Raw genomic sequence first — 60,522 nt, 5'->3', positions numbered from 1 at the left:
GGTCCGAGCCATACGAAGTATGGCAAGGCCCTATTGTTCCTGAAATGTTTATTAGGGTCCGAGCCATACAAAGTATGGCAAGGCCCTATTGTTCCTGAAATGTTTATTATTAGGGTCCGAGCCATACGAAGTATGGCAAGGCCCTATTGTTCCTGAAATGTTTATTATTAGGGTCCGAGCCATACGAAGTATGGCGAGACCCTATTGTTCCTGAAATGTTTATTATTATTATTAGGGTCCGAGCCATACAAAGTATGGCAAGGCCCTATTGTTTCTGCTATGTTTATTATTATTCTCCTTCTCCTCCTAAGCATTTCGACGCCAAATTTGACCCCCTAAACACCCATGAAAAGTTGTGAAACTTGGCACACACGTCAAGCCCGGCGAAAATCGGATATTCTAAGGTCCGCATACTATTCAGTGCAAAATTGGCTCAACAGCGCCACCTACAGTCACCAAAAATCACCACATGAATGGGGAACAGGAAGTCTACTTCAACGTAGGAAGACGAAACTCGGCACACACGTGTACCACCCCGTGTTGACCAAAAAACTCAATGTAACACATGTTGCCATGGCAACGGGGTGCCCGCCATCTTGGCGTGTGCGGCCATTTTTTGGCCATTTTTTCCACTTTACACACATCGTATTTGAACGAACTAGTCTGAGGGGATTCGTGCGATTGACTCCAAACTTGATGGGAAGCTTCCTGACAAGTTGGGGACCAAACGCTCCTCAAATCTTTCTAATAGCAGAAAGCATGTTACCGTGGCAACAGACGGAAAAACGCCTTCTCGCCATGAAACACGGTTTGCTTATATCTCCATAGAAATAGATGGGATCTCCACCAAACTTCACAGTATTCATACGTGTGACACCCCAAGTACAGCAAAGAAGTCAATCAAACACCTGTTACCATGGCAACGGGTCGCCCGCCATCTTGGATTTCACTGCCATTTGAACGAACTAGTCTGAGGGGAATGGTCCAACCGACTCCAAACTCGGTGGGGACCTTCCTGACAAGTTGGGGACCAAACGCTCCTCAAATCTTTCTAATAGCAGAAAGCGTGTTACCGTGGCAACCGATGGAAAAAGACCTCGCCATTAAACACGGTTTGCTCATATCTCCACAGAAATAGATGGGATCTGCAACAAAGTTGACAGTATTCATACGTGTCACACCCCAAGTCCAGCAAAGAAGTCAATCAAACACCTGTTGCCATGGCAACGGGTCGCCCGCCATCTTGAATTTCACTCACATTTTCACAAACTAGTCTGAGGGGATTCGTGCGACTGACTCCAAACTTGGTGGAAAGCTTCCTGACAAGTTGGGGACCAAACGCTCCTCAAAACTTTCTAATAGCAGAAAGCGTGTTGCCGTGGCAACCGACGGAAAAACACCTTCTCGCCATGAAACACGGTTTGCTCATATCTCCATACAAATACATTTGATCTGCACCAAAGTTCACAGTATTCATACATGTCACACCCCAAGTCCAGCAAAGAAGTCAATCGAACACCTGTTGCCATGACAACGGCGTGCCCGCCATCTTGGATTTCACTGCCATTTGAACGAACTACTCTGAGGGGATTCGTGCAACCGACTCCAAACTTGGTGGGAACCTTCCTGACAAGTTGGGGACCAAACGCTATTCAAATCTTTCTAATAGCAGAACACATGTTGCCGTGGCAACCGACGGAAAATACCTTCTCGCCATGAAACACGGTTTGCTTATATCTCCACAGGAATACATGGGAACTGCACCAAACTTGACAGGATTCATACAGGTTGGGTCCTTAACGCATTACACCACCTGTTGTCATGGCGACATCGGGTGGCGGGGTCCAGGAAGGTCGGACCCGATGGATGCCGCTTGCGGCTTTAATTATTATTATTCTTCTAAGAACTTTGAGCCCAAATATCACTGCCTAAACACCCATGAAAAGTTGTGAAACTTGGCACACACATCAAGCCCGGTGAAAATTTCGATATTCTTATGTCCGCATACACTTCAATGCAAAAGTGGCTCAACAGCGCCCCCTAGACACCCCAAAAATTCCCAAATGAATGGGGTGCAGAAAGTGTACTTCGACGTAGGAAGACGAAACTCGGCACACACGTCTAACACCCCGAGATGACCCAAAAAGTCAATCTAACACCTGTTGCCATGGCAACTGGGTGCCCGCCATCTTGGCGTGTACGGCCATTTTTTGCACTTTACACACATCGTATTTGAACAAACTAGTCTGAGGGGATTCGTGCGATTGACTCCAAACTTGGTGGGAAGCTTTTTGACAAGTTGGGGACCAAACGCTCCTCTAATCTTTCTAATAGCAGAAAGCGTGTTACCGTGGCAACCGACGCAAAATGACCTTCTCGCCATGAAACACTGTTTGCTCATATCTCCATAGAAATACATGGGATCTGCATCAAAGTTGACAGTATTCATACGTGTAACACCCCAAGTCCAGCAAGAAAGTCAATCGAACACCTGTTGCCATGGCAACGTTGTGCCCGCCATCTTGGATTTCATTGCCATTTGAACGAACTAGTTTGAGGGGATTTGTGCCACCGACACCAAACTTGGTGGGAAGCTTCCTGACAAGTTGGGGATCAAATGCTATTCAAATCTGTCTAATAGGAGAAAGCGTGTTGCCGTGGCAACCATGGAAAAAAGCCTTCTCGCCATGAAAGATGGTTTGCTCATATCTCCATAGAAATACATGGGAACTGCACCAAACTTGACAGGATTCATACTTGTTGGGTGCTTAACGCATTCCAATAGATGTCACCATAGCAACATAGCATGTTAGCTAGCATAGTAGCATAAAAGGCAAAAAATGCTTACTAGGTACATCAAAATGTCCGTTTGTCAGCTAGCCCTTTATCAAATCGCCTAGCATGTTAGCTAACATGGTAACAAGTCAGCATGGTAGCAGAAAATGCTAAGTAGGTATATCTAAATTTCTAATTCTCAGCTAGCCATTTCACCATATTACCTAACATGCTAAGAAATTAGCATGCTAGCAAAAAATGGTAACTAGGTATATCAATGTCAGATTCTAAAATACCCATCTTTGCATATTATCTAGCGTGTTAGCAAGATACCTAGAGTCTTAGCATGTTAGCAAAAAATGCTATGCAACTTACCGTGCCAGACTCATAGCCATTTGCAGATCACCTAGCATTTTAGTGTTATCTAGGATGCTAGCAAAATGTTTTAAACTATTTTTGCATATTACGTGTCATTTATAATAAACCACAAACACATCATTTCTCCCTGAATGCCTTTTTTTTGTGCCATTACACACAAACACCCACATAACGTGCTGTTGAGAAAATTGTAGAAAGAAAGCAAAGAGTCAATTTCTCACTTCAACTACACAACTGCTAGTCGTTTTTATTTACCCAGAAAAAAAACAGAGACCAACTACATGGAGGTGCCCATGGAGCCAAAAAACCCAGGAAACCCCAGATACTGTGCTTGGGGTGGCCAGGCAACAGTGAACAGCTTTGCTAGAACATAAAACACAAATCTACTTTATTGCATGGTGAGTTATGTACAGTAGTTAAGAGTCCGCTACACTGTGTAGATTCAAAGTAATTTATTCATATTGCAACAAATTAGAACACAAGTTTGTAAGACGTCTGTATAGAATGTTAGATATATAGACCATTAGCTAAACTCAGAGGCTTCTCTTCTTGCCATAATTCTACGGTTTATTTTATTACTATAAACATAGTATGTAATGGAATATAGAGAAAAATAAATGAGCGAAAATAATACAAAACACTATCTTTCGTCTGTCTGGGTGAACAACTTGTTGCCAACTGCTACATCCGTCTACTAGCCAAAATCCATCTCCTAGGGAAAAGACAAAATGGTATCAGTGTATGCATATGTGTATATACATACATGCACACGCACACAATCACATCCCACAATGTATTCTTCCAGACATCAATTCTCTTCTAAATCTAGTAATACATCATAAAAACAGGTTTGGATCATTATAACACAAGCAAAGCAATACTATTGCTGCAGGCTGGTCAAGGTCTAACACAGACACAGCTAGTGTGCCTCTGTAATAACAGTAAACACACACTGCCACTATTGAATATTAACTTAGGAAGCCTCAGGTTACAGCTTTTTTCATGCTCTTCTTAGGCTCAATCACAATTAGCACTTTGGTCCAACAGAGCTCAGCTTAACTGTTCATCATCGGCTTCTGTCAAGTGAAAAAAAACTGCTAAAATCTAAAAACTGCAAAAAAATAGAACAGACCCAGACTATAATAAATATAAACCAGCCAGATAGAAAGAAAAACCTGAGACAATTTTTTTTAAATTACAAAACTTTTTACATACCTTAGCCGGTGTCACTTGATTATCCCTGCAATTAACCTTAAACACAGCAGTTACATACAGTACAACTAAAATTATATTATTCAATAAACCCCACAGAACAAGAGGCACAATCCTAAAACAACATATAACTAACCACACTGAGGGCATGAGCTACAAAACCTGTATCGCCAACTTTGCCATTTAGTCACTAGATTTAACAACTTTTCACGCCTCTTTAACTATTTATTCTTAACAAAACAACCACCAACAAATCTACTCACTTTTTTGACATTTTCACTACCTTCTCTGGAAGGTAGACAGGAAGCACAGAATACCTTTGGACATGGACTAACATAGTATTGCTGTAAAGGATATCAACCGGGGACAAAATTTAATGACTACATGCTAATTATTCTTGACAGAGAACTCAGGTGAAGAGCAGCACATGTAACACATTTCAATTAAATTTATTTTAAAAAATATAAAATTAAGTTTTAAGCATTTGGGCTGTCTTACTTAAAAGAACACATAATGCCCTCATGATCACTAAAATATGTAGGCACCACTAGCGCTTCTACTCTATAATTACTATTTTTCACGTAAACATGATCAATTAAGGTGCCTTTCTCTGTAGTGGCTGTCGACACATGTTGCTCATATCCTCTGTCTGTCATTTTCTGACAAATTGTTGAGGACTTCAAAATGTCCTCATTGAAATCACCCACAACAACAATGGTTCCACTTTGTGACTCTAACACATTTAACAATTCTTCAAAATGCCTGAAAAAGAGAGACACAGGATATGATGGTGGCCTGTAAATGGCTGCTATTAAAATGTTGTATGTGACACATTTTACAGCTAAACACTCTATATTTAAACCTGCTACTGTGACACTTTCTAATTCTACATTACTGTCACAGTACATGCCAACGCCACCATGTTGTTGGCCTTTAAGGGACATTAACACTGGATTATTGCTATGATAGGCTAAACTACGTGGGGCATTACTAAACCTATAACCAGTGATTTCTACAGAATCTAAGCTAACATCAGCAGGTATCCATGTCTCTGTCACAGCAATACAGTTAGGCTGCAAATGCTGTGCACAGTGGGCCAAATCTGAGACATGGCGATTTAAACTTTGAACATTGATTAGAAATAATCTAAAACCCTCTTTTCCTACTGTGTGGCTTTCAGTTATAAACGGTGGCATATTAGCAATCGCCTGTTCAATGTTGGCATTACAATAAACAGCCTTCTCTTTAAACTCTTGAATAATTAAACCAGACAGGCTTCTAACTCTGCTTAATGCCACATATGCCTGTCCTGGTGCAAAGATCTTACCTAAAGAGACAACAGCACTATCTACTGTAAGGCCCTGTACTTTGTGTACAGTACAGGCCCAAGCTAACTTTAAAGGAAACTGTCGTCTCAGGCCTTTTTTATTTGCTCTCTCTTCCTGAGGTTCAATTGGTACTGAACCCATTAAATCTGCTGATGGGTAAATGGTTTGTTTCTTCCTCTGTATGCCTACCTTATCATCATCAAATTTAACATACACTCTGAGAGGAAACATATTCTTTTCAGGCTGTTCTATGTATATCACTGTGCCACATACACCATTTACTAAACCGTCATTTACATCTATGTTTTGAGACAACATGACTCGAGCATTTTTACCCAATAACAGCTCTCTTTGTAAAGCTGTTTTCTTGGCCCTAATATGATGATCTGGCTTTAACTCTAATTTACCAGTTTTTTTATTATAACCAAAGTCCTGTGCAGTTATAACTATGTGGTCAGGACATATGCTCATTAACTGTTCCTCATTATATTCATCAACCTGGGAATTTGTAGCAAAGATGTGTAAGGCTGTGCTCTCTTCACCTGTTTCACACCGTTTTAAGACGTTTATATCGTCTGCTAACATTGGCGTACCTTTTCTATGCGTTCGCATTCTATTTAATATTCGCGCAAACTCTTCATCTTTTTGCCTAACGATTGTTTTTAACTCAACAAGCTCAAATAAACCAGACCACAAGTTTATTTGTACATCTTGTACATACAACGCTTTTCCTTTTACTGGGGGCAACTGATAAAAATCTCCGACCGCGATTACGCTCACATTACCGAAAGGGTTATAGTCACCAGTTTGTTTGATTTGTCTTAACCTGCCATGGACATAAGCCAATAAATTATGATTGACCATGGAGATTTCATCAATTATGACTATCTGCAAATCACTATATTTAACACGCAAAGAATTGAGCTTTTCCTCACTCAGAGGTGTGTAAGGTAGGCTCACGTCTTTGCCAATGCCAAATGTACTGTGGATAGTCGCTGCCTTTAAATTATAAGCAGCTATTCCGGTCGGAGCCGTTAATAAAACACAAATGTTATCTGGATTCTGACAAGTTGGTGACAATAACCTTGTGGCCTCGTATTGAATCGCTTTAACTAGGTAGCTCTTTCCAACTCCAGCTCCTCCAGATATAAACACATGGAGGGGTTCTGGGTTTCTACCATTGACTTTATCTAAACACCAGTAACGGATTTTATAGAAGACTGACAGCTGCTTCTCGTTTAGAGATCTAATTAATTCTAAGCCCTCACTCCTACTGATTACATTATTATTCTTTTCTAATTGACACACCTGATCATTCCTAACAGCCAAATCTGGAATGTTGTCTAGAAGTTCCCGACCTATTTCTTCTGCATCTTCCGCAGGTGTCTGTTCTTTTTCTCTAATTTCTTCTTGACACTCTAAACGCTCTACTTCTTTTTCGGGGCACAGATTTCCCCAGGCAACTTCAGGGCCACCCTCATTTTCAAGTTTCTTTTGCAACTCTTCTAATTCTTCTGAATCTTCTACCTCAAATTTGTTCCTATTCGTATCGACGACAGATTTCACGGTGTGTTCTGATCCATCACTAAAGATCACGGAACCATTTTCATAAAATTGTTCAAATGTTTCGCAATCAGCAGCTTTTAAGTCATCTTCTACGCGGTACGGCAAAAACAACTGTAACTGGCTTTTAAAATATAATTCGGGGTTTTTTGTTTTTGAAAAGCGCGCATAACGAACTACAGCGGGTTTTGTTCGTGTTCTTTTAAGAATTAATCCTAATCCCCTTTGCAATTGAATCGCATTCTTTGATTTTTCATTTCGGTTTAAAAGACGATATTCTGACACAAACGTTGCTATGCACATGTCATTAAAAGTGCTATTATTAGGCCTACTTCTATAACGATCTACGATACTAACCATCCACACATCATCTCCTGTTAGCCCACATTCTTGGATAACACTAATTGGTTTACTCATTTTAACTATTTTGTCCCCTGTTGGTATAAACTCTACTTTACGCGAATTCTCCTTCAAATGCATTCCCGTTAATCTATAAACTGCTTCTTGAGCAGACACGTCGCGACTGTTTAGATAAACGCTGCCAATTTGTTTCAGTGCCTCTTTTGCACTGACGTTGTCATCTTTTGTTGCTTCTTTATGAGCTTTACTAAGCAACAATCCTACCTCTTTTTCTGATTTGCTAATGTATGAAATAATATAAACTATAACGGCGTACGCGTCTGTCACAAATTGAATATCTAAATTTGCATTCCAGCATTTTAATAGAGACTTGTTATATGGATTAATCCATGCTTCGTTAATGTCTCTTTTATATACAATTTGGGTTTTATTCATATTTAGACGTTTGTAACATATTTCAAATATTTGCTGATTGATATTTAAACTATGAAACAACTCATCTAAACTATTAAACGTCTTGTTCTCATCTTTTAACGCCTTTTTCACTGACTCCAGAGTGCGTACTGCCAAATCCTTATCAACCTTTAGCAGATTATAGTAGTACTCATTTCCACATGTGCACTGTTTTCCTTCGTATTTTTGATCGAACCTATTCTTACATTTATCACACTCATTTGTAGTATTCAAATGAACATTAACAAGAAATGTCCTACCTGACACTGGTCTGGGAAAATTAAAGCGACAGTCAGTGCCACCTTTCTTACAGCTTTTTGAATGCCTCTTTGAATGTTGCTGCACAGATGTGACCATCTCCAATAAGGTCTCATCCTGTGCTGGTAGCTCAGATGTTACATACTTATCAATAAAAGCTACCACTTCTTCGTCAGTGTTCGTATTAATTTTAGGCGCATTTTCAATCCAGAAAAGACAGTGCACATGAGGACTCCCGCGACACTGAAACTCCACCCGATAAAAGTAATCAATAATTTTTCCTATGGGATTTGAAGGAGACATAAGGACCTCCTTCAGAAAACAGTGCCAGCGGAAATCAAACATTCTGGCGGCAGTGACAGGATTACGACGCAACAGATCGCATCTATCAGTCCACTCTAACTCTTCGAATGTCTGTGTTCGACCTTCCTGTTTTAAAATTGTTTTAAGAAGGTTTTGCCATCTCAGGTCCGCGGAAGAGAATGAACAAAACCATGTGGGAATCCCAAGTTGCCGAACACAAGCCATCAGGTCTTTCTGTACTCCCTGCCAAAATGCTGGAGTCCCTCTAATAGGCTTAAGAAATCTAAAACCGTCATCTACATCCAACAACTGCTTCAAGGACTCTTCCTTTTCTACGCTCACCTCACCTCCTTTACCTTTTCTTAATGCTATACTTACTTTGGAAACAACCTGATCTACCTCAGACATGTACTGAGCAAAGAAAATATACTCTACATTCTGAGCAAACCTTCTATCCACATGTAAAATTCGGTTATTAAAATAACGGCACAACGACAAATTATATACACGGCTTTCATGATACATATTACGACCTCGAGGAAACAACACTGGGAAACACCTTGCTTCGTTTTCTCGATCTGTCAACAACTTCACTGGATTATTACCCTCAGCTGGTGCAACATTAACTATACTGTCAAAATACTGATCTAGAACTTCCTGACCAATATCTACAGGCATTAGACACGTATCTGAAAACATGCAATGTTGCTGTCGATCATGCAGCAACTCATCATCTTCTACATCATCCCCAGTACTCTCAACTACTTCTGCATTCTCCTTCTCTTCATCCTCAGGATGGTCTAAGACACACAACTCATTAACCCATTCCTCATTAAAATCTATGTCTTTATAAAACTTATTTGATTGCTTTAAAAAACGTAAAGCTTGCCTAATATGCATCGTATCCACAAACTCATACTGATAATGGCCTTTATAAGTTAACTTACGTTTTAATTTTACTGCCAATAAAGAGCCCTCCATATTTGATCGGGGCAACATTTTAGATGTTTGAACTACATTCGATGGAACGCAGGTTACTGGTCCATGAACTCCATTTTGGCCACCTTTAGGTAATGCAAGCATTTTCATGAACGGAATATTTAAAGCAATCAAATGTTGTTCTAACCTATTCAAACAAGCCAATTCTGGGGGAACTGGATCAACTACCAAATTATTTGTTACACTTTCAGCAGGCATTTGCTCATGTGAAATTTTATGATGACAAGTGTAACAAATCCAAAGATGCCCTCTACTTGAAGCCATTATCTGACACGGCTGAACACAATCCTCCCTACATTCATGTAAATAGTCAGTTCTAATACACCTATCTGCCAAAGAAGCTATGGCCGCAGTCTTATTATAAGCTTCCTTTCTACAACTTAACACCTGATGTGGAAACAACAGCCTGAAACAGACACAACAGATATACTCTGGACCATGTTCAACTTTGTTTAAAAACCTCTCAGTGAAAAACTCCATATTCTGTGTTTTGTCTTTATCTTTAATTTCTTGCCTCTTTGATTTCACAACTCTTTTCACTATTTCTCTGTGACACGCATCTTTTGCATATTTTATTTTGCTTTGGTCCATCACGTACTTTCGGTGACGCGCATCTTTTGCATACTTTATTTTGCTTTGGTCCTTCACGTATTTTCGGTGACGCGCATCTTTTGCATACTTTATTTTGCTTTGGTCCTTCACGTATTTTCGGTGATGCGCATCTTTTGCATACTTTATTTTGCTTTGGTCCTTCACGTATTTTCGGTGACGCGCATCTTTTGCATACTTTATTTTGCTTTGGTCCTTCACGTATTTTCGGTGACGCGCATCTTTTGCATACTTTATTTTACTTTGATCTTTAACGTTATCTCGGTGACGCGCGTTTTGTGCATATTTTACTTTGCTTCGGTCTTTCACATTTTCACGGTGACGGGCATCCAATGCATATTTTATTTTCCTTTGCTCCTTCAGGTCTTGTCGGTGATGTGCATCTGTTGCATATTTTCTTTTATTTATATTCCTACTTTGGGTTTTTTTCATTACTTTCTTATATTTAGAAATATATAAGCCTCTGTCGCGCTCTATGTCCTTTTTGCAAACTGACGTGTCACTTTCGGATGAAACATCTCTAATTAAATCTTTGCCTGACAATCTAGTACGATATGCTTCTGAAAAATTTACTCTACAGTACTCATAACAACTTTCTAGTTTGGGTTCTTTAACGCAAACTACAGTTTCATAATGAGTACCAAGGCAGTTTTCTAAATAAATGGATTTTTCTGACACACAAGTGCTGCTACATCCATACTTTAGCCAACGACCACCAATAAATGTAAAAACATTAATACCCAATAAATCTGCTGTGGCTTGTATTTCTAATTCTGTTGCCCAGCTGCTAACGTAACGCATTTTTGATTTGTCTACGTAATCTGCCACAGAGGAATAACCTTCTCTCAAATTACTTTGATATTTCAAATCATTTTTCATTAAATATTTAACAACTGCTCTCCTAATTTTGATGTGATGCTTTTGTGTGCCACTCACTGCGTGAGAAACGGCCCTAAAATAGCAGCTACCATCAGCAACTATGTCTCTATTTTGGCACGGAACGCCTAACACGCCGACACGACTAGACGCAGCGCTATTTACGCTTTCATACTCTATATTTAATTTGGTACACAATCTTTGACAAGTATTTTCACAGAGAGGGTTAAACATAAGCTTTTCATGTCCTTCACTGACTACTTCCACATCTGAACTAATCTGCCGACTCAACAAAACCTGTTCCTCAACAGCAAACTCGTCATCTGAAACAACCATCGAATCATTAATACGACCTTTCTTTAGCGTATGTTTAGATGGGCTGGAAAGGCCAACTTCATAACAATCTGCTGACAGCTGACGTTTTACACGTTGCTTATAGCCATCATCAGATTCACACTCCCTACTCACATCAACACCATTTATTTCAAAAGGCTTGCTACTACCACCAAACATCACTGCCAAACAACTAAAGTGATCAAACACTTCCCTAATGGAACCAAAGTACAAAACTACACTGGTACCATTAACATCCACCATGCCAGTAGCACTGCGTGAATGAGAATCAACTACAGCAAACCTACCACTAGCAGAAATTACCGCACATGTATTTGAACACAAGGTCAAAAGACATGTCTGGTACTGAGATAACATCCTTTCCAGCCCATGTTCTAGAGTCACAAATGCTCCACACTCAATAAACTCTCCTTCAGTCACAGTGACATCACCACTGACAGTCTCGGGGAACGCAAACTTAAAGTTCTGCCAGTATAAAATGTGCTCTTTCGGCAACTCTGGGATCATCAAAAAGTCTTCTCCTGGAGGAATTATACCATCGTCCTTCAGATGCGTATAAAGCTGATCTCCTAACCACAGAGCTAAATCTAAATCTTCTGTCTTCCAATTAAACACACTAGACACCATATGTCTGGCCAAACTAACCAACCCTATCGCCATACACTGAACTCCCGGATTCCTAAACCGACTGTGCCCCTGGTGAACTGAACCCCTAACAACATCAACATTACCCATACTCACCTCACTTACCTTCGCAGTAGTTGCCTCATCTTCATCAGTAGAAGACAACACACCCGGGCTCGGTGTTGTCTCAACCTAACCATAAAGGATATCAACATGCAATGGGCTCTAATCACTGTCATGTGTAATAAACTGCTGTCTGTGCACTGACATTTGTTCTCTGTCATGCTGAGTATGTGCAAAATTGATACTTTGAAACAATTTAGCAATCAGGGGTGGCCAACGTCGGTCCTCGAGAGCCACAATCCTGCAGGTTTTACATGCATCCCTGCACCGACACACCTGACTTAAACTAATGAGTCATTGTGCAGATCCTTTTAGGCTGTAGGATTCATTTAATTTGAGTCAGGTGTGTTGGTGCAGGGATGTATGTAAAACCTGCAGGATTGTGGCTCTTGAGGACCGACGTTGGCCACCCCTGCCCTAAATACATCAAAAATGTGTTTTTTACTTAATTAACAAATGATATATACTTTACAGATATTGTTCATGTAAACGGTACTCACCGTCCTCTCGTCAGTGCGGCCAGAAGGGACCGGATGCCTGGACGTTGCCCCGACCTCAAGACAGAAATTGCAAAGACACATCTTCAGAGATGATACATACATATATATATATATGATACATGTATACATATATATACACATATACACACACAGACACACACACGCACATAAAAATACACAAATCTTAAGCACAATTACATTTCTTACCTTCTTCAACTCCAGAGCGGCCTTGGAGTCAGAAGAAATCCCTCGGCTGGATGCGGTCTCAAATAGAAAAGAAACGAAAACAAAGTTTATTTCACTTCACAAACACAGGAAAAATAATAAATACAAAGATTTATTTCCAAAATCTACTTACCCTTCGAGTCCTCTTGGAGTGGTGTTTCACACGCAGCGTCTGTCCAAAATGATATGGACACAGAACACATTTAGCGTTATAGAAGTCTATCGTTAATCATTTAGACTTTCAGAATAAAACATTTTATGATAACACCTAAACACATGTTTGTCTGGATGCAATTTACCTTTGGCGGTGAAACACCAGCAAAGTCAGCAGGAGACGTCAGATTTGATGGAGAAACCTTCTCCATCTCCTCCAACATCTCACTGCTGAACAGCACAGGATTCAGGGGGATGCCAGCCGGCTAGAAATACAGAAACAGATATACACAAACGTTGGCTTTTACTGCTTTAACCATTTAACTTCCAGCAAATATTACACTTCATGTTTTTCTATACAAATATCATACGAACCTCCCGCTGAACTGCACTGCATCCTCCAGAGGACTGAAAGAGAAAGAATATATAGACAAAATAAACAAAGGGGATTTTGGTCTGTGAAAAATCAATCAAATGTGAGTCTGACAGCTGTGACATTTCATGCCATATTATTACCTTGCCGCTCGGACCAACGACAGTCCACTCCTCGGGGCCAGGGCTGCGACGCACCCTCACCTCTCCCTTCACAACCACACGGGGAGTGAAGCGAGAAGGTGGGGATGGACGACACACCGGCGGGGCTGGCGGCACGGTCTCCAGTTGCTTCAATCAAGAAATAAAGACATAATCATTAACAATGTGCCTTTTCCACACTTGGTCAGCAGCCAAAATTACATCAAGTGAACACTTGCATATATTTCATAAGACGATTTAACTCTTTAAAATTAAAAGGACAACCGTGTAAGCAACCGTCCACAGCAGCTGGGCGAAGATCTCCATGCCGACGTCATCACTCAGGTGGACCTACGAGGACGACATTCATGAAATGTATCTTTTTCCACAAAATCTCTCACTAGATACACACAGCTCTACACAGATAGTCTATCATCTCAAGATCAGAAGGTCCTGGATTCCATCTCAGCCTCTGACATGAACACGAGTGCATCAAACCATGACAAGAAAAATGTTCTACTTACACCATCGCGACTCCACAGGTTGAGACACTGCCGGGGGAAGTGGTCCGCGATGTGGAAGTACTTCACAGCTTAAACAAAAACACATAGCAGAGCTCTTTATGCTTGTAAAACAACAGAATTTATACATCTATATACCACTACACTGAAGATAAACTACAGCCATATTTCTGATGTAATCTGTGATAAACATGCAACAGCGCAGGCACATATTTTCACGTACCCATGCGGGCTGCCACCCGGTGGAACTCCTGGCGGTAGAGCTCTTGCAGGGAGTCCTCAACGGTCAACCTCGGAGGAAAGTCCAGCACACACACCTTCGGCCAGCGACTGCAGACGGTGGCAAGGTACCGCTGGAAGTCTGCAGCCGCACGACCGATGGTGTGCTTGGCGGTCAAGTCATTGCTCGGAGCCAAGACGCACACCAAGTCGGGATCCTGAGGCACCTCAGCATGAAGCACCTCAGTTCTCAACTCGGTGGCGCTTGCCCCAGGCGTTGACATGAACCCCCACGCCAGACGACCCTCAGGCAACCGCACGATGCCATCTAAAAGACAAAGAAAGTTTCTACTGTATTGGTTTGTCTGTGTAACATTTTATAAAATACATTAATACAGTACATTAATACTTCATTGAACATAAAAATATAAGTAAATACCTGCAAGGCTTCGAAGATGGGAGTCACCAATAGCAAAAACCACCTGAATGAAAAGATGTTGGTATTTTTAGCACCGTGTATTGTTCACTTGGGTTTTCATTACGTTAGTATATTTCAAACACAGCATTACCTTTTTGCCGTGGGACTCCGGCGGAAGAACCAACTTGTGCTGCCGCCCTGTGAGCACCGACACCTCCCACCTCCTCACCTTGTGCCGGTGCCCAGTGCCACGCGCTACAGACATACAGAAAAAAACAGATCAGTACAATCACAGAATATGTGCACACTTGATTGTCAATCACTGAATCACAACCAATTACAAATGCTTGGATACATACGTGCACAGCGGTCCATGGGGAGCTGAGGAGAAACGTCAAGGGTCCGTCTGTCCGCAGCACTCCTCCTCGCTGCCTGCGAAATCCTGAAGTTCTTCTTCCTCGGCATCTCTAGAAAAAAAAACAACCCACACACACACGCACCCTGGCGCGCACACACAAACACACACCCAGCAGAGAGCAACACACCCGCTCACACAAACAATCTTACACAAGTACTGGAAAACAGAGACAAAATAAGTTAAGACTATATATATATATATATATGTAAATGATAGATATTGATAATTATCAAAACATTTAAAAACATATATTTTAAGTATTGGTCTGGCCATTTCATGCTATTGCGCAATAGGGTTGTGCATCTTCACAGTCCATCATGTAGCTTAAAACGACAGTTATTACTTCCTCCTAACCAATCACAAACGGAGACCCAGGCATGTTCAATCATCAAGCCATACCCTCTCAAAACACGACAGACATGTGAATTGCAAAAGATGTCAAAACAAGAACAGTAGGAGTGTTGAAGCTATTGTTTCTACGATACATGGAGATGCAAGAATGGATGAAACTGCATTGATGTAGAAACAAAGCATAATAGATTATATTAATGTTATTTATTTCGTTGCTGCTTGCGTTTGTGTGTAACCCAGGTTGCTGCCACAGCTCGCCAGATTGATAAGTGTCCCAAGAATGATTCAAGGCTGAATCCTATGGAAGACCAGTAGGGTGATGCAATATATGCATTTTCATAAGAAGTGATAAATTGTTTAAAAAAAAAAGAGAGAATAGATTAATTCTTATAATTTTAAATTTAAAAAGTTAATTTATACAATAAAAAGATCAATTTGAAAAACATTTATAATTATTTCATAAATAATTATATGTTTTTACATATATTCTTTTGTATTTTAATTAATTAAAGATACATTTAATAACACATTTATGTGTTTAATAATCATTTTCTTTTTTTAATAACACATTTATGTATGTCATTATCATTTTAATTATATAATGACACATTTAAGTAATTATTGAATGATATATTTAATTAATTCATTGTGTCTCTTTACGTTCTCCATAAATCAGAAGTGGCAAATTCATAATTAAATTATATTGCCACTAAGTAATGCTTGTAACACAGAATGATCGAACCACGAACTTGTATGTCACACCTCACTAATCTAAGTGTAATAACTTTCATGATAAAGACTTTTAGCAGAGGGAATCACCCCATTATCACAGTAAAAACGTGATAAATGTTAAATGTTTAGCAAATAAGGAGCTTAAATGAGAAACACACCGCAATAAACCAGCAAGCAGAAACAAAAAAAAAAAAAAAAAAAAAAAAAAACACCAGCTAACCTAGCTTGCTTCTCCTAAATATATATCCTGGGGATTTATTTTACTAAATATTCGATTGCTTTGGACAGTAGTGTTAAGACATTATTATTTTAGTTCACTTTAAATAATAATAATTGTGATAAACTATCATTTTAATGCAGAGTATTTAACAGGTTACACGTCACATTAATCCACTTCGACCTGCTGTAAGCTAACACGGTGTAGAAAAAAGTTTCTTTTCCATTAATAAAAATCTTAAACTTACCAAGCAAAGCCACAAACACGTCCGACAAGCTGAAGAAGGTGTCCTGGATCGAAAAGTTCGAAGTTTGCTGGATAAATCCACAAGAGTGCAAAAGTTTTTCAGTCTGCTGTGAACTAGACGTATTGTCTGATCAGAAGCTGAGCTGAAAAGACCGAGCCTCGTTTACAGACACACAAAATGTCCGACGAAAAGTGCATCTTTCAAAAATCCGAACGTCATCCAATCAGAGTTATGATCCTTGTCAACACAAGACAAGGAAGAATTATACCACAATGCATTGCGGTGTGAAGGTCTTAACAGTGCAAGAAAAACAACAAACAGGCTGATTAAACAAAACTCAGCAAATAATGGATAAACAAAAAATAAATAATAACATACAATATAAGGAAATATCTTTTAGGTTGCTGTGGTGACTGCAGGTAGTCACGTGATCTGCGGCAGTGTAATATTTTAGATAACATTCTACCCCACTTTCAGGTCCTCAACTTGGACAAGTGGCTGTAGATGCTTCGAATGATGACTGCCATTTTATTATCCTAATGTATAGAAGGCAACACTATTATATCACTATATAATACCTAATACCATCCACTTTTTGTTATGTGAGCTTAATAATAATTACATCTGTAACCCTGTTTATTGTTCTAACCATAAAACTATTGTTAAATATGAACTAACACCAGATACTGACATAAGCAGAATAACTGAATAATTAATATTTTTTTTTACAATCACATCTTTTTTTTTTTTTTTTAACTAATATTATGACTTATATCCAGCAGGACCAAGCTGTCTTTTCATTAATCCTGCTGTTGAGGCATTGTCTGTTAAAGGATGTGTGGTGTGTGTATATGTATGTACACACATGTATACACACACACACTAAAAACTGCTGGGTTCAAAAATAACCCAATCTTAACCCTGCTGCTGGGTCAAATATGGATCGACTCGGCACTGCTTTATTTTAAATCAGCAGGAATGGGTTATGTGTTGGACCCAGCACATTGGTTAATATTTTCGACTCTAAAAATGGATTAAAATGACCTGGCTGTATAGTTATATAGTTATATATATATATTAAAATATGGGTTATTAAACTACTAACAATTGGTTTCAAATGACCCAATATATTTATTTTAAATCTGCCTTTATAAATGGAATATAATAATAAAACACGTTTCAGTCATTTACTGGAAAACAAGGCACATGATCTCAATTTGTAAAAAGTGCAGAAATACAATGGAAAAAACTAAAATGAAAAAAACACAACAGTTATTTAATATCTGGTCTTCTTCAGCTGATTTACAACACAAATGTTCTGAAACACTCATCGAATGTATTCAAAAGAGATGGGTCTTCAATGGCTGTACTATATATATATGTATATATGTATATATATATATATATATACATCCCTTAAATCCACAACAAAAATGTGGATTTAAGGGAATGAGGAAGCTTCTATGCATCATCTATTTAATGTCATCCACTATCATTTTGCCCTTTAACAAAATGTAAATAATGGTATCTACCATTTATTACCATATGATATATTAAAAATAATATAATATGGTTTTCTGCTTCTGGGTATCTATTAGGGAACAGAGGACAAGTATGACATTGTGTTCAACAGGATTTTGAACAAACTTTATTCCATGAATTGAAACAAACTGTCTCAGAAACTGTATGTGACACATATGTCACGTCACGCTCTTATGGCTTGAGCTAAAAAGGGTGAATGACACGGGTGGCGGGGGCCAGGAGGCTCGGACCCGATGGATGCCGCTTGCGGCTTTAATTAGGGTCCGAGCCATACAAAGTATGGCAAGGCCCTATTGTTTCTGCTATGTTTATTATTATTCTCCTTCTCCTCCTAAGCATTTCGACGCCAAATTTGACCCCCTAAACACCCATGAAAAGTTGTGAAACTTGGCACACACGTCAAGCCCGGCGAAAATCGGATATTCTAAGGTCCGCATACTATTCAGTGCAAAATTGGCTCAACAGCGCCACCTACAGTCACCAAAAATCACCACATGAATGGGGAACAGGAAGTCTACTTCAACGTAGGAAGACGAAACTCGGCACACACGTGTACCACCCCGTGTTGACCAAAAAACTCAATGTAACACATGTTGCCATGGCAACGGGGTGCCCGCCATCTTGGCGTGTGCGGCCATTTTTTGGCCATTTTTTCCACTTTACACACATCGTATTTGAACGAACTAGTCTGAGGGGATTCGTGCGATTGACTCCAAACTTGATGGGAAGCTTCCTGACAAGTTGGGGACCAAACGCTCCTCAAATCTTTCTAATAGCAGAAAGCATGTTACCGTGGCAACAGACGGAAAAACGCCTTCTCGCCATGAAACACGGTTTGCTTATATCTCCATAGAAATAGATGGGATCTCCACCAAACTTCACAGTATTCATACGTGTGACACCCCAAGTACAGCAAAGAAGTCAATCAAACACCTGTTACCATGGCAACGGGTCGCCCGCCATCTTGGATTTCACTGCCATTTGAACGAACTAGTCTGAGGGGAATGGTCCAACCGACTCCAAACTCGGTGGGGACCTTCCTGACAAGTTGGGGACCAAACGCTCCTCAAATCTTTCTAATAGCAGAAAGCGTGTTACCGTGGCAACCGATGGAAAAAGACCTCGCCATTAAACACGGTTTGCTCATATCTCCACAGAAATAGATGGGATCTGCAACAAAGTTGACAGTATTCATACGTGTCACACCCCAAGTCCAGCAAAAAAAGTCAATCAAACACCTGTTGCCATGGCAACGGGTCGCCCGCCATCTTGGATTTCACTCACATTTTCACAAACTAGTCTGAGGGGATTCGTGCGACTGACTCCAAACTTGGTGGGAAGCTTCCTGACAAGTTGGGGACCAAACGCTCCTCAAATCTTTCTAATAGGAAAAAGCGTGTAACCGTGGCAACCGACAGAAAAAGCCTTCTCGCCATGAAACGCGTTTTGCTTATATCTCCATAGGAATACAGAGGAACTGCACCAAACTTGACAGTATTCATACGTGTAACACCCCAAGTCCAGCAAAGAAGTCCATCAAACACCTGTTGCCATGGCAACGGGGTGCCCACCATCTTGGATTTCACTGCCATTTGAACAAACTAGTCTGAGGGGATTTGTGCCACTGACTCCAAACTTGGTGGGAAGCTTCCTGACAAGTTGGGGACCAAACACTCCTCAAATCTTTCTAATAGCAGAAAGCCTGTAACCGTGGCAACCCACGGAAAATGACCTTCTCACCATGAAACACGGTTTGCTCACATCTCCATAGAAATACATGGGATCTGCACCAAAATTCACAGTATTCATACGTGTGACACCCCAAGTGCAGCAAAGAAGTCAATCAAACACCTGTTGCCATGGGAACGGGGTGCCCGCCATCTTGGATTTCACTGCCATCTTTTGTACTTTATACACATCGTATTTGAACGAACTAGTCTGAGGGGATTCGTGCAATTGACTCCAAACTTGGTGGGAAGCTTCCTGACAAGTTGGGGACCAAATGCTATTCAAATCTATAGGATTATAGGAGAAAGCCTGTAACCGTGGCAACCACTTTAAAAAGCCTTCTCACCATGAAACATGGTTTGCTCATATCTCCATAGGAATACATGGGAACTGTGCCAAAGTTGACAGGATTCATACTTGTTGGGTCCTTAATGCATTAGAAGAGCTGTTGCAATGGCAACCTAGCATGTCAGCTAGCATATTAGCATGCTAGCAACTAGATACATCAAAATTTCCCTTTCTCAGCTAACCCTTTACCTTTACTAACAAGTTAACATGCTAGCAACAAAAGCTAACTGGGTATATAAAAATATGTTTCAGCTAGCCAGTCTACCATCAGGCCTAGCATGTTAGCTAGCTTGCTAGCATATTAGCATGCTAGCAACAAATGCTAAGTAGGTATATCAAAATTTCTCTCTCTGCTAGCCATTTCACTAAATCGCCTAGCATGTTAGGTAGCATGCTAGCATATTAGCAGAAAAATAGTACATTCTTAGCTAGCCATTTTACCATTTTACATAGCATGTTAGCACACTATCTAGGCTGCTAGCAATACGTGCTACGTAGGCACTATTGCATGCCAGATAGATGAAGGTATTTTAGCATATCACACAAACACCCCATAAAACATGCTGTATAGATTCAAAGTCATTTATTCATATTGCAACAAATTAGAACACAAGTTTGTAAAACACTGTTTCCATCTGGTTGAACAACTTGCTGCCAACTGCGACATCAGTCTCCTAAGGAAATGACAAAAAGGTATCAGTGTGCATATGTGTATATACATACATGCACACGCACACAATCACATTCCACAATGTATTCTTCTGAACATCAATTCTCTTTTAAATCTAGTAAAACATCATTAAAACAGGTTTGGAACATTATAACACAAGCAATACTATTGCTGCAGGCTGGTCAATGCCTAACAGATACACAGCTACTATGCCCCTTTAATAACAGTAAACACACACTGCCACTATTGAATAATAATTTATGAAGCCTCAGGTTACAGCTTTTTCCATGCTCTTCTTAGGCTCAATCACAATCAGCACTTTGGTCCAACAGAGCTCAGCTTAACTGTTCATCATTGGCTTCTGTCAAGTGAAAAAAACTGCTAAAATCTAAAAACTGCAAAATAAATAGAACAGACCCACACTATAATACATATAAACCAGCCAGATAGAAACAAAAAACCTGAGATTAATTTTTTTTAAAGAACAAAGACTTTCTGAAGAGTGAAAGAGTGTGTGTGAATAAACTAACTGTGTGTAGGATAGTGAGTAGTTACATTTACTTATACGTACCTTAGCCGGCGTCACTTCATTATCCCTGTAATTAACTTTAAACACAGCAGTTACATACAACTAAAATTATATCATTAAATAAAACCCACACAACAAGAGGCACAATCCTAAAACAACATATAACTAATTATCCACACTGAGGGCATGAGCTACAAAACCTGTATTACCTACTTTGCCATTTGGTCACTAGATTTAACAACTTTTCAAGCCTCTTTAACTATTTCTTCTTAATACAACAACCAACAACAAATCTACTCACTATTCCGACATTTTCAGTACATTCTCTGGACAGGAAGCACACGTTGTAGAGGTGTAAAGGATATCAACAGGGGACAAAATTTACTGACTACATACTAATTATTCAAAACAGGGAACTCAGATGAAGAACAGCACATTTAATACATTTTGATTAAATTTATTTAAAAAAATGTAAAATTAAGTTTTAAGCATTTGGGCTGTCTTACTTAAAAGAACATATAATGCCCTCATGATCACTAAAATATGTAGGCACCACTAGCGCTTCTACTCTATAATTACTATTTTTGACGTAAACATGATCAATTAAGGTGCCTTTCTCTGTAGTGGCTGTCGACACATGTTGCTCATATCCTCTGTCTGTCATTTTCTGACAAATTGTTGAGGACTTCAAAATGTCCTCATTGAAATCACCCAAAACAACAATGGTTCCACTTTGTGACTCTAACACATTTAACAATTCCTCAAAATGCCTGAAAAAGAGAGACACAGGATAGGATGGTGGCCTGTAAATGGCTGCTATTAAAATGTTGTATGTGACACATTTTACAGCTAAACACTCAATGTTTAAACCTGCAACTGTGACACTTTCAAATTCTGCATTACTGTCACAGTACATGCCAACGCCACCATGTTGTTGGCCTTTAAGGGAAATTAACACTGGATTATCGCTATGATAGGCTAAACTACGTGGGGCATTACTAAACCTATAACCAGTGATTTCTACAGAATCTAAGCTAACATCAGCAGGTATCCATGTCTCTGTCACAGCAATACAGTTAGGCTGCAAATGCTGTGCACAGTGGGCCAAATCTGAGACATGGCGATTTAAACTTTGAACATTCATTAGAAATACTCTAAAACCCTCTTTTACTACTGTGTGGCTTTCAGTTATAAATGGTGGCATATTAGCAATCGCCTGTTCAATGTTGGCATTACAATAAACAGCCTTCTCTTTAAAGTCCTGAATAATTAAACCAGACAGGCTTCTAACTCTACTTAATGCCACATATGCCTGTCCTGGTGCAAAGACCTTAGCTAAAGAGACAACAGCACTATCTACTGTAAGGCCCTGTACTTTGTGTACAGTACAGGCCCAAGCTAACTTTAAAGGAAACTGTCGTCTCATGCCTTTTTTATTGGCTCTCTCTTCCTGAGGTTCAATTGGTACTGAACCCTTTAACTCTGCTGATGGATAAATGGTTTGTTTCCTCGTCTTTATGCCTACCTTATCATCATCAAATTTTACATATACTTTGAGAGGAAACGTATTTTTTTCAGGCTCTTCTATGTATATCACTGTGCCACATACACCATTTACTAAACCGTCATTTACATCGATGTTTTGAGACAACATCACTCGAGCATTTTTACCCAATAACAGCTCTCTTTGTAAAGCTGTTTTCTTGGCCCTAATATGATGATCTGGCTTTAACTCTAATTTACCAGTTTTTTTATTATAACCAAAGTCCTGTGCAGTTATAACTATGTGGTCAGGACATGTGCTCATTAACTGTTCCTCATTATATTCATCAACCTGGGAATTTGTAGCAAAGATGTGTAAGGCTGTGCTCTCTTCACCTGTTTCACACTGTTTTAAGACGTTTATATCGTCAGCTAACATTGGCGTACCTTTTCTATGCGTTCGCATTCTATTTAATATTCGCGCAAACTCTTCATCTTTTTGCCTAACGATTGTTTTTAACTCAACAAGCTCAAATAAACTAGACCACAAGTTCATTTGTACGTCTTGTACATACAACGCTTTCCCCTTTACTGGGGGCAACTGATAAAAATCTCCGACCGCGATTATGCTAACATTACCGAAAGGGTTATAGTCACCAGTTTGTTTGATTTGTCTTAACCTGCCATGGACATAAGCCAATAGATTATGATTGACCATGGAGATTTCATCAATTATGACTATCTGCAAATCACTATATTTAACACGCAAAGAATTGAGCTTTTCCTCACTCAGAGGTGTGTAAGGTAGGCTCACGTCTTTGCCAATGCCAAATGTACTGTGGATAGTCGCTGCCTTTAAATTATAAGCAGCTATTCCGGTCGGAGCCGTTAATAAAACACAAATGTTATCTGGATTCTGACAACTTGGTGACAATAACCTTGTGGCCTCGTATTGAATCGCTTTAACTAGGTAGCTCTTTCCAACTCCAGCTCCTCCAGATATAAACACATGGAGGGGTTCTGGGTTTCTACCATTGACTTTATCCAAACACCAGTTACGGATCTTATAGAAGACTGACAGCTGCTTCTCATTTAGAGATCTAATTAATTCTAAGCCCTCACGCCTACTAATTACATTATTATTCTTTTCTAATTGACACACCTGATCATTCCTAACAGCCAAATCTGGAATGTTGTCTACGGGTTGCCGACCTATTTCTTCTGCATCTTCCGCAGGTGTCTGTTCTTTTTCTCTAATTTCTTCTTGACACTCTAAACGCTCTAATTCTTTTTCGGGGCACAGATTTCCCCAGGCAACTTCAGGGCCACCCTCATTTTCAAGTTTCTTTTGCAACTCTTCTAATTCTTCTGAATCTTCTACCTCAAATTTGTTCCTATTCGTATCGACGACAGATTTAACCGTGTGTTCTGATCCATCACTAAAGATCACGGAACCATTTTCATAAAATTGTTCAAATGTTTCGCAATCAGCAGCTTTTAAGTCATCTTCTACGCGGTATGGCAAAAACAACTGTAACTGCCTTTTAAAATATAATTCGGGGTTTTTTGTTTTTGAAAAGCGCGCATAACGAACTACAGCGGGTTTTGTTCGTGTTCTTTTAAGAATTAATCCTAATCCCCTTTGCAATTGAATCGCATTCTTTGATTTTTCATTTCGGTTTAAAAGACGATATTCTGACACAAACGTTGCTATGCACATGTCATTAAAAGTGCTATTATTAGGCCTACTTCTATAACGGTCTACTATACTAACCATCCACACATCATCTCCTGTTAGCCCACATTCTTGGATAACACTAATTGGTTTACTCATTTTAACTATTTTGTCCCCTGTTGGTATAAACTCTACTTTACGCGAATTCTCCTTCAAATGCATTCCCGTTAATCTATAAACTGCTTCTTGAGCAGACACGTCGCGACTGTTTAGATAAACGCTGCCAATTTGTTTCAGTGCCTCTTTTGCACTGACGTTGTCATCTTTTGTTGCTTCTTTATGAGCTTTACTAAGCAACAATCCTACCTCTTTTTCTGATTTGCTAATGTATGAAATAATATAAACTATAACGGCGTACGCGTCTGTCACAAATTGAATATCTAAATTTGCATTCCAGCATTTCAATAGAGACTTGTTATATGGATTAATCCATGCTTCGTTAATGTCTCTTTTATATACAATTTGGGTTTTATTCATATTTAGACGTTTGTAACATATTTCAAATATTTGCTGATTGATATTTAAACTATGAAACAACTCATCTAAACTATTAAACGTCTTGTTCTCATCTTTTAACGCCTTTTTCACTGACTCCAGAGTGCGTACTGCCAAATCCTTATCAACCTTTAGCAGATTGTAGTAGTACTGATTTCCACATGTGCACTGTTTTCCTTCGTATTTTTCATCGAACCTATTCTTACATTTATCACAATCTGGTTTCAAATGAACATTAACAAGAAATGTCCTAGCTGACACTGGTCTGGGAAAATTAAAGCGACACTCAGTGCCACCTTTCTTACAACTTTTTGAATGCCTCTTTGAATGTTGCTGCACAGATGTGACCATCTCCAATAAGGTCTCATCCTGTGCTGGTAGCTCACATGTTACATACTTATCAATAAAAGCTACCACTTCTTCGTCTTTGTTAGTATTAATTTTAGGCGCATTTTCAATCCAGAAAAGACAGTGCACATGAGGACTCCCGCGACACTGAAACTCCACCCGATAAAAGTAATCAATAATTTTTCCTATGGGATTTGAAGAAGACATAAGGACCTCCTTCAGAAAACAGTGCCAGCGGAAATCAAACATTCTGGCGGCAGTGACAGGATTACGACGCAACAGATCGCATCTATCAGTCCACTCTAACTCTTCGAATGTCTGTGTTCGACCTTCCTGTTTTAAAATTGTTTTAAGAAGGTTTTGCCATCTCAGATCCGCGGAAGAGAATGAACAAAACCATGTGGGAATCCCAAGTTGCCGAACACAAGCCATCAGGTCTTTCTGTACTCCCTGCCAAAATGCTGGAGTCCCTCTAATCGGCTTAAGAAATCTGAAACCGTCATCTACATCCAACAACTGCTTCAAGGACTCCTCCTTTTCTACGCTCACCTCACCTCCTTTACCTTTTCTTAATGCTATACTTACTTTGGAAACAACCTGCTCTACCTCAGACATGTACTGAGCAAAGAAAATATACTCTACATTCTGAGCAAAACCTTCTATCCGCATGTAAAATTCGGTTATTAAAATAACGGCACAACGACAAATTATAGACACGGCTTTCATGGTACATATTACGACCTCGAGGAAACAACACTGGGAAACACCTTGCTTCATTTTCTCGATCTGTCAACAACTTAACTGGATTATTACCCTCAGCTGGTGCAACATTAACTATACTATCAAAATACTGATCTAGAACTTCCTGACCAATATCTACAGGCATTAGACACGTATCTGAAAACATGCAATGTTGCTGTCGATCATGCAGCAACTCATCATCCTCAACATCATCCCCAGTACTCTCAACTACTTCTGCATTGTCCTTCTCTTCATCCTCAGGTTGCTCTAAGACACACAACTCATTAACCCATTCCTCATTAAAATCTATGTCTTTATAAAACTTATTTGATTGCTTTAAAAACCGTAAAGCTTGCCTAATATGCATTGTATCCACAAACTCATACTGATAATGGCCTTTATAAGTTAACTTACGTTTTAATTTTACTGCCAATAAAGACCCCTCCATATTTGATCGGGGCAACATTTTAGATGTTTGAACTACATTCGATGGAACGCAGGTTACTGGTCCATGAACTCCATTTTGGCCACCTTTAGGTAATGCAAGCATTTTCATAAACGGAATATTTAAAGCAATCAAATGTTGTTCTAACCTATTCAAACAAGCCAATTCTGGGGGAACTGGATCTACTACCAAATGATTTGTTACACTTTCAGCAGGCATTTGCTCATGTGAAATTTTATGATGACAAGTGTAACAAATCCAAAGATGCCCTCTACTTGAAGCCATAATCTGACACGGCTGAACACAATCCTCCCTACATTTATGTAAATACTCAGTTCTAATACACCTATCTGCCAAAGAAGCTATGGCCGCAGTCTTGTTATAAGCATCCTTTCTACAGCTCAACACCTGATGTGGAAACAACAGCCTGAAACACACACAACAGATATACTCAGGACCATGTTCAACTTTGTTTAAAAACCTCTCAGTGAAAAACTCAATATTCTGTGTTTTGTCTTTATCTTTAATTTCTTGCCTCTTTGATTTTACAACTCTTTTAACTATTTCTCTGTGACGCGAATCTTTTGCATATCTTATTTTGCTTCGGTCTTTCTGATTTTCACGGTGACGCGCATCTTTTGCATATCTTATTTTGCTTCGGTCTTTCTGATTTTCACGGTGACGCGCATCTTTTGCATATCTTATTTTGCTTCGGTCTTTCTGATTTTCACGATGACGCGCATCTTTTGCATATCTTATTTTTTTTCGGTCTTTCACATTTTCACAGTGACGCGCATCTAGTACATATCTTACTTTTCTTCGGTCTTTCATATTTTCACGGTGACGCGCATCTAGGGCATATCTTATTTTTTTTCGGTCTTTCACATTTTCACGGTGACGCGCATCTAGGGCATATCTTATTTTTTTTCGGTCTTTCACATTTTCACGGTGACGCGCATCTAGTGCATACTTTATTTTATTCATATTCCTAATTTGGGTTCTTCTCATTACTTTATTATATTTAGAAATATATACACCGCGCTCTATGTCCTTTTTGCAAACTGACGTGTCACTTTCAGATGAAGCATCTCTAATTAAATCTTTGCCTGACAATCTAGTACGACACGCTTCTGAAAGATTTACTTTACAGTATCCATAACAAGTTTCTAGTTTGGGTTCTTTAACGCAAACTACAGTTTCATAATGATTACCAAGGCAGTTTTCTAAATAAATTGATTTTTCTGACACACAACTGCTGCTGCATCCATACTTTAGCCAACGACCACCAATAAATGTAAAGACATTAATACCCAACAAATCTGCTGTGGCTTGTATTTCTAATTCTGTCGCCCAGCTGCTAACATAACGCATTTTTGATTTGTCTACGTAATCTGCCACAGAGGAATAACCTTCTCTCAAACTACTTTTATATTTCAAATCATTTTTCATTAAATATTTAACAACCGCTCTCCTAATTTTAATGTGATGCTTTTGTGTGCCACTCACTGCCTGAGAAACGGCCCTAAAATAGCAGCTACCATCAGCAACTATGTCTCTATTTTGGCACGGAACGCCTAATTCGCCGACACGACTAGACGCAGCGCTATTTACACTTTCACACTCTATATTTAATTTGGTACACAATCTTTGACAAGTATTTTCACAGAGAGGGTTAAACATAAGCTTTTCATGTCCTTCACTGACCACTTCCACATCTGAACTAACCTGCCGACTTACCAAAACCTGTTCCTCAACAGCAAACTCTTCATCTGAAACAACCATCGAAACATTAATACGGCCTTTCTTTGGCGTATGTTTAGATGGGCTGGAAAGGCCAACTTCATCACAATCTGCTGACAGCTGACGTTTTACACGTTGCTTATTGCCATCATCAGATTCACACTCCCTACTCACATCAACACCATTTATTTCAAAAGGCTTGCTTTCACCACCAAACATCGCTGCCAAACAACTAAAGTGATCAAACACTTCCCTAATGGAACCAAAGTACAACACTACACTGGTACCATTAACATCCACCATGCCAGTAGCACTGCGTGAATGAGAATCAACAACAGCAAACCTACCACTAGCAGAAATTACAGCACATGTATTTGAACACAAGGTCAAAAGACATGTCTGGTACTGAGATAACATCCTTTCCAGCCCATGTTCTAGAGTCACAAATGCTCCACACTCAATGAACTCTCCTTCAGTCACAGTGACATCACCACTGACAGTCTCAGGGAACGAAAACTTAAAGTTCTGCCAGTATAAAACGTGCTCTTTCGGCAACTCTGGGATCATCAAAAAGTCTTCTCCTGGAGGAATTAGACCATGGTCCTTCAGATGCGTATAGAGCTGATCTCCTAACCACAGAGCTAAATCTAAATCTTCTGTCTTCCAATTGAACACACTAGACACCATATGTCTGGCCAAACTAACCAACCCTATCGCCATACACTGAACTCCCGGATTCCTAAACCGACTGTGCCCCTGGTGAACTGAACCCCTAACAACATCAACATTACCCATACTCACCTCACTTACCTTCGCAGTAGTTGCCTCATCTTCATCAGTAGAAGACAACACACCCGGGCTCTGTGTTGTCTCAACCTAACCATAAAGGATATCAACATGCAATGGGCTCTAATCACTGTCATGTGTAATAAACTGCTGTCTGTGCACTGACATTTGTTTTCTGTCATGCTGAGTATGTGCAAAATTGATACTTTAAAACAATTTAGCAAAACCCCTAAATCAGGGGTGCCCAACGTCTGTCCTCGAGACCGGTTTTACATGCATCCCTGCACCGACACACCTGACTTAAACTAATGAGTCATTGTGCAGATCCTTATAGGCTGTAGGATTCATTTAATTTGAGTCAGGTGTGTTGGTGCAGGGATGTATGTAAAACCTGCAGGATTGTGGCTCTTGAGGACCGACTTTGGCCACCCCTGCCCTAAATACATCAAAAATGTGTTTTTTTCCTTAATTTACAAATAATATATACTTTACAGATATTGTTAATGTAAACGGTACTCACCGTCGTCTCGTCAGTGCGGCCAGAAGGGACCGGATGCCTGGACGTTGCCCCGACCTCAAGACAGAAATTGCAAAGACACATCTTCAGAGATGATACATACATATATATATGATACATGTATACATATATATACACATATACACACACACGCACATAAAAATACACAAATCTTAAGCACAATTACATTTCTTACCTTCTTCGACTCCAGAGCGGCCTTGGAGTCAGAAGAAATCCCTCGGCTGGATGCGGCCTCAAATAGAAAAGAAACAAAAACAAAGTTTATTTCACTTCACAAACACAGGAAAAATAATAAATACAAACATTTATTTCCAAAATCTACTTACCCTTCGAGTCCTCTTGGAGTGGTGTTTCACACGCAGCGTCTGTCCAAAATGATATGGACACAGAACACATTTAGCGTTATAGAAGTCTATCGTTAATCATTTAGACTTTCAGAATAAAACATTTTATGATAACCTCTAAACACATGTTTGTCTGGATGCAATTTACCTTTGGCGGTGAAACACCAGCGAAGTCAGCAGGAGATGTCAGATTTGATGGAGAAACCTTCTCCATCTCCTCCAACATCTCACTGCTGAACAGCACAGGATTCAGGGGGATGCCAGCCGGCTAGAAATACAGAAACAGATATACACAAACGTTGACTTTTCCTGCTTTAACCATTTAACTTCCAGCAAATATTACACTTCATGTTTTTCTATACAAATATCATACGAACCTCCCGCTGAACTGCACTGCATCCTCCAGAGGACTGAAAGAGAAAGAATATATAGACAAAATAAACAAAGGGGATTTTGGTCTGTGAAAAATCAATCAAATGTGAGTCTGACAGCTGTGACATTTCATGCCATATTATTACCTTGCCGCTCGGACCAACGACAGTCCACTCCTCGGGCCCAGGGCTGCGACGCACCCTCACCTCTCCCTTCACAACCACACGGGGAGTGAAGCGAGAAGGTGGGGATGGACGAGACACCGGCGGGGCTGGCGGCACGGTCTCCAGTTGCTTCAATCAAAAAATAAAGACATAATCATTAACAATATGCCTTTTCCACACTTGGTCAGCAGCCAAAATTACATCAAGTGAACACTTGCATATATTTCATAAGACGATTTAACTGTTTAAAATTAAAAGGACAACCGTGTAAGCAACCGTCCACAGCAGCTGGGCGAAGATCTCCATGCCGACGTCATCACTCAGGTGGACCTACAAGGACGACATTCATGAAATGTATCTTTTTCCACAAAATCTCTCACTAGATACACACAGCTCTATTCAGATAGTCTATCATCTCAAGATCAGAAGGTCCTGGATTCCACCTCAGCCTCTGACATGAACACGAAGGCATCAAACCATGACAAGACAAATGATCTACTTACACCATCGCGACTCCACAGGTTGAGACACTGCCGGGGGAAGTGGTCCGCGATGTGGAAGTACTTCACAGCTTAAACAAAAACACATAGCAGAGCTCTTTATGCTTGTAAAACAACAGAATTTATACATCTATATACCACTACACTGAAGATAAACTACAGCCATATTTCTGATGTAATCTGTGATAAACATGCAACAGCGCAGGCACATATTTTCACGTACCCATGCGGGCTGCCACACGGTGGAACTCCTGGCGGTAGAGCTCTTGCAGGGAGTCCTCAACGGTCAACCTCGGAGGAAAGTCCAGCACACACACCTTCGGCCAGCGACTGCAGACGGTGGCTAGGTACCGCTCGAAGTCTGCAGCCGCACGACCGATGGTGTGCTTGGCGGTCAAGTCATTGCTCGGAGCCAAGACGCACACCAAGTCGGGATCCTGAGGCACCTCAGCATGAAGCACCTCAGTTCTCAACTCGGTGGCGCTTGCCCCCGGCGTTGACATGAACCCCCACGCCAGACGACCCTCAGGCAACCGCACGATGCCATCTAAAAGACAAAGAAAGTTTCTACTGTATTTGTTTGTCTGTGTAACATTTTATAAAATACATTAATACAGTACATTAATACTTTATTGAACATAAAAATATAAGTACATACCTGCAAGGCTTCGAAGATGGGAGTCACCAATAGCAAAAACCACCTGAATGAAAACATGTTGGTATTTTTAGCACCGTGTATTGTTCACTTGGGTTTTCATTACGTTAGTATATTTCAAACACAGCATTACCTTTTTGCCGTGGGACTCCGGCGGAAGAACCAACTTGTGCTGCCGCCCGGTGAGCACCGACACCTCCCACCTCCTCACCTTGTGCCGGTGCCCAGTGCCATGCGCTACAGACATACAGAAAAAAACAGATCAGTACAATCACAGAATATGTGCACACTTGATTGTCAATCACTGAATCACAACCAATTAAAAATGCTTGGATACATACGTGCACAGCGGTCCATGGGAACCTGAGGAGAAACGTCAAGGGTCCGTCTGTCCGCAGCACTCCTCCTCGCTGCCTGCGAAATCCTGAAGTTCTTCTTCCTCGGCATCTCTAGAAAAAAAAAACAACCCACACACACACGCACCCTGGCGCGCACACACAAACACACACCCAGCAGAGAGCAACACACCCACTCACACAAACAATCTTACACAAGTACTGGAAAACAGAGACAAAATAAGTTAGACTATATATATATATATATATATATATATATATATGTATATATATAAATGATAGATATTGATAATTATCAAAACATTTAAAAACATATTTTAAGGATTGGTCTGGCCATTTTATGCTATTGCGCAATAGGGTTGTGCATCTTCACAGTCCATCATGTAGCTTAAAACTACAGTTATTACTTCCTGCTAACCAATCACAAACGGAGACCCAGGCATGTTCTATCATCAAGCCATACCCCTCTCAAAACACAACAGACATGTGAATTGCAAAAGATGTCAAAACAAGAACAGTAGGAGTGTTGAACCTATTGTTTCTACGATACATGGAGATGCAAGAATGGATGAAACTGCATTGATGTAGAAACAAAGCATAATAGATTATATTAATGTTATTTATTTCGTTGCTGCTTGCGTTTGTGTGTAACCCAGGTTGCTGCCACAGCTCGCCAGATTGATAAGTGTCCCAAGAATGATTCAAGGCTGAATCCTATGGAAGACCAGTAGGGTGATGCAATATATGCATTTTCATAAGAAGTGATAAATTGTTTAAAAAAAAAAGAGAGAATAGATTAATTCATATAATTTTAAATTTAAAAAGTTAATTTATACAATAAAAAGATCAATTTGAAAAACATTTATAATTATTTCATAAATAATTATATGTTTTTACATATATTCATTTGTATTTTAATTAATTAAAGATACATTTAATAACACATTTATGTGTTTAATAATCATTTTCATTATTTAATAACACATTTATGTATGTCATTATCATTTTAATTATATAATGACACATTTAAGTAATTATTGAATGATATATTTAATTAATTCAATTGTGTCACTTTACGTCCTCCATAAATCAGAAGTGGCAAATTCATAATTAAATTATATTGCCACTAAGTAATGCTTGTAACACAGAATGATCGAACCACGAACTTGTATGTCACACCTCACTAATCTAAGTGTAATAACTTTCATGATAAAGACTTTTAGCAGAGGGAATCACCCCATTATCACAGTAAAAACGTGATAAATGTTCAATGTTTAGCAAATAAGGAGCTTAAATGAGAAACACACCGCAATAAACAAAGCAAGCAGAAACATGATCCTAAAAAAAAAAAAAAAAAAAAAAAAAAAAAAAAAAAACACCAGCTAACCTAGCTTGCTTCTCCTAAATATATATCCTGGGGATTTATTTTACTAAATATTCGATTGCTTTGGACAGTAGTGTTAAGACATTATTATTTTAGTTCACTTTAAATAATAATAATAGTGATAAACTATCATTTTAATGCAGAGTATTTAACAGGTTACACGTCACATTAATCCACTTCGACCTGCTGTAAGCTAACACGGTGTAGAAAAAAGTTTCTTTTCCATTAATAAAAATCTTAAACTTACCAAGCAAAGCCACAAACACGTCCGAGAAGCTGAAGAAGGTGTCCTGGATCGAAAAGTTCGAAGTTTGCTGGATAAATCCACAAGAGTGCAAAAGTTTTTCAGTCTGCTGTGAACTAGACGTATTGTCTGATCAGAAGCTGAGCTGAAAAGACCGAGGCTCGTTCACAGACACACAAAATGTCCGACGAAAAGTGCATCTTTCAAAAATCCGAACGTCATCCAATCAGAGTTATGATCCTTGTCAACACAAGACCGGGAAGAATTATACCACAATGCATTGCGGTGTGAAGGTCTTAACAGTGCAAGAAAAACAACAAACAGGCTGATTAAACAAAACTCAGCAAAAAATGGATAAACAAAAAATAAATAATAACATACAATATAAGGAAATATTTTTTAGGTTGCTGTGGTGACTGCAGGTAGTCACGTGATCTGCGGCAGTGTAATATTTTAGAATTCATTTTACCCCACTTTCAGGTCCTCAACTTGGACAAGTGTCTGTAGATGCTTCGAATGATGACTGCCATTTTATTATCCCAATGTATAGAAGGCAACACTATTATATCACTATATAATACCTAATACCATCCACTTTTTGTTATGTGAGCTTAATAATAATTACATCTGTAACCCTATTTATTGTTCTAACCATAAAACTATTGTTAAATATGAACTAACACCAGGCACTGACATAAGCAGAATAACTGAATAATTAATATTTTTTTTACAATCACATCTTTTTTTTTTTTTTTTAACTAATATTATGACTTATATCCAGCAGGACCAAGCTGTCTTTTCATTAATCCTGCTGTTGAGGCATTGTCTGTTAAAGGATGTGTGGTGTGTGTATATGTATGTACACACATGTATACACACACACACTAAAAACTGCTGGGTTCAAAAATAACCCAATCTTAACCCTGCTGCTGGGTCAAATATGGATCGACTCGGCACTGCTTTATTTTAAATCAGCAGGAATGGGTTATGTGTTGGACCCAGCACATTGGTTGATATTTTCTACTCTAAAAATGGATTAAAATGACCTGGCTGTATAGTTATATAGTTATATATATATATTAAAATATGGATTATTAAACTACTAACAATTGGTTTCAAATGACCCAATATATTTATTTTAAATCTGCCTTTATAAATGGAATATAATAATAAAACACGTTTCAGTCATTTACTGGAAAACAAGGCACATGATCTCAATTTGTAAAAAGTGCAGAAATATAATGGAAAAAACTAAAATGAAAAAACATAATAGTTATTTAATATCTGGTCTTCTTCAGCTGATTTACAACACAAATGTTCTGAAACACTCATCGAATGTATTCAAAAGAGATGGGTCTTCAATGGCTGTACTATATATATATATATATATATATATATATATATATATATATACATCCCTTAAATCCACAGTTTTGAGGAAGCTTCTATGCATCATCTATTTAATGTCATCCACTCACATTTTCTCTCTATTCAAGCTAAACTTTAATTTTTCTAGTGTCTTTGGGCTTCATACAGTAGTTTGTCTATTATTTCTCTATCAGCAGTGTCAGCTTGTCACTAATTTTCAACTTCTTATGACTGAGTGAATTGTCCATGACACTAACTGCACAATAATTTGTGATGGTTAGCTCATATCTCCAAACAAATACATGGGATCTGCACCAAAGTTGACAGTATTCATACTTGTTAGGTCCTTAACACATGAAAACACCTGTTGCCTTGGAAATAGGTTCCCTCTGGTTGGAGAGAAGTGCTGGCTTTCTACTTTTTAGGACTCAGCTATCTCCATGTACATTATTTGAAAACAATCACACAGGTACACCGTGCTGAGTTAACGCATCTATGCCTGTCCCATGAAAAAATGGTAAGAAAAGTACACATTTTTAAATATGATTTGGCCCTTTAACAAAATGTAAATAATGGTATCTACCATTTATTACCATATGATATATTAAAAATAATATAATATGGTTTTCTGCTTCTGGGTATCTATTAGGGAACAGAAGACAAGTATGACATTGTGTTCAACAGGATTTTGAACAAACTTTATTCCATAAATTGAAACAAACTGTCTCAGAAACTGTATGTGACACATATGTCATGTCACGCTCTTATGGCTTGAGCTAAAAAGGTAAATGACACGGGTGGCGGGGGCCAGGAGGCTCGGACCCGATGGATGCCGCTTGCGGCTTTAATTAGGGTCCGAGCCATACAAAGTATGGCAAGGCCCTATTGTTTCTGCTATGTTTATTAGGGTCCGAGCCATACAAAGTATGGCAAGGCCCTATTGTTTCTGCTATGTTTATTATTCTTCTCCTTCTCCTCCTCCTCCTCCTAAGCATTTCGACGCCAAATTTCACCCCCTAAACACCCATGAAAAGTTGTGAAACTTGGCACACACGTCAAGCCCGGCGAAAATCGGATATTATAAGGTCCGCATACTATTCAATGCAAAATTGCCTCAACAGCGCCACCTAGAGTCACCAATAATCACCACATGAATGGGGCCCAGGAAGTCTACTTCAACGTAGGAAGACGAAACTCGGCACACACGTGTACCACCCCGTGTTGACCAAAAAACTCAATGTAACACCTGTCGCCATGGCAACAGGGTGCCCGCCATCTTGGCGTGTGCGGCCATTTTTTTGCCATTTTTTCCACTTTACACACATCGTATTTAAACGAACTAGTCTGAGGGGATTTGTGCGATTGACTCCAAACTTGGTGGGAAGCTTACTGACAAGTTGGGGACCAAACGCTCCTCAAATCTTTCTAATAGCAGAAAGCATGTTACCGTGGCAACAGACGGAAAAACGCCTTCTCGCCATGAAACACGGTTTGCTCATATCTCCACAGAAATACATGGGATCTCCACCAAACTTGACAGTATTCATACGTGTGACACCCCAAGTCCAGCAAAGAAGTCAATCAAACACCTGTTGCCATGGCAACGGGGTGGCCGCCATCTTGGATCTCATTGCCATTTGAACGAACTAGTCTGAGGGGAATGGTCCGACCGACTCCAAACTTGGTGGGGACCTTCCTGACAAGTTGGGGACCAAACGCTCCTCAAATCTTTCTAATAGCAGAAAGCGTGTTACCGTGGCAACCGATGGAAAAAGACCTCGCGATTAAACACGGTTTGCTCATATCTCTATACAAATACATGGCATCTGCACCAAAGTTCACAGTATTCATACCTCTGACACCCCAAGTCCAGCAAAGAAGTCAATCAAACACCTGTTGCCATGGCAATGGGGTGGCCACCATCTTGGATTTCACTGCCATTTGAACGAACTCGTCTGAGGGGATTCGTGCGACTGACTCCAAACTTGGTGGGAAGCTTCCTGACAAGTTGGGGACCAAACGCTCCTCAAATCTTTCTAATAGGAGAAAGCGTGTAACCGTGGCAACCGACAGAAAAAGCCTCCTCGCCATGAAACACGGTTTGATCATATCTCCATAGAAATACACGGGATCTTCACCAAACTTCACAGCATTCATACGTGTCCCACCCCAAGTGCAGCAAAGAAGTCAATCGAACACCTGTTGCCATGGCAACGGTGTACCCGCCATCTGGGATTTCACTGCCATTTGAACGAACTAGTCTGAGGGGATTCGGGCAACCGACTCCAAACTTGGTGGGAACGTTCATGACAAGTTGGGGACCAAACGCTATTCAAATCTTTCTAATAGGAGAAAGCGTGTAACCGTGGCAACCGACGGAAAAAGCCTTCTCGCCATGAAACACGGTTTGCTCATATTTCCACAGAAATAGATGGGATCTGCACCAAACTTGACAGGATTCATACTTGTTGGGTCCCTAACGCATTACAACACCTGTTGTCATGGCAACATAGCATGTTAGCTAGCAGAATTAGCATGCAAGCAAAAAATGCTAACTAAGTATATCAACATTTCAGATTTTCAGCTGGGTGTTTTACCATGTTAAATATGATGTGACCAGGTTACCTACCATGCTAGGAAAAGGTGTATGAGACGGGTGGCGGGGTCCAGGCCGCTCGGACCCGATGGATGCCGCTTGCGGCTTTAATTATTATTATTATACTTCTAAGCACTTCGAGGCCAAATTTGACCCCCTTAACACCCATGAAAAGTTGTGAAACTTGGCACACAGGTCAAGCCCGGCGAAAATTGCAATATTCTTAGGTCCTCATACACTTCAATGCAAAATTGGCTCAACAGCGCCACCTAGAGTCACCAAAAATCACCACATGAATGGGGCCCAGGAAGTCTACTTTAACGTAGGAAGACGAAACTCGGCACACACGTGTACCACCCCGAGTCAAGCAAAAAAGTCAATGAAACAGCTGTTGCCATGGCAATAGGGCACCCGCCATCTTGGCGTGTGCGGCCATTTTTTTCCCATTTTTTGCACTTTACACACATCGTATTTGAATGAACTAGTCTGAGAGGATTCGTGCGACCGACTCCAAACTTGGTGGGAACCTTCCTGACAAGTTGGGGACCAAACGCTCCTCAAATCTTTCTAATAGGAAAAAGCGTGTAACCGTGGCAACCGACGGAAATATGCCCTCGCCATGAAACACGGTTTGCTCATATCTCCATGGAAATACATCGGATCTGCACCAAACCTGACAGGATTCATACACGTTGGGTCCTTAACGGATTACAGCACCTGTTGTCATGGCGACATCGGGTGGCGGGGTCCAGGCAGCTCGGACCCGATGGATGCCGCTTGCGGCTTTAATTAGGGTCCGAGCCATACGAAGTATGGCAAGGCCCTATTGTGGTTGAAATGTTTATTATTATTATACTCCTTCTAAGCGCTTCGACCCCAAATTTGACCCCCTAAACACCCATGAAAAGTTGTTTCCGGCGAAAATCGGATATTATAAGGTCCGCATACTATTCAATGCAAAATTGGCTCAACAGCGCCACCTACAGTCACCAAAAATCACCACATGAATGGGGCCCAGGAAGTCTACTTCAACGTAGGAAGACGAAACTCGGCACACACGTGTACCACCCCCTGTTGACCAAAAAACTCAATGTAACACCTGTCGCCATGGCAACGGGGTGCCCGCCATCTTGGCGTGTGCGGCCATTTTTTTGCCATTTTTTCCACTTTACACACATCGTATTTGATCTCCACCAAACTTCACAGTATTCATACATGTCACACCCAAAGTCCAGCAAAGAAGTCAATCAAACACCTGTTGCCATGGCAACGGGGTGGCCGCCATCTTGGATCTCATTGCCATTTGAAGGAACTAGTCTGAGGGGAATGGTCCGACCGACTCCAAACTCGGTGGGGACCTTCCTGACAAGTTGGGGACCAAACGCTCCTCACATCTTTCTAATAGCAGAAAGCGTGTTACCGTGGCAACCGACGGAAAATGACCTCGCCAAGAAACACGGTTTGCTCATATCTCCATAGAAAGAGATGGGATCTTCACCAAAGTTCACAGGATTCATATGTGTAACACCCCAAGTCCAGCAAAGAAGTCCATTAAACACCTGTTGCCATGGCAACCGACGGAAAAATGACCTTCTCGCCATGAAACACGGTTTGCTCATATCTCCAAAGAAATAGATGGGATCTCCACCAAACTTCACAGTATTCATACGTGTGACACCCCAAGTCCAGCAAAGAAGTCCATTAAACACCTGTTGCCCTGACAACGGGGTGGCCGCCATCTTGGATTACACTGCCATTTCAACGAATTAGTCTGAGGGGGTTCGTCCGACTGACTCCAAACTTGGTGGGGACCTTCCTGACAAGTTGGGGACCAAACGCTCCTCAAATCTTTCTAATAGGAGAAAACATGTTACCGGGGCAACCGACGGAAAACGCTTTCTCGCCATCAAACACGGTTTAAACATATATCCATAGAAATAGATGGGATCTGCACCAAACTTGACAGTATTCATACATGTCACACCCCAACTCCAGCAAAGAACTCAATCGAACACCTGTTGCCATGGCAACGGGGTGGCCGCCATCTTGGATCTCATTGCCATTTGAAGGAACTAGTCTGAGGGGAATGGTCCGACCGACTCCAAACTCGGTGGGGACCTTCCTGACAAGTTGGGGACCAAACGCTCCTCACATCTTTCTAATAGCAGAAAGCGTGTTACCGTGGCAACCGACGGAAAATGACCTCGCCAAGAAACACGGTTTGCTCATATCTCCATAGAAAGAGATGGGATCTTCACCAAAGTTCACAGGATTCATATGTGTAACACCCCAAGTCCAGCAAAGAAGTCCATTAAACACCTGTTGCCATGGCAACCGACGGAAAATGACCTTCTCGCCATGAAACACGGTTTGCTCATATCTCCATAGAAATAGATGGGATCTCCACCAAACTTGACAGTATTCATACGTGTGACACCCCAAGTCCAGCAAAGTAGTCAATCAAACACCTGTTGCCATGGCAACTGGGTGCCCGCCATCTTGGATTTCACTGCCATTTCAACGAACTAGTCTGACGGGATTCGTGCGACAGACTCCAAACTTGGTGGGAACGTTACTGACAAGTTGGGGACCAAACGCTATTCAAATCTTTCTAATAGGAAAAATCCTGTAACCGTGGCAACCGACGGAAAAAGCCTCCTCGCCATGAAACACGGGTTGATCACATCTCCATAGAAATACACGGGATCTTCACCAAACTTCACAGTATTCATACGTGTCACACCCCAAGTCCAGCAAACAAGTCAATTCAACACCTGTTGCCATGGCAACGGTGTACCCGCCATCTTGGATTTCACTGCCATTTCAACGAACTAGTCTGAGGGGATTCGTGCGATTCACTCCAAACTTGGTGGGAAGCTTCCTGACAAGTTGGGGACCAAACGCTCCTCAAATCTTTCTAATAGCAGGAAGCGTGTTACCGTGGCAACTGATGGAAAATGACCTCGCCATGAAACACGGTTTGCTTATATCTCCATAGGAATACGTGGGATCTGCACCAAACTTGATAGGATTCATACAGGTTGGGTCCTTAACGCGTTACAGCACCTGTTGTCATGGCAACATTGGGTGGCGGGGTCCAGGCAGCTCGGACCCGATGGATGCCGCTTGCGGCTTTAATTATTATTCTCCTTCTCCTCCTAAGCATTTCGACGCCAAATTTGACCCCCTAAACACCCATGAAAAGTTGTGAAACTTGGCACACACGTCAAGCCCGGCGAAAATCGGATATTCTAAGGTCCGCATACTATTCAGTGCAAAATTGGCTCAACAGCGCCACCTACAGTCACCAAAAATCACCACATGAATGGGGAACAGGAAGTCTACTTCAACGTAGGAAGACGAAACTCGGCACACACGTGTACCACCCCGTGTTGACCAAAAAACTCAATGTAACACATGTTGCCATGGCAACGGGGTGCCCGCCATCTTGGCGTGTGCGGCCATTTTTTGGCCATTTTTTCCACTTTACACACATCGTATTTGAACGAACTAGTCTGAGGGGATTCGTGCGATTGACTCCAAACTTGATGGGAAGCTTCCTGACAAGTTGGGGACCAAACGCTCCTCAAATCTTTCTAATAGCAGAAAGCATGTTACCGTGGCAACAGACGGAAAAACGCCTTCTCGCCATGAAACACGGTTTGCTTATATCTCCATAGAAATAGATGGGATCTCCACCAAACTTCACAGTATTCATACGTGTGACACCCCAAGTACAGCAAAGAAGTCAATCAAACACCTGTTACCATGGCAACGGGTCGCCCGCCATCTTGGATTTCACTGCCATTTGAACGAACTAGTCTGAGGGGAATGGTCCAACCGACTCCAAACTCGGTGGGGACCTTCCTGACAAGTTGGGGACCAAACGCTCCTCAAATCTTTCTAATAGCAGAAAGCGTGTTACCGTGGCAACCGATGGAAAAAGACCTCGCCATTAAACACGGTTTGCTCATATCTCCACAGAAATAGATGGGATCTGCAACAAAGTTGACAGTATTCATACGTGTCACACCCCAAGTCCAGCAAAGAAGTCAATCAAACACCTGTTGCCATGGCAACGGGTCGCCCGCCATCTTGGATTTCACTCACATTTTCACAAACTAGTCTGAGGGGATTCGTGCGACTGACTCCAAACTTGGTGGGAAGCTTCCTGACAAGTTGGGGACCAAACGCTCCTCAAATCTTTCTAATAGGAAAAAGCGTGTAACCGTGGCAACCGACAGAAAAAGCCTTCTCGCCATGAAACGCGTTTTGCTTATATCTCCATAGGAATACAGAGGAACTGCACCAAACTTGACAGTATTCATACGTGTAACACCCCAAGTCCAGCAAAGAAGTCCATCAAACACCTGTTGCCATGGCAACGGGGTGCCCACCATCTTGGATTTCACTGCCATTTGAACGAACTAGTCTGAGGGGATTTGTGCCACTGACTCCAAACTTGGTGGGAAGCTTCCTGACAAGTTGGGGACCAAACACTCCTCAAATCTTTCTAATAGCAGAAAGCCTGTAACCGTGGCAACCCACGGAAAATGACCTTCTCACCATGAAACACGGTTTGCTCACATCTCCATAGAAATACATGGGATCTGCACCAAAATTCACAGTATTCATACGTGTGACACCCCAAGTGCAGCAAAGAAGTCAATCAAACACCTGTTGCCATGGGAACGGGGTGCCCGCCATCTTGGATTTCACTGCCATCTTTTGTACTTTATACACATCGTATTTGAACGAACTAGTCTGAGGGGATTCGTGCAATTGACTCCAAACTTGGTGGGAAGCTTCCTGACAAGTTGGGGACCAAATGCTATTCAAATCTATAGGATTATAGGAGAAAGCCTGTAACCGTGGCAACCACTTTAAAAAGCCTTCTCACCATGAAACATGGTTTGCTCATATCTCCATAGGAATACATGGGAACTGTGCCAAAGTTGACAGGATTCATACTTGTTGGGTCCTTAATGCATTAGAAGAGCTGTTGCAATGGCAACCTAGCATGTCAGCTAGCATATTAGCATGCTAGCAACTAGATACATCAAAATTTCCCTTTCTCAGCTAACCCTTTACCTTTACTAACAAGTTAACATGCTAGCAACAAAAGCTAACTGGGTATATAAAAATATGTTTCAGCTAGCCAGTCTACCATCAGGCCTAGCATGTTAGCTAGCTTGCTAGCATATTAGCATGCTAGCAACAAATGCTAAGTAGGTATATCAAAATTTCTCTCTCTGCTAGCCATTTCACTAAATCGCCTAGCATGTTAGGTAGCATGCTAGCATATTAGCAGAAAAATAGTACATTCTTAGCTAGCCATTTTACCATTTTACATAGCATGTTAGCACACTATCTAGGCTGCTAGCAATACGTGCTACGTAGGCACTATTGCATGCCAGATAGATGAAGGTATTTTAGCATATCACACAAACACCCCATAAAACATGCTGTATAGATTCAAAGTCATTTATTCATATTGCAACAAATTAGAACACAAGTTTGTAAAACACTGTTTCCATCTGGTTGAACAACTTGCTGCCAACTGCGACATCAGTCTCCTAAGGAAATGACAAAAAGGTATCAGTGTGCATATGTGTATATACATACATGCACACGCACACAATCACATTCCACAATGTATTCTTCTGAACATCAATTCTCTTTTAAATCTAGTAAAACATCATTAAAACAGGTTTGGAACATTATAACACAAGCAATACTATTGCTGCAGGCTGGTCAATGCCTAACAGATACACAGCTACTATGCCCCTTTAATAACAGTAAACACACACTGCCACTATTGAATAATAATTTATGAAGCCTCAGGTTACAGCTTTTTCCATGCTCTTCTTAGGCTCAATCACAATCAGCACTTTGGTCCAACAGAGCTCAGCTTAACTGTTCATCATTGGCTTCTGTCAAGTGAAAAAAACTGCTAAAATCTAAAAACTGCAAAATAAATAGAACAGACCCACACTATAATACATATAAACCAGCCAGATAGAAACAAAAAACCTGAGATTAATTTTTTTAAATAACAAAGACTTTCTGAAGAGTGAAAGAGTGTGTGTGAATAAACTAACTGTGTGTAGGATAGTGAGTAGTTACATTTACTTATACGTACCTTAGCCGGCGTCACTTCATTATCCCTGTAATTAACTTTAAACACAGCAGTTACATACAACTAAAATTATATCATTAAATAAAACCCACACAACAAGAGGCACAATCCTAAAACAACATATAACTAATTATCCACACTGAGGGCATGAGCTACAAAACCTGTATTACCTACTTTGCCATTTGGTCACTAGATTTAACAACTTTTCAAGCCTCTTTAACTATTTCTTCTTAATACAACAACCAACAACAAATCTACTCACTATTCCGACATTTTCAGTACATTCTCTGGACAGGAAGCACACGTTGTAGAGGTGTAAAGGATATCAACAGGGGACAAAATTTACTGACTACATACTAATTATTCAAAACAGGGAACTCAGATGAAGAACAGCACATTTAATACATTTTGATTAAATTTATTTAAAAAAATGTAAAATTAAGTTTTAAGCATTTGGGCTGTCTTACTTAAAAGAACATATAATGCCCTCATGATCACTAAAATATGTAGGCACCACTAGCGCTTCTACTCTATAATTACTATTTTTGACGTAAACATGATCAATTAAGGTGCCTTTCTCTGTAGTGGCTGTCGACACATGTTGCTCATATCCTCTGTCTGTCATTTTCTGACAAATTGTTGAGGACTTCAAAATGTCCTCATTGAAATCACCCAAAACAACAATGGTTCCACTTTGTGACTCTAACACATTTAACAATTCCTCAAAATGCCTGAAAAAGAGAGACACAGGATAGGATGGTGGCCTGTAAATGGCTGCTATTAAAATGTTGTATGTGACACATTTTACAGCTAAACACTCAATGTTTAAACCTGCAACTGTGACACTTTCAAATTCTGCATTACTGTCACAGTACATGCCAACGCCACCATGTTGTTGGCCTTTAAGGGAAATTAACACTGGATTATCGCTATGATAGGCTAAACTACGTGGGGCATTACTAAACCTATAACCAGTGATTTCTACAGAATCTAAGCTAACATCAGCAGGTATCCATGTCTCTGTCACAGCAATACAGTTAGGCTGCAAATGCTGTGCACAGTGGGCCAAATCTGAGACATGGCGATTTAAACTTTGAACATTCATTAGAAATACTCTAAAACCCTCTTTTACTACTGTGTGGCTTTCAGTTATAAATGGTGGCATATTAGCAATCGCCTGTTCAATGTTGGCATTACAATAAACAGCCTTCTCTTTAAAGTCCTGAATAATTAAACCAGACAGGCTTCTAACTCTACTTAATGCCACATATGCCTGTCCTGGTGCAAAGACCTTAGCTAAAGAGACAACAGCACTATCTACTGTAAGGCCCTGTACTTTGTGTACAGTACAGGCCCAAGCTAACTTTAAAGGAAACTGTCGTCTCATGCCTTTTTTATTGGCTCTCTCTTCCTGAGGTTCAATTGGTACTGAACCCTTTAACTCTGCTGATGGATAAATGGTTTGTTTCCTCGTCTTTATGCCTACCTTATCATCATCAAATTTTACATATACTTTGAGAGGAAACGTATTTTTTTCAGGCTCTTCTATGTATATCACTGTGCCACATACACCATTTACTAAACCGTCATTTACATCGATGTTTTGAGACAACATCACTCGAGCATTTTTACCCAATAACAGCTCTCTTTGTAAAGCTGTTTTCTTGGCCCTAATATGATGATCTGGCTTTAACTCTAATTTACCAGTTTTTTTATTATAACCAAAGTCCTGTGCAGTTATAACTATGTGGTCAGGACATGTGCTCATTAACTGTTCCTCATTATATTCATCAACCTGGGAATTTGTAGCAAAGATGTGTAAGGCTGTGCTCTCTTCACCTGTTTCACACTGTTTTAAGACGTTTATATCGTCAGCTAACATTGGCGTACCTTTTCTATGCGTTCGCATTCTATTTAATATTCGCGCAAACTCTTCATCTTTTTGCCTAACGATTGTTTTTAACTCAACAAGCTCAAATAAACTAGACCACAAGTTCATTTGTACGTCTTGTACATACAACGCTTTCCCCTTTACTGGGGGCAACTGATAAAAATCTCCGACCGCGATTATGCTAACATTACCGAAAGGGTTATAGTCACCAGTTTGTTTGATTTGTCTTAACCTGCCATGGACATAAGCCAATAGATTATGATTGACCATGGAGATTTCATCAATTATGACTATCTGCAAATCACTATATTTAACACGCAAAGAATTGAGCTTTTCCTCACTCAGAGGTGTGTAAGGTAGGCTCACGTCTTTGCCAATGCCAAATGTACTGTGGATAGTCGCTGCCTTTAAATTATAAGCAGCTATTCCGGTCGGAGCCGTTAATAAAACACAAATGTTATCTGGATTCTGACAACTTGGTGACAATAACCTTGTGGCCTCGTATTGAATCGCTTTAACTAGGTAGCTCTTTCCAACTCCAGCTCCTCCAGATATAAACACATGGAGGGGTTCTGGGTTTCTACCATTGACTTTATCCAAACACCAGTTACGGATCTTATAGAAGACTGACAGCTGCTTCTCATTTAGAGATCTAATTAATTCTAAGCCCTCACGCCTACTAATTACATTATTATTCTTTTCTAATTGACACACCTGATCATTCCTAACAGCCAAATCTGGAATGTTGTCTACGGGTTGCCGACCTATTTCTTCTGCATCTTCCGCAGGTGTCTGTTCTTTTTCTCTAATTTCTTCTTGACACTCTAAACGCTCTAATTCTTTTTCGGGGCACAGATTTCCCCAGGCAACTTCAGGGCCACCCTCATTTTCAAGTTTCTTTTGCAACTCTTCTAATTCTTCTGAATCTTCTACCTCAAATTTGTTCCTATTCGTATCGACGACAGATTTAACCGTGTGTTCTGATCCATCACTAAAGATCACGGAACCATTTTCATAAAATTGTTCAAATGTTTCGCAATCAGCAGCTTTTAAGTCATCTTCTACGCGGTATGGCAAAAACAACTGTAACTGCCTTTTAAAATATAATTCGGGGTTTTTTGTTTTTGAAAAGCGCGCATAACGAACTACAGCGGGTTTTGTTCGTGTTCTTTTAAGAATTAATCCTAATCCCCTTTGCAATTGAATCGCATTCTTTGATTTTTCATTTCGGTTTAAAAGACGATATTCTGACACAAACGTTGCTATGCACATGTCATTAAAAGTGCTATTATTAGGCCTACTTCTATAACGGTCTACTATACTAACCATCCACACATCATCTCCTGTTAGCCCACATTCTTGGATAACACTAATTGGTTTACTCATTTTAACTATTTTGTCCCCTGTTGGTATAAACTCTACTTTACGCGAATTCTCCTTCAAATGCATTCCCGTTAATCTATAAACTGCTTCTTGAGCAGACACGTCGCGACTGTTTAGATAAACGCTGCCAATTTGTTTCAGTGCCTCTTTTGCACTGACGTTGTCATCTTTTGTTGCTTCTTTATGAGCTTTACTAAGCAACAATCCTACCTCTTTTTCTGATTTGCTAATGTATGAAATAATATAAACTATAACGGCGTACGCGTCTGTCACAAATTGAATATCTAAATTTGCATTCCAGCATTTCAATAGAGACTTGTTATATGGATTAATCCATGCTTCGTTAATGTCTCTTTTATATACAATTTGGGTTTTATTCATATTTAGACGTTTGTAACATATTTCAAATATTTGCTGATTGATATTTAAACTATGAAACAACTCATCTAAACTATTAAACGTCTTGTTCTCATCTTTTAACGCCTTTTTCACTGACTCCAGAGTGCGTACTGCCAAATCCTTATCAACCTTTAGCAGATTGTAGTAGTACTGATTTCCACATGTGCACTGTTTTCCTTCGTATTTTTCATCGAACCTATTCTTACATTTATCACAATCTGGTTTCAAATGAACATTAACAAGAAATGTCCTAGCTGACACTGGTCTGGGAAAATTAAAGCGACACTCAGTGCCACCTTTCTTACAACTTTTTGAATGCCTCTTTGAATGTTGCTGCACAGATGTGACCATCTCCAATAAGGTCTCATCCTGTGCTGGTAGCTCACATGTTACATACTTATCAATAAAAGCTACCACTTCTTCGTCTTTGTTAGTATTAATTTTAGGCGCATTTTCAATCCAGAAAAGACAGTGCACATGAGGACTCCCGCGACACTGAAACTCCACCCGATAAAAGTAATCAATAATTTTTCCTATGGGATTTGAAGAAGACATAAGGACCTCCTTCAGAAAACAGTGCCAGCGGAAATCAAACATTCTGGCGGCAGTGACAGGATTACGACGCAACAGATCGCATCTATCAGTCCACTCTAACTCTTCGAATGTCTGTGTTCGACCTTCCTGTTTTAAAATTGTTTTAAGAAGGTTTTGCCATCTCAGATCCGCGGAAGAGAATGAACAAAACCATGTGGGAATCCCAAGTTGCCGAACACAAGCCATCAGGTCTTTCTGTACTCCCTGCCAAAATGCTGGAGTCCCTCTAATCGGCTTAAGAAATCTGAAACCGTCATCTACATCCAACAACTGCTTCAAGGACTCCTCCTTTTCTACGCTCACCTCACCTCCTTTACCTTTTCTTAATGCTATACTTACTTTGGAAACAACCTGATCTACCTCAGACATGTACTGAGCAAAGAAAATATACTCTACATTCTGAGCAAACCTTCTATCCGCATGTAAAATTCGGTTATTAAAATAACGGCACAACGACAAATTATAGACACGGCTTTCATGGTACATATTACGACCTCGAGGAAACAACACTGGGAAACACCTTGCTTCATTTTCTCGATCTGTCAACAACTTAACTGGATTATTACCCTCAGCTGGTGCAACATTAACTATACTATCAAAATACTGATCTAGAACTTCCTGACCAATATCTACAGGCATTAGACACGTATCTGAAAACATGCAATGTTGCTGTCGATCATGCAGCAACTCATCATCCTCAACATCATCCCCAGTACTCTCAACTACTTCTGCATTGTCCTTCTCTTCATCCTCAGGTTGCTCTAAGACACACAACTCATTAACCCATTCCTCATTAAAATCTATGTCTTTATAAAACTTATTTGATTGCTTTAAAAACCGTAAAGCTTGCCTAATATGCATTGTATCCACAAACTCATACTGATAATGGCCTTTATAAGTTAACTTACGTTTTAATTTTACTGCCAATAAAGACCCCTCCATATTTGATCGGGGCAACATTTTAGATGTTTGAACTACATTCGATGGAACGCAGGTTACTGGTCCATGAACTCCATTTTGGCCACCTTTAGGTAATGCAAGCATTTTCATAAACGGAATATTTAAAGCAATCAAATGTTGTTCTAACCTATTCAAACAAGCCAATTCTGGGGGAACTGGATCTACTACCAAATGATTTGTTACACTTTCAGCAGGCATTTGCTCATGTGAAATTTTATGATGACAAGTGTAACAAATCCAAAGATGCCCTCTACTTGAAGCCATAATCTGACACGGCTGAACACAATCCTCCCTACATTTATGTAAATACTCAGTTCTAATACACCTATCTGCCAAAGAAGCTATGGCCGCAGTCTTGTTATAAGCATCCTTTCTACAGCTCAACACCTGATGTGGAAACAACAGCCTGAAACACACACAACAGATATACTCAGGACCATGTTCAACTTTGTTTAAAAACCTCTCAGTGAAAAACTCAATATTCTGTGTTTTGTCTTTATCTTTAATTTCTTGCCTCTTTGATTTTACAACTCTTTTAACTATTTCTCTGTGACGCGAATCTTTTGCATATCTTATTTTGCTTCGGTCTTTCTGATTTTCACGGTGACGCGCATCTTTTGCATATCTTATTTTGCTTCGGTCTTTCTGATTTTCACGGTGACGCGCATCTTTTGCATATCTTATTTTGCTTCGGTCTTTCTGATTTTCACGATGACGCGCATCTTTTGCATATCTTATTTTTTTTCGGTCTTTCACATTTTCACAGTGACGCGCATCTAGTACATATCTTACTTTTCTTCGGTCTTTCATATTTTCACGGTGACGCGCATCTAGGGCATATCTTATTTTTTTTCGGTCTTTCACATTTTCACGGTGACGCGCATCTAGGGCATATCTTATTTTTTTTCGGTCTTTCACATTTTCACGGTGACGCGCATCTAGTGCATACTTTATTTTATTCATATTCCTAATTTGGGTTCTTCTCATTACTTTATTATATTTAGAAATATATACACCGCGCTCTATGTCCTTTTTGCAAACTGACGTGTCACTTTCAGATGAAGCATCTCTAATTAAATCTTTGCCTGACAATCTAGTACGACACGCTTCTGAAAGATTTACTTTACAGTATCCATAACAAGTTTCTAGTTTGGGTTCTTTAACGCAAACTACAGTTTCATAATGATTACCAAGGCAGTTTTCTAAATAAATTGATTTTTCTGACACACAACTGCTGCTGCATCCATACTTTAGCCAACGACCACCAATAAATGTAAAGACATTAATACCCAACAAATCTGCTGTGGCTTGTATTTCTAATTCTGTCGCCCAGCTGCTAACATAACGCATTTTTGATTTGTCTACGTAATCTGCCACAGAGGAATAACCTTCTCTCAAACTACTTTTATATTTCAAATCATTTTTCATTAAATATTTAACAACCGCTCTCCTAATTTTAATGTGATGCTTTTGTGTGCCACTCACTGCCTGAGAAACGGCCCTAAAATAGCAGCTACCATCAGCAACTATGTCTCTATTTTGGCACGGAACGCCTAATTCGCCGACACGACTAGACGCAGCGCTATTTACACTTTCACACTCTATATTTAATTTGGTACACAATCTTTGACAAGTATTTTCACAGAGAGGGTTAAACATAAGCTTTTCATGTCCTTCACTGACCACTTCCACATCTGAACTAACCTGCCGACTTACCAAAACCTGTTCCTCAACAGCAAACTCTTCATCTGAAACAACCATCGAAACATTAATACGGCCTTTCTTTGGCGTATGTTTAGATGGGCTGGAAAGGCCAACTTCATCACAATCTGCTGACAGCTGACGTTTTACACGTTGCTTATTGCCATCATCAGATTCACACTCCCTACTCACATCAACACCATTTATTTCAAAAGGCTTGCTTTCACCACCAAACATCGCTGCCAAACAACTAAAGTGATCAAACACTTCCCTAATGGAACCAAAGTACAACACTACACTGGTACCATTAACATCCACCATGCCAGTAGCACTGCGTGAATGAGAATCAACAACAGCAAACCTACCACTAGCAGAAATTACAGCACATGTATTTGAACACAAGGTCAAAAGACATGTCTGGTACTGAGATAACATCCTTTCCAGCCCATGTTCTAGAGTCACAAATGCTCCACACTCAATGAACTCTCCTTCAGTCACAGTGACATCACCACTGACAGTCTCAGGGAACGAAAACTTAAAGTTCTGCCAGTATAAAACGTGCTCTTTCGGCAACTCTGGGATCATCAAAAAGTCTTCTCCTGGAGGAATTAGACCATGGTCCTTCAGATGCGTATAGAGCTGATCTCCTAACCACAGAGCTAAATCTAAATCTTCTGTCTTCCAATTGAACACACTAGACACCATATGTCTGGCCAAACTAACCAACCCTATCGCCATACACTGAACTCCCGGATTCCTAAACCGACTGTGCCCCTGGTGAACTGAACCCCTAACAACATCAACATTACCCATACTCACCTCACTTACCTTCGCAGTAGTTGCCTCATCTTCATCAGTAGAAGACAACACACCCGGGCTCTGTGTTGTCTCAACCTAACCATAAAGGATATCAACATGCAATGGGCTCTAATCACTGTCATGTGTAATAAACTGCTGTCTGTGCACTGACATTTGTTTTCTGTCATGCTGAGTATGTGCAAAATTGATACTTTAAAACAATTTAGCAAAACCCCTAAATCAGGGGTGCCCAACGTCTGTCCTCGAGACCGGTTTTACATGCATCCCTGCACCGACACACCTGACTTAAACTAATGAGTCATTGTGCAGATCCTTATAGGCTGTAGGATTCATTTAATTTGAGTCAGGTGTGTTGGTGCAGGGATGTATGTAAAACCTGCAGGATTGTGGCTCTTGAGGACCGACTTTGGCCACCCCTGCCCTAAATACATCAAAAATGTGTTTTTTCCTTAATTTACAAATAATATATACTTTACAGATATTGTTAATGTAAACGGTACTCACCGTCGTCTCGTCAGTGCGGCCAGAAGGGACCGGATGCCTGGACGTTGCCCCGACCTCAAGACAGAAATTGCAAAGACACATCTTCAGAGATGATACATACATATATATATGATACATGTATACATATATATACACATATACACACACACGCACATAAAAATACACAAATCTTAAGCACAATTACATTTCTTACCTTCTTCGACTCCAGAGCGGCCTTGGAGTCAGAAGAAATCCCTCGGCTGGATGCGGCCTCAAATAGAAAAGAAACAAAAACAAAGTTTATTTCACTTCACAAACACAGGAAAAATAATAAATACAAACATTTATTTCCAAAATCTACTTACCCTTCGAGTCCTCTTGGAGTGGTGTTTCACACGCAGCGTCTGTCCAAAATGATATGGACACAGAACACATTTAGCGTTATAGAAGTCTATCGTTAATCATTTAGACTTTCAGAATAAAACATTTTATGATAACCTCTAAACACATGTTTGTCTGGATGCAATTTACCTTTGGCGGTGAAACACCAGCGAAGTCAGCAGGAGATGTCAGATTTGATGGAGAAACCTTCTCCATCTCCTCCAACATCTCACTGCTGAACAGCACAGGATTCAGGGGGATGCCAGCCGGCTAGAAATACAGAAACAGATATACACAAACGTTGACTTTTCCTGCTTTAACCATTTAACTTCCAGCAAATATTACACTTCATGTTTTTCTATACAAATATCATACGAACCTCCCGCTGAACTGCACTGCATCCTCCAGAGGACTGAAAGAGAAAGAATATATAGACAAAATAAACAAAGGGGATTTTGGTCTGTGAAAAATCAATCAAATGTGAGTCTGACAGCTGTGACATTTCATGCCATATTATTACCTTGCCGCTCGGACCAACGACAGTCCACTCCTCGGGCCCAGGGCTGCGACGCACCCTCACCTCTCCCTTCACAACCACACGGGGAGTGAAGCGAGAAGGTGGGGATGGACGAGACACCGGCGGGGCTGGCGGCACGGTCTCCAGTTGCTTCAATCAAAAAATAAAGACATAATCATTAACAATATGCCTTTTCCACACTTGGTCAGCAGCCAAAATTACATCAAGTGAACACTTGCATATATTTCATAAGACGATTTAACTGTTTAAAATTAAAAGGACAACCGTGTAAGCAACCGTCCACAGCAGCTGGGCGAAGATCTCCATGCCGACGTCATCACTCAGGTGGACCTACAAGGACGACATTCATGAAATGTATCTTTTTCCACAAAATCTCTCACTAGATACACACAGCTCTATTCAGATAGTCTATCATCTCAAGATCAGAAGGTCCTGGATTCCACCTCAGCCTCTGACATGAACACGAAGGCATCAAACCATGACAAGACAAATGATCTACTTACACCATCGCGACTCCACAGGTTGAGACACTGCCGGGGGAAGTGGTCCGCGATGTGGAAGTACTTCACAGCTTAAACAAAAACACATAGCAGAGCTCTTTATGCTTGTAAAACAACAGAATTTATACATCTATATACCACTACACTGAAGATAAACTACAGCCATATTTCTGATGTAATCTGTGATAAACATGCAACAGCGCAGGCACATATTTTCACGTACCCATGCGGGCTGCCACACGGTGGAACTCCTGGCGGTAGAGCTCTTGCAGGGAGTCCTCAACGGTCAACCTCGGAGGAAAGTCCAGCACACACACCTTCGGCCAGCGACTGCAGACGGTGGCTAGGTACCGCTCGAAGTCTGCAGCCGCACGACCGATGGTGTGCTTGGCGGTCAAGTCATTGCTCGGAGCCAAGACGCACACCAAGTCGGGATCCTGAGGCACCTCAGCATGAAGCACCTCAGTTCTCAACTCGGTGGCGCTTGCCCCCGGCGTTGACATGAACCCCCACGCCAGACGACCCTCAGGCAACCGCACGATGCCATCTAAAAGACAAAGAAAGTTTCTACTGTATTTGTTTGTCTGTGTAACATTTTATAAAATACATTAATACAGTACATTAATACTTTATTGAACATAAAAATATAAGTACATACCTGCAAGGCTTCGAAGATGGGAGTCACCAATAGCAAAAACCACCTGAATGAAAACATGTTGGTATTTTTAGCACCGTGTATTGTTCACTTGGGTTTTCATTACGTTAGTATATTTCAAACACAGCATTACCTTTTTGCCGTGGGACTCCGGCGGAAGAACCAACTTGTGCTGCCGCCCGGTGAGCACCGACACCTCCCACCTCCTCACCTTGTGCCGGTGCCCAGTGCCATGCGCTACAGACATACAGAAAAAAACAGATCAGTACAATCACAGAATATGTGCACACTTGATTGTCAATCACTGAATCACAACCAATTAAAAATGCTTGGATACATACGTGCACAGCGGTCCATGGGAACCTGAGGAGAAACGTCAAGGGTCCGTCTGTCCGCAGCACTCCTCCTCGCTGCCTGCGAAATCCTGAAGTTCTTCTTCCTCGGCATCTCTAGAAAAAAAAACAACCCACACACACACGCACCCTGGCGCGCACACACAAACACACACCCAGCAGAGAGCAACACACCCACTCACACAAACAATCTTACACAAGTACTGGAAAACAGAGACAAAATAAGTTAGACTATATATATATATATATATATATATATATATATATATATGTATATATATAAATGATAGATATTGATAATTATCAAAACATTTAAAAACATATTTTAAGGATTGGTCTGGCCATTTTATGCTATTGCGCAATAGGGTTGTGCATCTTCACAGTCCATCATGTAGCTTAAAACTACAGTTATTACTTCCTGCTAACCAATCACAAACGGAGACCCAGGCATGTTCTATCATCAAGCCATACCCCTCTCAAAACACAACAGACATGTGAATTGCAAAAGATGTCAAAACAAGAACAGTAGGAGTGTTGAACCTATTGTTTCTACGATACATGGAGATGCAAGAATGGATGAAACTGCATTGATGTAGAAACAAAGCATAATAGATTATATTAATGTTATTTATTTCGTTGCTGCTTGCGTTTGTGTGTAACCCAGGTTGCTGCCACAGCTCGCCAGATTGATAAGTGTCCCAAGAATGATTCAAGGCTGAATCCTATGGAAGACCAGTAGGGTGATGCAATATATGCATTTTCATAAGAAGTGATAAATTGTTTAAAAAAAAAAAGAGAGAATAGATTAATTCATATAATTTTAAATTTAAAAAGTTAATTTATACAATAAAAAGATCAATTTGAAAAACATTTATAATTATTTCATAAATAATTATATGTTTTTACATATATTCATTTGTATTTTAATTAATTAAAGATACATTTAATAACACATTTATGTGTTTAATAATCATTTTCATTATTTAATAACACATTTATGTATGTCATTATCATTTTAATTATATAATGACACATTTAAGTAATTATTGAATGATATATTTAATTAATTCAATTGTGTCACTTTACGTCCTCCATAAATCAGAAGTGGCAAATTCATAATTAAATTATATTGCCACTAAGTAATGCTTGTAACACAGAATGATCGAACCACGAACTTGTATGTCACACCTCACTAATCTAAGTGTAATAACTTTCATGATAAAGACTTTTAGCAGAGGGAATCACCCCATTATCACAGTAAAAACGTGATAAATGTTCAATGTTTAGCAAATAAGGAGCTTAAATGAGAAACACACCGCAATAAACAAAGCAAGCAGAAACATGATCCTAAAAAAAAAAAAAAAAAAAAAAAAAAAAAAACACCAGCTAACCTAGCTTGCTTCTCCTAAATATATATCCTGGGGATTTATTTTACTAAATATTCGATTGCTTTGGACAGTAGTGTTAAGACATTATTATTTTAGTTCACTTTAAATAATAATAATAGTGATAAACTATCATTTTAATGCAGAGTATTTAACAGGTTACACGTCACATTAATCCACTTCGACCTGCTGTAAGCTAACACGGTGTAGAAAAAAGTTTCTTTTCCATTAATAAAAATCTTAAACTTACCAAGCAAAGCCACAAACACGTCCGAGAAGCTGAAGAAGGTGTCCTGGATCGAAAAGTTCGAAGTTTGCTGGATAAATCCACAAGAGTGCAAAAGTTTTTCAGTCTGCTGTGAACTAGACGTATTGTCTGATCAGAAGCTGAGCTGAAAAGACCGAGGCTCGTTCACAGACACACAAAATGTCCGACGAAAAGTGCATCTTTCAAAAATCCGAACGTCATCCAATCAGAGTTATGATCCTTGTCAACACAAGACCGGGAAGAATTATACCACAATGCATTGCGGTGTGAAGGTCTTAACAGTGCAAGAAAAACAACAAACAGGCTGATTAAACAAAACTCAGCAAAAAATGGATAAACAAAAAATAAATAATAACATACAATATAAGGAAATATTTTTTAGGTTGCTGTGGTGACTGCAGGTAGTCACGTGATCTGCGGCAGTGTAATATTTTAGAATTCATTTTACCCCACTTTCAGGTCCTCAACTTGGACAAGTGTCTGTAGATGCTTCGAATGATGACTGCCATTTTATTATCCTAATGTATAGAAGGCAACACTATTATATCACTATATAATACCTAATACCATCCACTTTTTGTTATGTGAGCTTAATAATAATTACATCTGTAACCCTGTTTATTGTTCTAACCATAAAACTATTGTTAAATATGAACTAACACCAGGCACTGACATAAGCAGAATAACTGAATAATTAATATTTTTTTTACAATCACATCTTTTTTTTTTTTTTTTAACTAATATTATGACTTATATCCAGCAGGACCAAGCTGTCTTTTCATTAATCCTGCTGTTGAGGCATTGTCTGTTAAAGGATGTGTGGTGTGTGTATATGTATGTACACACATGTATACACACACACACTAAAAACTGCTGGGTTCAAAAATAACCCAATCTTAACCCTGCTGCTGGGTCAAATATGGATCGACTCGGCACTGCTTTATTTTAAATCAGCAGGAATGGGTTATGTGTTGGACCCAGCACATTGGTTGATATTTTCTACTCTAAAAATGGATTAAAATGACCTGGCTGTATAGTTATATAGTTATATATATATATTAAAATATGGATTATTAAACTACTAACAATTGGTTTCAAATGACCCAATATATTTATTTTAAATCTGCCTTTATAAATGGAATATAATAATAAAACACGTTTCAGTCATTTACTGGAAAACAAGGCACATGATCTCAATTTGTAAAAAGTGCAGAAATATAATGGAAAAAACTAAAATGAAAAAACATAATAGTTATTTAATATCTGGTCTTCTTCAGCTGATTTACAACACAAATGTTCTGAAACACTCATCGAATGTATTCAAAAGAGATGGGTCTTCAATGGCTGTACTATATATATATATATATATATATATATATATATATATATATATATACATCCCTTAAATCCACAGTTTTGAGGAAGCTTCTATGCATCATCTATTTAATGTCATCCACTAACATTTTCTCTCTATTCAAGCTAAACTTTAATTTTTCTAGTGTCTTTGGGCTTCATACAGTAGTTTGTCTATTATTTCTCTATCAGCAGTGTCAGCTTGTCACTAATTTTCAACTTCTTATGACTGAGTGAATTGTCCATGACACTAACTGCACAATAATTTGTGATGGTTAGCTCATATCTCCAAACAAATACATGGGATCTGCACCAAAGTTGACAGTATTCATACTTGTTAGGTCCTTAACACATGAAAACACCTGTTGCCATGGAAATAGGTTCCCTCTGGTTGGAGAGAAGTGCTGGCTTTCTACTTTTTAGGACTCAGCTATCTCCATGTACATTATTTGAAAACAATCACACAGGTACACCGTGCTGAGTTAACGCATCTATGCCTGTCCCATGAAAAAATGGTAAGAAAAGTACACATTTTTAAATATGATTTGGCCCTTTAACAAAATGTAAATAATGGTATCTACCATTTATTACCATATGATATATTAAAAATAATATAATATGGTTTTCTGCTTCTGGGTATCTATTAGGGAACAGAAGACAAGTATGACATTGTGTTCAACAGGATTTTGAACAAACTTTATTCCATAAATTGAAACAAACTGTCTCAGAAACTGTATGTGACACATATGTCATGTCACGCTCTTATGGCTTGAGCTAAAAAGGTAAATGACACGGGTGGCGGGGGCCAGGAGGCTCGGACCCGATGGATGCCGCTTGCGGCTTTAATTATTATTATACTCCTTCTAAGCGCTTCGACCCCAAATTTGACCCCCTAAACACCCATGAAAAGTTGTGAAACTTGGCACACACCTCAAGCCTGGCGAAAATCGGATATTATAAAGTCCGCATACTATTCAATGCAAAATTGCCTCAACAGCGCCACCTAGAGTCACCAAAAATCACCACATGAATGGGGCCCCGGAAGTCTACTTCAACGTAGGAAGACGAAACTCGGCACACACGTGTACCACCCCGTGTTGACCAAAAAACTCAAAGTAACACCTGTCGCCATGGCAACGTGGCACCCGCCATCTTGGTGTGTGCGGCCATTTTTTTGCCATTTTTTGCACTTTACACACATCGTATTTTAACAAACTAGTCTGAGGGGATTCGTGCGATTGCCTCCAAACTTGGTGGGGACCTTCCTGACAAGTTGGGGACCAAACGCTCCTCAAATCTCTCTAATAGCAGAAAGCGTGTTACCGTGGCAACCGACGGAAAATGACCTTCTCGCCATGAAACACGGTTTGCTCATATCTCCATGGGAATGCATGGGATCTGCACCAAAGTTCAGAGTATTCATACCTGTCACACCCCAAGTGCAGCACAGAAGTCAATCGAACACCTGTTGCCATGGCAACGGGGTGGCCGCCATCTTGGATTTCACTGCCATTTGAACGAACTAGTCTGAGGGGATTTGTGCCACTGACACCAAACTTGGTGGGAAGCTTCCTGACAAGTTGGGGACCAAACGCTCCTCAAATCTTTCTAATAGGAGAAACCGTGTTACCGTGGCAACCGACAGAAAAAGCCTTCTCGCCATGAAACACGGTTGCTCAGATCTCCATGGAAATACATGGGATCTGCACCAAACTTGACAGTATTCATACCTGTAACACCCCAAGTCCAGCAAAGAAGTCAATCGAACACCTGTTGCCATGGCAACGGAGTGCCCGCCATCTTGGATTTCACTGCCATTTGAACTAACTAGTCTGAGGCGATTCGTGCGACTGACTCCAAACTTGGTGGGACGCTTCCTGACAAGTTGGGGACCAAACGCTCCTCAAATCTTTCTAATAGGAAAAAGCGTGTAACCGTGGCAACCGACACAAAAATGCCTTCTCGCCATGAAACACGGTTTGCTTATATCTCCATAGGAATACGTGGGATCTGCACCAAACTTGACAGGATTCATACAGGTTGGGTCCTTAACGCATTACACCACCTGTTGTCATGGCAACATCGGGTGGCGGGGTCCAGGCAGCTCGGACCCGATGGATGCCGCTTGCGGCTTTAATTAGATTTATTATTCTGCATGTATTAATGGAGGAATGTCTATCCTTTATAAGCCTGTTTGGTCAGGATGTATAGTAAGAGGAGTTACTTTTTTCTAATCTTCAGGTGAGGGCTTTGCAGATTATTTTGAGGTCTACATTTGTTAATGTTACTGGACACTAACAGAATGGAAGTGTGGGGTCTTTTCTTGGTTTTAATACCATTGTAATATTAGCCAAATTTAATGTATTGAAGTATTTTACAATTTTTCTTCATTTCTGAAACCATTTTGTGGAATGTGGTTGCTGGTGTGGCCCAAAGCTCTCTATAGAATTCTGCTGGAAAACCATCTAGACCAGGGGCTTTATTACTGGGCATGCATTGTAGAGCTTCATGGAGTTCACCTATTGAGATGGGTGAATCCAGAGCCATTCCCAGTCCCTGTTATAATTTTGGCAGATTTAGGTTACTAAAGAATTCTTCAGTGTTATTGTCTGGTGGATCAGTTTGTAATGAGTATAATGTTTCATAGATTTCCCTAAAAAGGTTATTTATTCTGTCAGGATCATGGATGATATTTCCTGCTGAATCCTTAACAGAGGAGATGGTTATTTTCCCCCTGATTTTCTTTTAATTGGTAAGTCAGGAAACGTCCAGATTTGCTGCTATGTTCAATGTTCTCCAAGCAAAGTCTTTGCAGTAAAATACCATTTTCTTGTCATTTATTTCACTTATCTAAAATTTTGCATTCCTTATACTGTTCAGT

General features: G+C 40.0%; 3 protein-coding genes across 3 annotated transcripts; all 3 read right to left on the bottom strand.

Moving 5' to 3' along the window:
- Window positions 1-3,709: 3,709 nt before the first annotated feature.
- On the bottom strand, window positions 3,710-32,413 carry LOC121636150. The gene is given in 17 exon segments (XM_041979440.1): window positions 3,710-3,865; window positions 4,369-4,695; window positions 19,286-19,288; window positions 21,888-26,260; window positions 26,262-29,408; window positions 29,839-29,892; window positions 30,032-30,088; window positions 30,183-30,221; window positions 30,349-30,468; window positions 30,578-30,610; window positions 30,719-30,865; window positions 31,001-31,066; window positions 31,240-31,307; window positions 31,460-31,783; window positions 31,895-31,937; window positions 32,025-32,128; window positions 32,233-32,413. Coding segments are annotated over 14 exon segments (8,520 nt in total). The 5' UTR covers window positions 32,339-32,413; the 3' UTR covers window positions 3,710-3,865; window positions 4,369-4,695; window positions 19,286-19,288; window positions 21,888-22,048.
- LOC121636151 lies at window positions 10,530-15,139 on the bottom strand (the record flags this gene model as incomplete). The annotated part of the gene is made up of 13 exons (XM_041979441.1): window positions 15,124-15,139; window positions 14,916-15,019; window positions 14,786-14,828; window positions 14,351-14,674; window positions 14,131-14,198; window positions 13,892-13,957; window positions 13,610-13,756; window positions 13,469-13,501; window positions 13,240-13,359; window positions 13,074-13,112; window positions 12,923-12,979; window positions 12,716-12,769; window positions 10,530-12,284 (listed from the first exon to the last, which is right to left on the bottom strand). Coding segments are annotated over exons 1-13 (2,826 nt in total), but the record flags the coding sequence as incomplete, so codon positions are not given.
- An 11,284-nt stretch (window positions 32,414-43,697) lies between the features above and the next one.
- LOC121636152 lies at window positions 43,698-54,806 on the bottom strand. Its single transcript, XM_041979442.1, has 13 exons — window positions 54,624-54,806; window positions 54,416-54,519; window positions 54,286-54,328; window positions 53,851-54,174; window positions 53,631-53,698; window positions 53,392-53,457; window positions 53,110-53,256; window positions 52,969-53,001; window positions 52,740-52,859; window positions 52,574-52,612; window positions 52,423-52,479; window positions 52,230-52,283; window positions 43,698-51,800 (listed from the first exon to the last, which is right to left on the bottom strand). Exons 1-13 carry the CDS (start codon window positions 54,727-54,729, stop codon window positions 44,442-44,444), a joined length of 8,520 nt encoding a protein of 2,839 aa, XP_041835376.1. The 5' UTR covers window positions 54,730-54,806; the 3' UTR covers window positions 43,698-44,441.
- Window positions 54,807-60,522: the final 5,716 nt, after the last annotated feature.

This window comes from Melanotaenia boesemani, unplaced genomic scaffold (genome assembly GCF_017639745.1).
Source record: "Melanotaenia boesemani isolate fMelBoe1 unplaced genomic scaffold, fMelBoe1.pri scaffold_155_ctg1, whole genome shotgun sequence".
Lineage (NCBI taxonomy): Eukaryota > Metazoa > Chordata > Actinopteri > Atheriniformes > Melanotaeniidae > Melanotaenia > Melanotaenia boesemani.
This window is presented reverse-complemented; position numbering and strand designations above follow the sequence as displayed.

What these genes read in the sequence shown, in the direction of transcription:
- LOC121636152 (XM_041979442.1), bottom strand. Translation starts at nt 54,729, where the DNA reads ATGCCGAGGAAGAAGAACTTCAGGATTTCGCAGGCAGCGAGGAGGAGT. An exon ending in TCCCATGGACCGCTGTGCAC is followed by an intron (nt 54,520 to 54,623) that starts GTATGTATCCAA and finishes GTATGTCTGTAG; the next exon opens with CGCATGGCACTGGGCACCGG. An exon ending in CCATCTTCGAAGCCTTGCAG is followed by an intron (nt 54,175 to 54,285) that starts GTATGTACTTAT and finishes TTTGTCTTTTAG; the next exon opens with ATGGCATCGTGCGGTTGCCT.